The sequence below is a fragment of the Cryptomeria japonica genome, chromosome 11 (assembly GCF_030272615.1).
Source record: "Cryptomeria japonica chromosome 11, Sugi_1.0, whole genome shotgun sequence".
NCBI lineage: Eukaryota > Viridiplantae > Streptophyta > Pinopsida > Cupressales > Cupressaceae > Cryptomeria > Cryptomeria japonica.
Window position 1 is genome coordinate 8,085,372 of NC_081415.1, and position 72,089 is coordinate 8,157,460.

A 72,089-nucleotide genomic window follows, 5' to 3' on the forward strand; every position below is an offset into this window, starting at 1 on the left:
TACTCCCTGTTCATCAAAAAGTACTATGTTTTGCACTCCCTGTTCATCACAAAGTGTTGCTCATATTTGCACTCCCTGTTCATCACAAAGTGTTGCTCATATTTAAACTCCCTGTTCATCACAAAGTGCTACTCTTATTGGTACTCCCTGTTCATCACAAAGTACTATGTCTTGGTACTCACTGTTCATCACAAAGTGCCTCGATCTATCCTAGTCTTCCCTAGAGGACCTGCTTGAGTGTATCCTCTCAGTAGCTTATGTTCATCACAGAACTGCTGATTTGACCTTAAAGACATAAACATGCTTACATACTACATAAATGTGCCTGCTCTGCACAGATGAGCCTGAAATACACAGATGTGCCTCTGCTCTGCACAGACGTGCCTGCTCTGCCCAGACGTGCCCACATAGCACAAACGCACCTGCACAACACAGACGCGCTCGCATTTGGCATAGACGCCTTTTCCTGCACAGATGCACCTGGCACAAACACAGACACACCTAGTGGTGCAGGAGCACCCTTCCTAACTCTTTCTCTTTCTTTGTTTTGCTGGTGATATGCTTCTTTAGCAGCCATTGTACATGAATAAGAGCCATGAGCTCATGTGTGCTAGACTAGGTCCTAGTTTTAGGTCCTTAGTGAGTTTGTTGTGATTTCTTGGGAAGGAGAGGTTGAGTGTGCCAGGAGTGTGTGTTAGGCCTTATTGGCATTTTGATGTCCCTAGGATAGCCCAAAATAGGCTTAGGAGTCATGAAAAGCAACAATGACAAAGTTGCTCAAAAGATGCAAAAGTTGCATGACAACTTTTAAAAGTTATCAAGCAACTTTTCCACCCAAAATGGTCATAGACCCTTGTTGTGTGTGGAGAGCCCTAATTTTGGCACACTGACCAAGGAAAAGATGGTATAAGTACTGGCAAACCCTAAATCAGTGGGTTGGATGTCAGAGATTGTATGACCCTAGCAGAAAGATCAGACTGAGACTGTGAAACTGTTCCCAGTCAATTTGAATGAAGAACACAAGCAAATTAATGGATTGAAAAATGCCAAAATTTGTGTGGAATGTTTTTCCTAGTGTAATTACTTTCATTTCAAGCAATTAGTTTAGGTTTTTACTTGCAGATTGAATAATTTTGTAAATAGTTTGGAAACTGTCTTCTTACTGTCCAGTTTTGGACAGGATTGTGTAAATGAGGTTTTAACTCCATTTTCTGTTGTGGAACCATCATGAAACCATGGGGAATGGATATGAAGACCCTATACATTAGTCCCAAGAAAGGAGGGCCCTTCAAAATGTAGGAAGGCCAAGAAAAGACCTACTCCTAGGTGGGACCGGATAGTGCCTGGTTACGAGAGGTCAGATTGTAGAGGTCTTGGAGAGCAAGGTTGAATAGTGGAGAGGGCATCCTTTGGAAGAAGTGTAGAGGAGTGTTTGAAGCAGCATTGGTTTGAAGGAGGAGCCTCCACCAATCCAAATAAGGTGGCAAACACTCAAAACCTTCACTATGACCCAGACAGACTACAAAACCCTCATAAAACCCTTGTAAAACCCCAAAATTCACCCTAGGCACTGTACGACCACTTGGAGGCCCAAAACCTAGAAAATCCTTGAGACCTTGCCAATTGAATGGCAGTCCATTTTGGGAGTTAGGGTTGGTTGTGCATCATTTGTGAGAGGGAGCCCTAGAAGACCAGTTAGGAGGCCTAATTGGTCCTAATCCTTGTAGCCCTATTTGAAGGCAAAAACCCAAATTTGTGAAATCGGTAAGGGGTTAGAATCTTGAATCCTCTTGGGAGCTCATAAATGGGTGGATAGACCATGAAATAGACCAGAAACAACCTTGCTAAGACCTTGGAAGGTGTGGAACAAGATTAGCCCTTATTAGCCATAGTAAGGGGTTTTGAGTCTCATGAGTAGGTGAGACCTTAGGAGCAGCAAAGCAACTCATTGGTGGGTGGATTGGGCAAGGTCAGGGGATTCCTCAAGCAAAGGAAGTCCTAGAGACCCTAGGGTGTGAGGAGAATACCAAGTGGTCCAGGAAAAGGATCCAAGAGAATAGACTAGGCTAGTCTATCCCAAACCCCATCCCATTAGATTGGCATCAGAGAAAGTAAAAGATTTGTTGGACTGTGTATGTCTCTATATACTGGTGAATCAGTAGGGGAGAGAAAAATGGTTACTAATGCAGAGCTGGCTAGAGAAGTAGAAGAGCAGAAGGAGAAGAATAAACTCCTTGAAGCAGCCATGAGTGAGATAACGGATAAACTGCAGGAAGTGGTGGATCAGAGAACACATGAACCTTGGGATGAAGACACCAAGGGTAAAATAAAGAGAACTATAGACATAGATGACATAATTCCTGAACCAGACCCCTTGTTCAATGAAGAACCCTTTGTGAAGGCCATTAAGGCTTTGAACACTAAAGCTTTTGAAGGATTGCCACTTTTCAGTGGAAGAATGGACATAGACACTGTCATGGAATGGATTGAGGGCATGGAAAACCACTTTGAGTGTGAAGGAGTGATAGAAGCTCAGAAGGTTAAAGTTGCCAAATCAAGATTAAGGGGAGCAGCTTTGACATGGTGGAAGTACCTGCAAGAAGAAAGGGTTAGCATGGGAAAGCTAGCTATTGAAAATTAGAAAGCTATGGTGAGTAAGATTAAGGAGAACTACTTACCAGAGGATTATGAAGTCCAACTTCATAAGAAGAGACAAGGATTGAAGCATAAAGATCTTGATGTAACTTCCTACACTGAAGAGTTTCAAAACCTATGTCTTAGATCAAAAGTTCAAGAAGATGAATCTATTAAGGTGGCTAGGTATCTAAGCAGCCTAAAGTGGAACATTCAGGAGGAGATAAGCCTATGGACTCCTACTACTGTTTAGAAGTGTCATCAACTTGTTGTCAAGGTAGAAGAGAGGAACAAAAGGAAAGGAGACTCCAATAACAAGGGCAGAGGTAGAGGTAGAGACCAAGTGAATCACCGAGGTGGTTACCAAAGCAAAGCAAATGAGCAGAGGAACCAAGGAGAAGCCAAGTTGACTAAGCATGGTAGTGAAACCAATCTTAGAGGAGGACACTCTAGAGGAAGATGTGCACAAGGTGGTCCAAATAGGGGTAGAGGTATCGACAGAGGTAACTACTATTTTGCAACAATGAAGTGTTACAATTACGGACAATTGGGACACCCGGCATATAGATGCCCTGACAAGCCTACCGCATCAAACAGTGGAAAGAGGGTTGTTTATGCATAAGAAGACTCTTCAAGCAGTAAGACACCGGATGTGGACCAAATTGAATCAGAAGTTGGTGAGAATCTAATGTTCAATAGGATTTTGATCAGACAACTGGTTAAGGAGGAACCCAAACATAGGAGAGAATTGTTAGGGTGAGAAGCAAAGTTCTTAGTAAAGTGTGCAAGGTGATAGTTGATACAGGCTCAACTGACAATATCATCTTAGAAGAGGTAGTTAGGAAGTTGAAACTCACAAGAATACCCCACACCAATCCTTACAAAGTGACTTGGTTGAACAAAGGACAAAGTGTGCTAGTCAATGAGCAGACTTGAGTAGAGTTTTCTATTGGAGGATATAAGGATAAGATTCTTTGTGATGTGTTACCTATGGATGCATGTCTCTTGTTTCTAGGAAGACCCTGGCAATTTGATATGAAGGTGATCTATGATGGAGAGGAGAACTCCATATCCTTTAAGAAGGATAGCAAGACCTTCAAGATTCAGTCTTTGATAGAGGATGAAGAGGGCACTTCAAAAACACCTAGTGTTTTAATGGCTACTGGTAAAGAGTTCTTAAATTTGCTACATGAGGAGGAGATAGTGAAGTGTGCCATCTTTGTGAAGCCAAGTGAGAAAGCAGACAAGTTGCAGGCAGACATAGCCAAGGAGGTGAAGCAAATGTTGAAAGAGTATAAGGATATAGTGAGTGATGGAGCACCTGCAACACTCCCACCAAGAAGGTCTATAAGTCATCAAATAGACTTTGTTCCCGATGCATCCTTACCTAACAAGGCTGCATATAAGCTCACACCTGATCAAAATAAGGAAGTAGCAAGGCAAGTGTAGGAGTTATTGGAACAAGGACTGATTAAGAAGAGAATCAGCCCATGTGCAGTCCCGGTAGTGCTAGCATCAAAAAAAGGAGGTAAGTTGAGACTATGCACTGACTCTAGAGAAATCAATAGGATTACCATAAGGTATAGGTTTCCTATTCCTAGAATAGAGGATCTAATGGACTATTTAGGAGGGGCTATGTATTTCACCAAGCTAGACCTTAAAAGTGGTTATCACCAGATAAGAATTAAGGAGGGTGATGAGTGGAAGACTGCTTTTAAAACCACAGATGGATTGTATGAATGGCTTGTGATGCCATTTGGGATTACTAACACTCTAAGCACCTTCATGAGGCTGATGAATGAGGTGTTGAAAGAATTCACAGGCATATTTTTGGTGGTGTACCTAGATGACATTCTCATCTATAGTAGAACCAAGGAAGAACACCTTGAGCATTTGAGGTTAGTTTTGGAAAGGTTGCATGAGGAGAAACTATCCATCAACCTTTAGAAGTGTGACTTTTTGAAGCAAGAGCTAGTTTACTTAGGATTTGTGGTGTCCAAAGGAACCTTGAAGATGGATCCAAGCAAAGTGGAGGCAATTTTGAATTGGCATGCGCCTAAAACAGGGACTGAGGTTAGAAGTTTCCATGGATTAGCTCAATTCTATAGGAAATTTGTGAGGAATTTCAGTGGTATATGTGCACCAGTTCTTGACACCATTAAGGGAGGTCTGAAAACTAAGTTTAAATGGACTGAATAGGCAGACAAAGCATTTCAATTGTTGAAATAGGAAGTAGCCACAAAACCTATCCTTCTCCTACCTACGTTTGATAAGCTATTCACCTTGGAGTGTGATGCAAGTAGAGTTGCAGTAGGTGGTGTGTTGAGTCAAGAGGGAAGACCTGTAGCATTTTTCAGTGAGAAGCTTAATGAAGCAAAGAAGAAGTACTCAGCTTAGGACCTAGAGTTATATGCATTAGTGCAGTCTCTAAAGAAATGGAGGCATTACCTACTTCCAAAAGAATTTGTAGTGTTCACAGACAATCGGGCATTGAGTTACATAAACACTCAAGAGAAGTTAAGTAATAGGCATCTGAAATGGATGGAATACCTCCAATCCTTCACCTTCACCATCAAACATAAGAAGGGGCAGCTTAACAGAATGGTAGATGCATTGAGCAGAAAATTGTTGACAGTTCAAGAATTACAGTTGCAAAGCATAGGCATAGAAGGTTTCAAAGACCTCTATGAAGGAGATGAGGACTTTTCAACAGCTTACAATGTTTGCAAAGAGTTTGAGAACCATTTCCATGGTGAGTATGTAGATTACACTCTCCAAAAAGGTCTCTTGTTCAAGGGTAACTAGTTGTGTGTACCTAGAAGATCCATGAGGGAGAACCTCATCCAAGAGAAACATAATGATAGTTTGAGTGGACACTTTGGGATTAATAAGACCCTAGATTTAGTATAGAGGTACTACTATTGGCCAAAGTTGCCAAGGGATGTGAAAAGATATGTAGAACAGTGTGGTGTATGCCAAAGAGCCAAAGGTGGATCAAGCAATGCAGGTTTATATCAACCATTACCGGTTCCTAACAGACCTTGGGAATGCATAAGCATGGACTTTGTAGTAGGACTTCCCAAGACAAAAACAGGTATGGACAACATCTATGTGGTAGTAGATAGATTTTCCAAAATGAGTCAGTTTATCCCATGTAAGACCACACATGATGCAAGCTATGTTGCACATCTCTTTTTCAAAGAGATTGTTAGGATTCATGGACTCCCTTTAAGCATTGTTTCAAACAAGGACAACAAGTTCATGGGTCATTTTTGGCAAACATTATGGAGGAGACTAGGAACCAACCTATCATTTAGCTTAGCTTACCATCCACAAACAGATGGTTAGACTGAAGTCATCAATAGGGTGTTAGGTAACTTGTTGAGGTGTTTAACTAAGGAGTATGGCCAAACATGGGACGTAATCATTTCTCAAGCAGAGTATGCATACAATGACAGTGTGAATAGAACCACTGGTAGAAGTCCTTTTGAGGTTGTCTATGGTAGACATCCAAGAGGAGTATGTGAGTTGAGAGACCTTGGTAGTTTGGAAATGAAGAGTGGGCAAGCAGAAGACTTCACTCAAACCATCAAGGAAGTTCAAGAGCAGGTTAAGAAGGTCATCCTTGAATCCACTCAAAAATTGAAAGCCAAAGTGGATGAGAAAAGGAGAGAAGTTCAGTTTAAGGCGGGTGACTATGTGATGGTCCATTTGAGCAAAGCTAGGATGCAAGGTGGTAAGCCTACCAAACTGCAGATGAGAAGGGTAGGACCTTGTAGAATCCTTTCGCAATATGGTAAGAATGCCTACAAAGTTGACCTGCCTTCAGATTTAGCTTTATCACCAGTCTTTAATGTAGCTGACCTGATCATGTATAAGGGTGAGATAGAAGGGCAGACTGAGAACCAAGCCAAGGTGTTGCAGGACCTTGATGTTAATGTCTTACCATAGGTGAAGAAGCCTAAAGTAGAGGAGATCTTGGAATCAAGGGTGAAGAAGTCAACTAGACACCAGGTCTACATGGAGCACTTGGTGAAATGGGCAGATCAACCAGTATCTGAAGCTACATGGGTGGAAGAGAGCAGGTTCAAGGCACTTGGAATAGACCCAGCTCTCATCTCTTCTTTTTCTTAATTGTGTGCAGAGGGGGAGTATGGTGCAGGAGCACCCTTCCTAACTCTTTCTCTTTCTTTTTTTTGTTGGTGATATGCTTCTTTAGAAGCCATTGTACATGAATAAGAGCCATGAGCTCATGTGTGCTAGACTAGGTCCTAGTTTTAGATCCTTAGTGAGTTTGTTGTGATTTCTTGGGCAAGAGAGGTTGAGTGTGATAGGAGTGTGTGTTAGGCCTTATTGGCATGTTGATGTCCCTAGGATAGCCCAAAATAGGCTTAGGAGTCATGAAAAGCAACAATGATAAAGTTGCTCAAAAGATGCAAAAGTTGCATGACAACTTTTAAAAGTTGTCAAGCAACTTTTCCACCCAAAATGGTCATAGACCCTTGTTGTGCATGGAGAGCCCTAATTTTGGCACACTGACCAAGGAAAAGGTGGTATAAATACTGGCAAACCCTAAATCAGTGGGTTGGATGTCAGAGATTGTATGGCCCTAGCAGAAAGATCAGACTGAGACTGTGAAACTGTTACCAGTCAGTTTGAATGAAGAACACAAGCAAATTAATGGATTGAAAAATGCCAAAATCTATGTGGAATGTTTTTCCTAGTGTAATTACTTTCATTTCAAGCAATTAGTTTAGGTTTTTACTTGCAGATTGAATAAGTTTGTAAATAGTTTGGAAACTGTCTTCTTACTGTCTAGTTTTGGACAGGATTGTGTAAATGAGGTCTTAACTCCATTTCCCGTTGTGGAACCATCATGAAACCATGGGGAATGGATGTGAAGACCCTGTACATTAGTCCCAAGAAAGGAGGGCCCTTCAAAATGTAGGAAGGCCAAGAAAAGACCTACTCCTAGGCGGGACCGGACAGTGCCCGGTTAGGAGAGGTCAGATTGCAGAGGTCTTGGAGAGCAAGGTTGAATAGTGGAGAGGGCATCCTTTGGAGGAAGTGCAAAGGAGTGTTTGAAGCAGCATTGGTATGAAGGAGGAGCCTCCACCAATCCAAATATGGTGGCAAACACTCAAAACCTTCACTGTGACCCAGACAGACTACAAAACCCTCATAAAACCCTTGTAAAACCCCAAAATTCGCCCTAGGCACTGTACAGGCACTTGGAGGCCCAAAACCTAGAAAATCCTTGAGCCCTTGCCAATTGAATGGCAGTCCATTTTGGGAGTTAGGGTTGGTTGTGCATCATTTGTGAGAGGGAGCCCTAGAAGACCAGTTAGGAGGCCTAATTGGTCCTAATCCTTGTAGCCCTATTCGAAGGCAAAAGCCCAAATTTGTGAAATCGGTAAGGGGTTAGAATCTTGAATCCTCTTGGGGGCTCATAAATGGGTGGATAGACCATGAAATAGACCAGAAAGAACCTTTCTAAGACCTTGGAAGGTGTGGAACAAGATTAGCCCTTATTAGCCATAGTAAGGGGTTTTGAGTCTCATGAGTAGGTGAGACCTTAGGAGCAACAAAGCAACTCATTGGTGGGTGGATTGGGCAAGGTCAGGGGATTCCTCAAGAAAAGGAATTCCTAGAGACCCTAGGGTGTGAGGAGAACACCAAGTGATCCAGGAAAAGGATCCAAGAGCATAGACTAGGCTAGTTTATCCCAAACCCCATCCCATCACCTGGCCAACCTAGACGCGCCTGGCACCAATGCAAACACGCCTACACATTTTTGACATTTTTTGGACATTACCTAAAAGCACATCTATTGCACTCCCTAGCATGCATTAATGACAATTTATTGCGACAAAGTACAAGGAAGTTTTGTGGTACTTACCGTCTCTCTTGCCTCTGCTAGCCTCTGAAATTGGTGAACGCGATCGAATCTATGCACCAATGTCATCGCTGCTGACTGTTGCTGCTCTATTCTCACTCTACACTCTGATCTCTTGGATGTGTGGATGACATGGAGGATGTATTCCCCTCGTGGTCTATCTTATAGACTGCCCTAGCCCTAGCCCTCGTTTCCCGAGTCAGTCTTCTTTATCCCGTGACTCTGTCACTCTATCCCATCTGGTCAATCCTTTCTCCCCTTTCTTTCTTATCGAGAGATTGTTTCTGATCTTTCCAGACATTTTCATCCAATCTCTCGAGGGGGCATGTCATTCCCATCTTGGGGCAACTTTGTATCAGTTCATCTTATCTTCTTTGAAACAACGCGACAAGCTGCATTGTCTCAAAGAGGGGCAAAATGTAGACACCTAAAATTGTCCAGTCTAATTAAATAAATATTTTATTTATTTAATTACTTTAGCTTAATTCTTCTATTAATTAAATAAATATTTATTTATTTAATTAATTCATTTATCCTCTTCTAGCATTATTTCTCATTTAAATAAATACATTTATTTATTTAAATTACCCTTTCCTAAATTAAATAAATATCTTATTTATTTAATTGATCCCACTTCTTCTATTAATTAAATAAATCTTTATTTATTTAATTAATTCATTAGCCTTTTCCACCTATGACACATGTCATTCATCTCTTAATTCATACACTACCTACCCTCTCATTATTTTCTTATTTTCTCTACCTACTCTCTAATCTTAGCCAACCATTTATCTTTTACACTTCTCAATCTTATCCCTTCATTTCTTATGGTGTCTTCTATATAAGGAGATTCTTTCTTCATTATCAACCCTAATCAATCTATTCAGCCCCCCTGGACATTGAGATTCTAATCAAGCATCCTAGCATTCAAATTTTCATATGTGATCCTACTTGCAACCACATTTCCGTTCTTTGTTGAGCTCTTATGCACATAAAATCTAAGAGCAAATATATCAAGCAAGATCAATGGAGATAGGAAGAATGGAGATCCAAACCCTATTGGACATGTGATGGTATAATCTTTGTGATTTCATTTGATTTGCATTGTCTTAGGTGATCTTCATATGTTATGGTGGATCTTTGTTGATGTTAGGCTAGGGTTTTGTGGTTGAATCTATTTAGTCTTTCAATATTGTTGTTTCCACATTCACCGTATACACTACCAAACCCAAACCAATCGGATTCTTGAAAAGTGTGTGTTATGCAATCAAAAGGCTTCTAGCCCATGGAGGCATAATTGGCACCTTTTTGCTAACCCTGCCCAACGATGGGCTTCTCCTCCAAAAAACTTGATTTGGATGGTGTTTTAGAGGTATATTCTCAAGGAATTTTCAGGTCTTAGGCCCCATCAATCAAGTTTAGTGACTGTCCACAAATTTGGGCTTAAAAGTAGGGTTTAGTGAGGGTTTGGATGCACCTACCATGGATTCAATCTACCAAACTTGGTTCAAACTCCCACACTGCTAGGAGACCTCTGCCACAACAAATTAAAGCTTTCCTTGCCTTTGATAAACAAGCACTTTACCAAACACTTGGCAAACAACTAAAAAAAGTAGTAAAAATGCCACTGTCACTGTTAAATCACTGCCCTTTACCAGTCAACTGCTACTACTTCTTTGGACCTGCATAACAAGGCGTTTGAACTAGAAATATACCTCAATGAGGACTGAAAAACACTAATCAATCTTCCTATTACATTGCCTTCATGGTTACAAGGCTTGGATAATGCTTTTGAAGCATTCCTTGAGCATTTTGACAAATACAATTCACAAAAACAGTGAACTTACTGTTTTGATTACAAACTGAGAATTTTTAATAGGAACAAGCTGCTCTAACAAACCAAGGTGATTCTCAACACCCTTGGCCATATGTCCATACCTCTACCTCATACATTTGGTCACTCCAAATTTCTTTTGGGTGCAAATTTTGAGTTTTTGATCATGCTACTAGCCGAGTAATCAATACTTGCTTAGTATTCACTCAAATCCTTCTTCCAAACATAGTTCTGACTCAACAAGAAATATATACACAATGTACATACATAAATCAACTTGACCCAATCCATTTTGGTGGGAACCCAGGCCTGGATTAGTCAAGTTGTGGTATTTTCCAACTCCAAACCCTTGACAGGGCAGTGAGCACACAAAATGGAAGAAAATTTATTACACCAACTTGCAAAAGAAAAACCAATATAATGATCACTTGAGGAGAATTTAACAATCAATAAGAACACTTCCCAGAAGGTACTGTATGGACAAGAGTGCTACAGTACAGACTGTTACTCCAAGGAAGCAAAAAACAGTGATAAATGCCAAAATTTCATGATTTCTATTAGGATTCTCTTGTTCATACAATCACCAACCTTTCTCAAGGAAAAGGGAGGCCTTTTTATAGTATTTCCAATTAGTTACCAAACCCTATATGGACATGAGGCTTCCACAACTACATTGTCCTAGCAAAATCCAAAAAAGACAACATTTCTTGCTCAAAAAGACATTTTTGACAACCCAACCACATCAACTCATCTAAACACCTTAGACATGCTTAAAACCACTTAGTAAACATGTTTCAATGCTTTGGAAAGCATTTGGAGACCTCTAAGGCAATTTTGCACATTTTTGCCAAAAATTGTCAAAAATTATCAACTCAAAGCCTGAAAGGCAAAACATGACCTCTTGAGCCCAAAATGAGATCAAAACCACTAGACAAGACACATAACAACCTAAAACAACATTATAAACCTCACAAAAGACATTACAAACATGAAATCATAAAATACTCAAAAAGGAGAGTTTTACTCAACTAGGTGCTCTTGCACCAATAAGGGTTCTCCATTTTTAACACGGTAGAGACAAATGTTGGCATTGTATTGTCATTGATGTCAACCGGTATGGGATGATTACCGGTAGAAGAGATGTATGTACAACACTGTTACGAAGGAGTACAAGATGTGATATCTTGGATATCACCTTGTGTTATTGAACATAGGTAAAGGAAAGGAAGATGACATCAGAGGACATCTATACACAAGTTAGTGTCTGACTTGTGTGATGAGATGGAGAAGTGTTGTGAGCAGTTGCTTGTGATGAAGAGGAAGAATGTTATCTAAATCACTTCAACAATGGAAGAGAACAATGAACCGGTATGCTATGAGGTTGCAAAACAATACGACCCCCACCGAAAGAAGTTGTAGTCATCTTAAAGGAATAGTCAGAGGAAGTCTGAAGTGTTTGTCACTTTGACAAACTAGTAGAGGAAGGAACATCCTTGATCAGGAAGAAAGGATGCATAGGTGTAAGTAGGGGAATCTGACCTGACTGAAAGAAGACAGAACCTTTAGAAAGGATGATGACATGATGCCATCAAGAGTTGTAACTGGTATGTAAGTCTGTCAGTTATATATATATACAAGTGCAATTGTAGAAGGCCTCTCCATTGTGGAAATAAGCATACTAAGGACTTATCAATCTAGAGACCGGTTTGAGAGTTCCATTGATAGATCAGATAAGAACAGATATGACAAGGCAACTGGTAGAATGGTTGAGACCAGAAGGGTTTGCAAACTGGCCGAAGTGTGGAACCGGTAAGGTGGTTGGTCAGTGATTCTGCTTTGACTGACTAGTAGTGACGAGCTGGCAGATTCTTGACCTGGAGTCAACATGGCATACCCGTAGTTGGATAAGGATAGAATGTACAATAAAGGGGTTCTTGTAGTTGTTGGTCAAATTTAATGAAAAGTCACTCAAATCATGGGACATGTTGTAGAAGGATTGCAGAGGGTTGATGCTCGAGGTCTAGAAGACAACTACGAGCCAGCTAAGAGATTGAGAAGATTGAGGTGATGAAGGAAACAACCCGATAGATCTCTTGTGACTAACCGAAGGATTTGCTAAGGAGGTAAAAATTAAATCACTAGGATTAAAGGGTGCTATCAAAGAAACATGACTAGGGCGGAGATATGCATTCAGATATCAGAAGGATTAGATCTTGCTAGATCTTATTGGATTTGGTTTGTCTCGAGGAAGGTGAAGAAACCCTAACCGCCTGAATTTTGAATGTGCGTTTGGCGGGAAATCTGGGCTATAAGTAAAATGGCCTAAGTGGTTGTTTTTTGCTATTGAATAGAGAGAGTATTGTGTTATTATGAAGTTGTAGACTTCTGCAAGTAGAGACAAGATCAGCCGAGTGCTCAACGAGCAAGAGAGGGAGAGTGAACCTGGTTGAAGTTGTCAACCGGTTGGAGAGAAGAACCGATAGTGACTACACCAGCAAAGTGTGAAACTGGTGATGTGCAGAGAGTGAGATGCAAATACAGCAGAGAAGCCACAGGTGCAGAGCAGGATGAAGATTGAGTTGGTAGAAGAGAAGAGTATCTCACCAACAGAGCAAGATATTTGTTAAGGTTGCAAGATTCACTTGTAACATGATAATAACTTATGTATTTGAAGTTTACATTATGAACACAGAGTTGTAGCTTGATGCAGGGGTTGGTGATCCTTTGGGTTGTAGCCCATAAATCTGTCAAGGGTTATAGCTCCTTGGATTGGTGCCCTAAAGTCGGAGGTTGTAGTTCCTTGGGTTGGTGCCCTAAACTGTGTAACCACGTTTTACTGTGAGGTTGGATTGGAGCAGTAGACTCCAGCAACATTGCTCATCGGGGTTTTTCCCACATTGGTTTTTCCTCATATATACTGGTGTTATGTGATGTCTCCTTATGTGTGTGTGTATTTGAGTTAGTTTCAGCACTAATCGGTAAGTCTGTCTTGTGTTTGATTTACAAACTGGTGTCACCCATAAAAGAAAGACTGAAAGAAAAGTTTTGAGAACCACTGATTCACCCCCTCCCCCTCTCAGTGGTGCATTGTGTCTAACAATTGGTATCAGAGCCTAGGTTCCCAGTTAGAAGAGTGTTCTCCAACTTGGGTAGATTCTGGCCTATGGACACAATGGTTTGTTCAACATCTACTTCTGCTCTAATTTTTTATGGCTCAATTTTTTTTATCTGGAGTTGCAGAATGGAAGTTTTCTTATCCTCTTTAGAGTTCCATGTATGGATGTCAGTAGTTGATGGTCTCCCTAGAAAGATCAGTTTTCCTACTAGATGTGTAGAAGAAAGAAGAAACATGTGCAATGAAGAAGCCATGCAGGCTATTTTCAGTGCGCTCACCGGTGATGTCTCTTCATAGGTTGAAAGGTGTAAGACAACAAAGAGCTTATGGGAAAGATTGAAGAAGCTCTATGGAAATGAACCCTCAACAGTAGATCCTCCATTTGAAGGAGATGTGAGAGATACATCTCATATTTACCTGGATGAGGAAGACGGTGCTTCCAGCAGCCACTGTTGTGAAGTAGATGGTGCTCAACTTCTGGTGGCCCAAGAATATAAAAGTGGCTAGGCAACCACCTCTCCTCAACAAGATAAGTTGAGAAGTGATGATGATGAAGAGGAATACATGGCAGAAAGATCTAGCCATCAAGATCCTTCTGATGATGAGGAAGAAGTAGAAGTTGACCTTGAAGGAGAGCTTGTAAATACACTTGAATAATTCAATAGAGCTAAAAGAGAATACAAGCTATTCAAGAATGTTGCTATTGTGGAATAGAACCGGTTATCCAAATGCCTTGGAGAATCAGAGAAATGCATCTCAGAGCTGAAGGCTCGAGCAAAAGACACCAAGGTATGCCAATGTGAACATCTAGCTTCTTAGCTAGAGATAAAAGACAAAACACTTCAATGGCTTCTTGAAGAAAACAAAGGGGAGAGCTCACCAATTAGAAGTGCTCCTCGAAAGAAGGTTGACCTGACCACAACCGGTATGGACCTGCAGACAAAAATGAAGATCAATGTTGCAGGAAGGAACCTTCACACAGAGCCCAGAGGTGAGGGGAAGATGGAAGAAGAAAATCTCACCAGAAGCAGGAAGATGAGGAAGCAACAAAATAGACCTCCCACTGGCAGAGGGCAAAGAAATCCTACCACTCATAGGGAGAAGCTAGTATGGGAGAAGAAGAAGAGATCAGGTGAAGGAGCCGCTCAGAATGGACAACCATGGGCCTCTTCTCAAAAAGAAAAAGATGGGGATGCAAAACTGGCAAGATCTCCTCATGCATTGCAATGTAAACATGTAAGTCATATGCAATCATTTATCGGTTACTGATTTACATGTAAAGTTTTTGGCCATAAGGTAAGGGACTGTAGAATGAGATCTAGAAAGGATAATGTAGGATCTCATAGAAAACATGGTGTTAAGAAGAATGTATCCAGAAATAGATACATGCATGTTCCTTCTCCCAGTTATGCAAAGATTGGTTGTCATAACTGCAATGGATTTGGCCATAGAGAACTTGAGTGCAGCACGAGGAACCTGCATCTACATGGACACCGACAAAACAACCATGCTCTGCGGAAATGTGAAAACAGAGCATATGGAAGGTAGAGATCTGCATGGAACTAGAGGAGACATGTTTCAGCAAGAGTAAGAGGTCCACCGGTCCCTATTGCTAGTCAAAGAAGCATTAACAGGAGGAGATGGTCAAACCGGTATAATAGAAGATTCCCTAAACATGAAGTTGGGATGGATGTTGTGTGCTACTATAGAATGACTTCTGGTCGTTGTGAAGGATAAGAAAGAGAAAGGTCGCATCTGCAGATGAAGGCAAACCTTGCTTCCCAGACTGAAAAGGGGAAGAAAAGTGAGATCAAGCAGGTATGGAGGAAGAAGACCATGAACTAGCACTGTGCATTCAAGGCACGGGTGATATCTCCTAAAGCCTAAAGGAGATGCATGATCTTAGGGGGAGTAGCACTTTGAATGTATCATTCACCCCCCTTGTGAAGAAGGCAATATGGAAGAACATGCTATTGCTTGCATAATGGAAGAAAATGTAATGACAAGTGTGTGTAGGTATCTCCTTGACAACACACCCATAGATCAATGATGGATCACCACTACATGTGTCAAAATGTTATGGTTAACAATTGGCATCGTGTTAACTAGTATGTGTAGGATGTTACCGGTATAACTGTTAATAGGTACTTGTAGGTTATGTAAGACAATAAAGTTGGAAATCATTGCAATAACCCCGGTGGTAGAGAGTGTTGAGTTTATGTCTCAGGTGGTACTGGAAAATACCTGAATGACATATGTTAGCCCCGTGTTTGTTCATACAGGCATGCATACTCTTGGGCTAACCAGTTTGATTTCTAGCATAATGATTGCATTGTCTGGCATTGTGTGAATCTAGGATCATGTCTTAAGTTGTGATAGTTATAATGGAGTTGAAGGATCATCAGATGATCACTCATGCAAGATAAACCGGCTTATGGTGAAGAATGAAGATCTGGTATTGTACCTAACCAGAGATGAGGACCTGAGATGTATAACTCAGGGGGAGTTCAAGTGCTCATCATGAAAAGTTTCATGATGAAGAGCTGGCTTGCTTGAACTGGTAAAAATGCTGACTACCCAAACTGAAGGAGATCAAATTTGCAAGCTGTTGAATTTTGATTGGCAGAAGAACAATATTCACTAACATATCAACAATTGATATTATACCAATTGGTGTCAGTTGATGGTTAAGTTCCCCACCTCAAGTACTATGACTTGAGAAGATGTAATAGCTAGTGACAAGATAACAAGTGGTATCAAAGAAAGTGTTACATCCAATGAAGATAAAGGGGGAGAAAGTATTATGTAAGTAACTGGTGGATACAAAGAGAAATAATATACTGACAGTGCCCTTTGTCATTGTATCAAAGGGGGAGAATAATTTTGTAGTATGTCAGATACTACAAGTGTTGACATCAATTTGCCAAAGGGGGAGATTGTCGGCATTGTGTGTCATTGATGTCAACCGATATGGGATGATTACCGGTAGAAGAGATGTATGTACAACACTATTATGAAGAAGTGTAGGATGTGATATCTTGGATATCACCTTGTGTTGTTGAACACCAGTAAAGGAAAGGAAGATGACATCAGAGGTCATCTGTACACAAGTTAGTGCCTGACTTGTGTGATGAGATGGAGAATTTTTGTGAGCAGTTGCTTGTGATGAAGAGGCAGAATGTTATCTAAATCACTTCAACAATAGAAGAGAACAAAGAACCGGTATGCTGTGAGGTTCCAGAATAGCAGGACCCCCACTGGAAGAAGTTGCAGTCATCTTGAAGGAATAGTCAAAGGAAGTCTGCAGTGTTTGTCACTTTGACAAACCGGTAGAGGAAGGAACATCCTTGATCAGGAAGAAAGGATGCATAGGTGTAAGCAGAGGAATCTGACATGACTGAAAGAAGACAGAACCTTCAGAAAGGATGATGACATGATGTCATCAAGAGCGGTAACTGGTATATAAGTCTGACGATTATATATATCCAAGTGCAATTGTAGAAGGCCTCTTCGTTGTGGAAATAAGCATACTAAGGACTTATCAGTCTAGAGACCGGTTTGAGAGTTCCATCGATAGATCAGCTGAGAATAGATATGACAAGGCAACCGGTAGAATGGTTGAGACTGGAAGGGTTTGCAAACCGGCCGAAGTGAGGAATCGGTAAGGTGGTTGGTCAGTGATTCTTCTTTGACTGACTAGTAGTGACAAGCTAGTAGATTGTTGACCTAGAGTCAACATGGCATACCCGCAATTGGATAAGGCTAGAATGTACAACAAAGGGGTTGTTGTAGGGGTTGGTCAACTTTAATGAAAAGTCACTCAAATCACGGGACGTGTTGCAGAAGGATTGCAGAGGGTTGAGGCTCGAGGTCTAGATGACAACTATGAGCCAACTAAGAGATTGAGAAGATCAAGGTGATGAAGGAAACAACCTGACAAATCTCTTGTGACTAACCGAAGGATTTGCTAAGGAGGTAAAAAGCAAATCATTGGGATTAAAGGGCGCGATCAAGGAAACACGACTAGGGCGGAGATATGCATTCAGATGTCAAAAGGATCAAATCTTGCTAGATCTAACTGGATCTGGTTTTTCTCGAGGAAGGTGAAGAAACCCTAACCGCCTGAATTTTGAATGTGCGTTTGGCGGGAAATCTGGGCTATAAGTAAAATGGCCTAAGTGATTGTTTGTTGCTGTTGAATAGAGAGAGTATTGTGTTATTGCGAAGTTGTAGACTTCTGCAAGTAGAGACAAGATCAGTCGAGTGCTCAACGAGCAAGAGAGGGAGAGTGAACCTGGTTGAAGCTGTCAACCGGTTGGAGAGAAGAACCAGCAGTGACTACACCAGCAGAGTGTGAAACAGGTGATGTGTAGAGAGTTAGATGCATATCCAGTAGAGAAGCAGCAGGTGCACAATAGGAATAAGAGTGAGATGGTAGAAGAGAAGAGTATCTCATCGAAAGAGTAAGATATTGTTAAGGTTGCAAGATTCACTTGTAACATGATAATAACTTATGTATTTGAAGTTTGTATTATGAACACTGAGTTGTAGCTCGGTGCAGGGGTTGGTGCTCCTTTGGGTTGTAGCCCATAAATCTGTCAGGGGTTGTAGCTCCTTGGGTTGGTGCCCTAAAGTCAGGGGTTGTAGCTCCTGGGGTTGGTGCCCTAAACTATGTAACCACATTTTATTGTGAGGTTGGATTGGAGCAGTAGACTCCAACAACATTGCTCACCGAGGTTTTTCCTAGCAACATTGCTCACTGAGGTTTTTCCCACATTGGGTTTTCTTCGTATATACTAGTGTTATGTGATGTCTCCTTATGTGTGTGTGTATTTTGTTAGGATTCCCAAAGATACTGAGAGGGGGGGTGAATCAGTATTTAACAGGTTAACAGATATTCTGACCTTATTAAATAAATTGCATTCCAAAACAATGTACCGGTAAACAAGAATTAATGCAGTAAATATGAACAATAAACACAACATAGAAAGCACACCATAACACAATATTTTTGGCAAGGAAATCCGGTGTGGGAAAAAACTCGGTAGGATTTGTGACCCACAATATTCACTCACTAGCCAATGAATGGATATTACTTACAAGTGGTGCCTGCACATGCAGGAAGGCCAACTACCTAGAGCTCACTGCTCAATTACAAAAGGAAATCCCACTAACTTACAAAATGGATTATGGAAATCCAATGTGATGTACTGCTACAAAAAGCATCTGCTATGCCAGGTTCAGTACTGGTTTAAGCTCATACAACAATCATAAACCTTACTCCAAAATCTGCCTTAATATTCGCTCATCATACCCATCTATGTGTATCTTTTTTTACAAAATGATCTACAAGATCCCATACTTATATATGAGTCTTATTACAATATGTCATGTCGGCTTACAAAAAGATATTACAATTAAATACAATATACAATAATCAAAATCCTGCCAGCTAGGGTGTCGGTAATCATGTTTGTCGTTGCTAGTAAACTATCTGCCAGTGCCTGTGCCATAGGATTGCAAGGTTGTCATCAATGACAATACCTTCAATCACCTACAATTCTCATTGGAGTATGCAATGCCAACATATTTGAGTTAGTTTCAGCACTAATCGGTAAGTTTGTCTTGTGTTTGATTAACAAACTGGTGTCACCCACAAAAGAAAACCTGAAAGAAAAGTTTTGAGAACCACTGATTCACCCCCTCTCCCTCTCAATGGTGCATTGTGTCTAACAACGAACCCATAGGGTTTGAAGCTAAGTTGTAGGCACTGCAAGCAAGAAGCCCCACCATTTCACCAAAAGGTCATTCCCTAAAATTAATGGTTTGAACCAAGGATATAAGCACTACATGCAAGAAACCCCACTATTTCTCCAAGGTTCTCTCCAAGGTAAGAGTGTTCCATTTTTAACATGGTAGAGATGAACTTGTGGGGTTTGAACCTAGGTTGTAGGTACTATAGGAAAGAATCCCCAGCACTACAAGCAAGAAGCCCCACTATTTCTCCAAGGTTCTCTCCAAGGCAAGGGTGCTCCATTTTTAACACGGTAGAGACAAACCTGTGGGGTTTGGACATAGATTGTAGGCACTACAGGTAAGAAACCCCACCATTTCACCAAAGGGTCACCCTAAAAAATTAATGGTTTGAACCAAGGATGTAAGCACTACAAGCAAGAAGCTCCACTATTTCTCCAAGGTTCTCTCCAAGATAAGGGTGCTCCGTTTTTAACATGGTAAAAACGAACCTATGGAGTTTGAACTTAGGTTGTAGGCTTGGGATTTGTAATTTCATAAATAAACATAAATAACTAAAAGAAATTTTACACTTAATATAAATTAATCATTTAAAGAAAAATGAAAACATGAATTAGAATAAAGTTTTTTTCAATATTATTTTTTTATTTGTAGAAACTTAATAATATGTTCATTTTCCTACTTTTTCTTTTTCTTTTTTAGAAACTTAGAAAATAAGCTAGATTAATAAAATAAATAATATTAAAAAAAAATATTTTTGTTTGATTTTTTTCTTTATGAACATTCTTTTTCTATGTATTTTTTTCATTTTTTACATATCTTTTTTAAAATTAATATAAATTTAAGTATGTGGTTGTGATTAATTCTATAGTCTTCCATCCTTCTCAAATTTGAATCATTGAAATCACAAACTAAATTGCTTTTTTTATGAACATTCTTTAATCAAAATTAATCAATATTATTTTTTAAATATTATTAGAATAAAGCTAATTGCTTTTTTAAATATTATTTTTTTGTTTGTAGAAACTTAATAATATATTTATTTTCCTACTTTTTCTTCTTTTTTTTAAAACAAGATAAACTATCTTAATAAAAAAAATATATTGAAAAAATATTTTTATTAAATTTTTTTCTTTATGAACATTATTTTTCTAATTAATAATATTTAAATACATTTTTTTAAATTTTTATCATGAAAAAACATCTTTTTTAAAATTAACTAATTTTTACCCTCCAAAGCTTTTTTGTTCAGATTCAGAGTTATTTGCCAACAGAATTTCTTAGCAGCAAAAAAATCGTTTTGCAAATCCTTCAGTCAGCATAACCTGAAAGAGCTATCGCCAATATTGGTATTATCGCCATGAAAATAAGTAGCTTCGCCAATTTTTATGCTCTTATGAAAAGAGAAAGGACATCCAGTTTATAGGGAATGCATTCCAACGAGTTCAGAAATGTCAATGGATTCCTCAGCTGGCTGGTTATGCAAATGATTTTTTTGCTTTCATTCATAATTTCATTCTTAATTTCTATGGTTGGTTATGCAAATGATTTTTTGCTTTCATTCTTAACTTCTCCGCATGCAAGAATGTAGTTTTTTACCATTAAAAACAGGGCACTCTTTTGGAAACATTAGAAGATATGTATGGAGTATTTACTCCCTTCAACCTCGGTGCGCATTTTGAGGTGGACTGATTTTTTTCTTTACCTATAAATGCAGCTTGAAAGTGAGAAATATGCACCGGTTTTACTCGAATTCAAGAAAAGGTATTCATTGCATTCTCCAAACATCCATGGTATCCTATAGAATTTCTGGAAATAAAAGAACAAGATTTGGTAGCTTTGTTGGAAGTGGATTCACTCTGAGAGGGGGGAGAGTCAGAGTGAGTGAAATGTAGATTCAATTTTAATAAGAAAACTTATTGGGCAACTTTGAGATAATTTGAAGATAATGAATGTGAAAAACCAATCCCAGTGATTAAGACAGCAGATGTTGAAAAAGCATATTAAGTTGATTATCCACTATTCATTTTGAATAACCCTTGTCATGCTTATAATTATAACTGATTTTTGCAGAATAAAAACTTGAACTGTTTTGAGTAAAGCAGAGAATATGCAAGACATGAATAGTAAACTGCAAACCATAAACAAAGCTAAGATATCAGAGCATTAACTCAACTAAAACAGAATGATACAAATATAAATCCATAACACAATAGATTTCATGAGTGGAAAACCCTCTTGGGGTAGAAAAATCACTCGGCAATGAATTTCTTTTTATTAACTCAATGAGCGCCAACTCAATACATGGTGTTTAGAAGATTTCAAGGAGCACCCCCCCCTACATTTCTCAATTTCTCTTTTGCATCTCAAGTTACAAGTACTGCCAAACTTATATCTACACTATATTAGTGCATCTACAAATTTACCAGTATTTGAACGAGATTTCAAAATACAATGATATGCAATAATTTCAGTTTTATCACAGTACAATACATCTTTCCAATTCACTATTTTGTTAAAGATTGAAATGCAATCAATACTGCCTTATTTTCAACTTATGCCCTCTAAAGGAACTTATACACTCTGTTATCCAGAGATCATAATGTTTTCATTCACAGTGAATTACACTTGTCTGACAACATCTATAACCTTTAAAACTGTTTTTCCTCCTCATTTTTCTTACACTTTTCAGATTACCATTACATTATATAAACAAACGAAACCCTTGAAAACTCAAAATTTTCAACCTTCGGTTAGGGTTTTATAACTGACTAAAAATGGTTGCAAAATAAACCATGTATTAAAACAACAACTTTCTGCAATTAATCCAAAAACAATTTTTTAACTTTGCAAACTTCATTGAAGAAAAAAACTGAAAACTAAACATCTTTCTTCATTTACCATTTTCAAAAACTGGAACTTCATTTTCAATCGATTTTACCTCAGAAATGAATTGGAAGGATGGTACCTGATAATCCCTAAAAATTTGTAACCAACTCCACCGAAATCGGCAACCAAGACAACCACAATAATCGTCTATCCCTGAAGAATAACATAACAAAAACCCACAACCAGATTCTAACCACAACGAGCCCTGTAACTGTAAGAATGAATCTCATGGTGGCAGCCCGTTAGGGTTCGCAATAGACCAACAAATAAGCCTTACTTCTTGCTTTACACAAATACCAAAACTTTTTGCAATATTGAAATGAGTTTTTGATTCCATAGAAAAAGATGTCATTGAAATGCCAAGCCACACCAAACAAACTCCAGCTCATGTCCCACTCCTCACTCCTCAAGTTGCCGACAACACTATACAAAGTGCCTTTTTATTTAAGTCACATGACAAGAGTGCAGTCATAAGCATTTTAATAATTAATCACTTTAACGCTGACAAGCTGCATGTAACAAATGCCCATGACGTCACCCTTTTTGTCGTCAAGGACAATAAGGGACAACACGCTTTTGGTTCTTCACCAGGTGCTGTATGTCACTCACCTTTTGGGGTTACCTACAGTATGGGTTTTGTATTCCCTAGATTGTTGGTTTACAGTTGAATTCTTGGATGTGAAGTTAATTTTTTTAGGGACTGATTTTCGTTTTTTTTACATGGGTTTGAGCCAAATTGAATCGATTAGTTGTATGCTTAGTTTGGGGAAAGTTGGTCAGTACGTGTACTATTTGTGGCTCTAGTTTTTTGTGGCACAACCAAATTTTGAACAACTAAATAGTGCAGTTAATAATTCTTTTGCAGCAAGGCCATTCGGGATTGGTGCACAGACTAGAAGTACATTGTTTGGGGGCAATTCCAACGACATTTTTGGAGCATCACCGAGTCCCTCACTTGTATTTGGAGTATTTGGGTCACCAAACCATGTTCAATCAAGTCCTTTTGAAACTAATTCTGAAATACAACCTGCTTTTGGTAGTAACAGGGCAACTCCTCAAAACTGCCGATCAAAGCTGAAGCCGATGCAAAACTGCCAATCAAAGCTGAAGCTGATGCAAAACTGCCCAATCCAATTGATCGGAGTGGAGTCAGCTGAAGCAAACTGCCAAATCCAAACTCCAATTGCATTTGGCAGTTTTGCATCGGCTCCTACTTTTGGTGCAACATCTACTCCAGTAATTGGATTTGGCAGTTTTGCATCAGCCCCTGCTTTTGGTGCTACATGGACTCCATGGACTCCAACATTTGGGAGTAACCCACTAAGCATGAGATTTTGTGTGCTCAAATATGTTTTAACTCAATATATATGTGCTAATTTGGATGATCCATGTCTGTCTAATTAGTTGGATTTGCAGCATCTATAATTTTTATATTCTTTATTAATGTGGTGCATACTATACCTTTCTCATTGTTTTCTCTCTCTGTTCATTTCTCAGGGGTACCTACAACATTTGGCAGCCCAGGTGGAGGTAGAAGAGTTGTACCATACACTCTCACTAGAGTGGGAGAATTTGCTTTCTATATGCCACAATATGAGAAAAAGAGCCATGAGGTGCTAAGATGGGAGGACTATGAATTGGGTGACAAAGTTATATATCAAGAATTGTGATTATTGTTGTTATTATTTAATATTGACTATGCAAAAGTCACTCTTAAACTAATCAGTTGTATATTGCAGGTGGGCCAAATCTAGGAAGTCAAAAAACTGCGGGTGGTCTTTTTTCTCAGCCAACACAATCTCACCCTTTTGGCTGGACACCAACACCATCACCATCACCATCACCATTTTCTGCCTCTCCTTTTGGCACGTTGAGTCCGCCCTCCAGCGTTTGGTGATACCCCTGTTAGCCAATCTTCTAACTTTAGATCCTTATTTGGTTCAACTTTATCATTAGGGCCAAGTCTTGCATTTGATCAAGTACCTCCTTTGGAAATTCAAATAATCAATCATCTACACCTATTTTTAGCCAAAATACACCAGCCTTTGGCCAATCCCAACAAGCATTTGGCCAGTCCACACCAGCATTTGGAACCACCTTTAGTTCTTCATCAGGTGATGCATCAACAACACCGGTAAGTTCTCCAGCATTTAGTGCTACCTCTTTTGGCCAATCTTCTCAACCCATATCTTTATTTGGTTCAACTCCATCATTAGGGTCAAGTCCTACATTTGGATCAAGTACCCCATTTGGAAACACTAAGTTCCAATTTTTTACACCTGCTTTTGGTATAGTCTCAGTTCCAATTTTCTACGCCTGCTTTTGGCCAGACTATACCAGCCTTTGGCCAGTCCCAACCAGCAATTGGTCAACCAACACCAGCGTTTGGTGCTAACTCTTTTGGCCAATCTTCTGAGCCTGGATCTTTATTTGGTTCAACTCTATCATTAGGGTCAAATACTGCATTTGGAAACACTCAATCATGTGGACTGTTCCAATCTGCTACACCTGTTTTTGGCCAGACTATGCCAGCCTTTGGCCAGTCCCAACAAGCTTAATTTTGAAAGTGCAAGAGAAAATATAATGGTGCAAAATTGTGAATAAATACGATGCACAATTTGAGGATGTTCTGGCTACTAATATTTACCATATCTGAAGATACCTTTGGCAGCCGTTTCAATTACGGTGACAACAAAATACTAAATTAAAATGCATAATTCTCTGTCATACTTACCCTGTTTCATGTCATCTTGTTCCCTGTTAAATTGTATTCACCTTTTCAACTTCTTTTCTGCCAATCTTGTCACAAGAACCACCTAAGAGTAACTATAGAGCTATGTTTGCACAATGCAGGGTTCCAATGAGGATGTTGGGTGGTCTTTCAACTCAGATTCATTCTCCTTTTGGACTCTCTACAAAAGTGGAAGGATGAACCTATGAATTTCTAACACTTTAGTTGGAGAAAAATTCTTTCAAGGGCAAATGATTTATAGAAGTAGTTTTAGCACACTTTCGTATTTGAGAATGTTCTGTAGTTTTAGCAGACTTTTGTAGTTTTAGCCCAGCTTAGGTAGAATTGGGTTGGGCGGCAGACCGGGAGGGAATGAGACTGCAGATTCTGTAAGCTGTCCACAAATTCTGCTGGATTACATTGAATAAATTCATTGTAAAACGGCAAAGTAATTATATGGTTTTATTTTTCTGGACTTTCTAGGAAGACTTGTTTCTAATTTCCTAGAGATTGTGTTTGATTTTATTTGTGCAGCATGGCAAAATTTAGTGGACACAAATGTCAAACATGTGGAGAGGAATTTGATTCAAGGTAAACAATTCTCCATGGTTTATGTATCTTAATGGATGTGTTGTATTTCTTCTTATGATTTTTGTTCCCACAATAGAATGCGAGAGGAAAGCAAAGAAAGAAAGGAGTGCATCTTATTTTTTGAAAAGACCTTGGTTCTCGACTCTGCTGGAAACCCTTTCAGTGCTGTTACAATAGTCAAATATTACTATGACTCCATTCCCAATATCCTATGAAAGCGACCTGAGGTTTGATCTGTGTGCATTCCATACCTTTAAATCTACATGTATTGGACGAAGGGGAAGTTGAATTAGCAGTCATATCTGGTTCGAGTGGAACTGTTATAGTTATAGTCCATTTCAAAATGGCCTTTAATGTTTTTTATTTTTGTCAGTTTTATAGTAGATTAAAACTTACTTAAAACTTACATCAGGCCATTTTGACCACCTAAATTGAGGCCTCCGTTGACAGAGCACTTCAGCAGCAAATGCTAGGTCTTAAGTTCTGAGTCCTAGCTGGCTCATGAAAGCTCTAATAGAGCCAGGCTTAGGAGCCCCGATTCCTTGTAGTAAGGATTAAGGGGATGTTGGAAGTCAGCCATACTTGGACCGATGATGAGCTGATCATATAAGGCCAGTAGTATCCCTTGCAGTGTAACTTAAAGCTTAAGAAGATGTTGGAAATAAGCCATGCTAGGATTGGCGATGGGCTGATCATATAAGGCCAGTAATTCAGTTGGTAGAACACTTCAGCAGAAAATGGGAAGCTGGTCCATAGAAGTTCCTTAAGAAAGCTCAACAATTAGCCTTTTGTAAACCTGTTTTAGTTCAGTTAAAAGTTTGCAGGCTGTAGTAAGAAAAAGTCTGACCCACCATTGCTGTAATCCTTTGCGAATCCTCTTGAATATTTCTTCTATCTTTTATCGTTTTTCTCTTAATTTTGCGATCTCTTTGCTAATAGTGTTTTGAAATGCTTCTGTTTGCTATTGTTTTTTTCGCCATTTGGACAATTTTAACGGATTAGTTTCATGAGTAAACGTAATTCTAGGCAAGGTTGCTTTTATAAATGTATAAAAATTAACATTGTTAAGCTATTTTAAGTCTTGATGTTCGTAATAGCTGAGGTTTAGATTAGTCGGTCGATTGAATTTTATAGCATTTGCTGGAATTAGTTTAAAAACTTTTATTGTATAGGAAATTTTAAGTTTCTGCAAACTGTAGTGAAATTGATTTGTGGTCAACCTTAAACTCTGTTTATTTTTCCGTATTGTGTGCATAAATGTTCTATGTATAAACTGGGGATTCCCGCCCCTACAGGATGGGTTCAAAGTGCAGGTGATCCTTGTGGTAATAATTTGCAGGGTGTTCAATCTTTTAACATGGATTCTATCAATGTTGCACCGAAATCTGAAAATTGATTTTATTGGATGATCAGAACTCTTTCTATTTCAAATACGGAAGGACAGTCGGGCTATCGGTTGCAAAATATTAGATCTTTTATAACTTTGTAAATAAAGGACAATTTTTTAAACATATTCATAATGATCTGCAATTTTTATGTAGTTTCTGGGTTTGGTTGTGTGACAATTTTTAATCATCAATGTTTCGAATCATATTCAACGATCTATAATCAGAATGCATGAGAGAATAGTTTGAAACGTTGATGGTAAAAAATTCTCATACAATCAAACCCAGAAACTACATACAATATTTAAATAGATCGTGAAAATCTGATACCTCTAATTACAATTTTATCGAAAATAGTGTTTGAATTTATAATAGTTGCAATGAGATCTTCAAAATAACCAAATAGGAGATCTATGTTGTTCCATTTCAGCTTCCACCTGATGCAATCAGGCCTGGGGATAAGCCCAGGCAAGCAGCCAGCTCAACTTACACTCCTTTAATTAACCGAGCAACCGAAAATGCCATTTGAACATAACAAATCACATAAACATTCGCTGTGTCAAATCACTTTATTTCAATTCACAAAAATTCAAAATATGAAATATGAAATCGAATCTATATCTCAGTAAACAAAGATCACTCGCTTTGTTTTCTTCAGAGATATCCACTCTGCCTCCATATCAATCTTTCTTTTGACACAAAGTATGAATATAAAATTTATTTTGTTAACATTTTCTATGGACACAAAACATGAATATAAAATTTTGATTCTTTGGCTTTTGTAATATGCTGGATAACATTTGTTGATGCATGTATAATTAAAAAATTACAGCTTCATTTTAACACCTATTTTCAACAAGAAATTAGGCAGGTTGCTTTCCAGCAACCAATTCACTGGGATCCTTCCATATTCTTTATGGACTTTAACATTACTCTCTGATTTGTAAGAACTGATAGATAGACTTCAGCAAATCCTTTGGTAGTCTCTATTGACTTTTAGCATTATTCTTAGATTTGTAAGTAATGATATAGTTGATAAGTATGGCTAACTTTATGTGAACTTGATTGTTTTTTAGGTTATTACAGATATTTTTCAGGATCTAACAAGTTTAACTAATCTGTGAGTATGTTTGCTATATACTTAACTAATTCTTTGTTTCTACAATTAGAAATATGTTATTTCCATTTTCATAATATTTCACACGATGCTACACTTGTCAAGTGATACTTTTTATGTGTTCTTTTGTTTTTTTCTTATTATGTAAAAATAAAGATTTTGTATGAACAAAAATTATCTGGGGACATAGCCCAAGAAAGATTTATAGAAGACAATCATTCACAAAATGTTTTTGGAAGACCTAGATGTTTACATAGAAAGATTTATAGAAGACAGTCATTCACAAAATGTTTTTGGAAGACCTAGATGTTTACATTTATAAAACATATCAATAACTAGATGGCAGAAACAAACCTTCATTAGAGCTGAGCATAATATATAATTAATAACAAAATATGATTTCCAATGAATCTATCTTGAAACATTGGATATTCATTAGTTGATTATGTGTCTAAGAATTAATTGGACGTTTTCCTTTATAAACCCAGCATAATATAGGAATTAACAACAAAATATGTTGTCCAATGGATCTATCTTGACACATTGGATATTCATTAGTTGATTATGTATCTAAGAATCAATTTGAGGTTTTCCTTTATGTATCTTCGCTTTTGCATAGATTTTTCTTTCAACAATTTTAGTGGTCAACTAATTGCATCCTTGAGTGCATTTACAAGTTTGTCTTCCCTATAAGTTTCTTGGAACATATTGGTAAATGTAAAGAAAAATTGTTTGATAATCTCTTTTTGTGTGTGATTAAAGGTTTAGGTTGCTTGCAAGCATTTGCAAAATAACCAGATGAGTGGCACTGTTAATACATTAACGAATTTAAATCTAACAGATTTGTAATATTATTTCGCTTTGAGTTATCTATATTTTATGCATATGCATTGTGTTTACACTTCTGTTAGTGGGGCCAAGCTTTTAAAATTTAGTGTTGATGCGACTAGTTTAGAATGGTTTGCTAGAAAGGATCTTGTTGAATCTTTTGGTCAACAACAATACACACTTGACTAGAAAGGGTTTATTTTTTAATTTCAATAGAAACATAGAGAATAATCTTTTTAGTGGAAAAGATTCCTCCCAAGTTATTGACAATTCCAAATTTCAAGTATGCTCTATGTATAGGTCTTCTATTGCTTACATGGTTGAGATAGTTGTTGTTTCTAATAGTAGGATGTTTGTTAGGAACTGGTCTGGAGAATGCTTGGTGATACCCTGATATGTGATATGTGGTTTTTAGTGATGTGTCTTAGAGGATATTTATTTGTTTTGTGAAATATTCCATTTTTTTTATTAATGTTTTGATTGGCAAGTGAAGTTGGAGTGTTCTGAGTTTAGTGTTGTCAATTGGGTTGGTTTCTGGTTGACTAAGGTGGTGTATCCTATATGGATCATGGATTTTTGGTCCAGATAAACTTTGGAGGTTGAGATTTTATAGTGATCACAAGGGCTTCGCGTAGTGAACTTAGGTTATAGCATGTGCATTCGTAGCATACTAAAGAATCCCCCTATTTTCAAAAAATATTGCAGTAAACTCATTTTTTTTGTCACCCCCTCCCAATACACAACCCAAATTAAAAGCCCCCCTATTTTCACTAAAATATTGTGTTTGTTCATAGCCAAAATTAAAAACCCCCTATTTTCACCAATAGGCAATATATTGCACCCTCATTTTTGGGATATTAAATCCCCCAATATCAATGCACGTGATATAATATTGCCTAGCCAATGAAGCCCTCGTGATAGTGATATGAGCCTCACCATGGTGTGTGTAGATCCACATTATGTTCCATGCATTGGAAATTGGTTTTTGGGCCGAGTGGTTGGTGTGCTACATTGTTTATCTACACATCTCATTTGAAGTCAACCTTGGAGGATGTGCTAGCATGTACAATTCATTGGATTCATTTGGAAAGGTTGTGTTATGATGTATTTGGGTCCCGTCTATCTCTTGGAGTGGACCACAATGGATGTTTTGGGGCTAGGTAGCCTAATTTATGTAATGTTGCTTATTTTGTATGTGGTCGACCTATTTGAGAGTTTTAGTGAGTTATCTTGTATATATAGGAGTTGGAATGCGTGATTTGAGCATGGGATGTAGGTTAATTGATGTGAAGTAGATGCAACTAATTCACAAGCAAATTTTATATAGTATAAGTCTAAAAGATAGTTGAGATATTGTTTCTGGTTAGATGTGTTTTCCATTATATTGTTCGCTTGACATAGTGGTTCAAGGACAACTTCATGATAAGGATATCTTATTCATCGCACCTCTTTGATCCTCTACACTTGTCGAAAGTTGTGTTCCTTTTAGTAGTTTGTGCAACCCTTTGTATCTTGCCCTAAAGTTGTGCACCTTAGTCTTGCAAGTCCTTCAACAATAATGAACTCATTGGCCTTGATCCTAAACATTGTAATCACTTATTCATATTGTGAGTGTGATTCTAATTGTGATTTTTTCATGTTTAGGGTTTTCTGTGTAAACATGGTGCTCTTGTGGATGATCTGTTTTGTGCTTTCATGTTTCATAATTGTAGTACATTGAGTTGATAAAATATATGCGATGATAAAATCAGTATATTGTATAGTGATAACAACAAACAGTGATCAAATTAAGTGATAAATATAGGTGACAAAAACAAATAATAATATATTTCATAATATTTAAAAGATATTCATATAAATAAGATTCATCTTCACGTTCTACAATGGATGCAAAAAATGTCAAAACTAGCATGGAAACAGTGGAAAACCACGTCTTAAGAGTCTTAACATGGTCAAAGTTGGTTGAAGATTGGTGGTAACCAAAAACCAAAGTCTAAGATCTTTGATAAAAACAAAGGAAATATACTCATCATGATCAAAATATAAATCGCATAAGATTGAATTTGTTTTTCTCCTATGCGCTGATAATTACAAATCATTCTATGAATCATTTTTTTAACTAATAGTTATGGATAGTGGTGATGCATTTATAAAAAAAAAAGTTAGAAGGGACTTGACTCTTCGTTAAAAGGTAAGGAAGAGTATATGTATATATTCAGATTTCAGTCCCAAGTAAGGGAGGATATAGAGAATAATACGATTCTAAAAAAAATGTATTTTAGAGGGGAATAAATGAATCAAACAACGGAATAAAAAGACAAAAGAACTATACATATCAGATCAGAACTATTATTAATTACAGACAGTAACATCCTTGTTCTTGGTGGTATGCATGAGGTGCGCTTAATATGATATGTGAAGTTTGATAATATTCTTATGCAGAATTTAATAAAATACAAATGTAGATAGTAATACAATAGTTATATATATAGATCTTACTATAATAATTATAATTATTATAATATTTTTTTAGAAATTAATCTGCAGTATTGCATAATAATTTATACAATTAGTAATTAATAAATATGTAAATGATTTATAATGAATCAGAATAAAATTAATTTTTTAGTATGATAGAGTTAATTATCCATTGGGGTAGATGAACAATTTACTTAGTAGCTAGTTGATCAATTGAACTATGGAATATCATCGATTTGAATCACGTTAAAATAGATATGTCTCCTAATCAAGCTAGTTTAAGTCATAAGTATATTGAAATAGCTTAATTATGGTTAAAACAAGCCTAAACCTAGTAGGGGACATTACAAGTGGTATCAGAGCATGTTCCTGCCAGCCTATGGGACAAAAAACAATACACGGAGAAAAAAATAAAGAAGTCTACTTTGCGCTTCAGCAAACACATAAAAAACTCATCCTTAATTCTAGTATGGTTTTTTGAATACATGTTCTATCAGCACTTATTAATGGTGCCTCCTAGATTGCAACTACTATATCATTCTTAATATGTATTTAATCTATATATGTGTACTCCCCGATCATCTGAGATACAGTTGAATTAGCCAGTAGTAACTATATTAGCTCTTGGAATAAATAATCAGTTCTTCTGCAATTCATTGTTGCACAAGATTACTCTATTAATCTACATACAAATAAATAGCAACCCTACAACTGATAAATAAGGGTAATAAACTGGAAGTCTACAGTAAACTAAATTATGACGAATATCTGAATAATTTGGTATTTGACAGTAATTGATATGAATAAATAAAAATACATGCTATAAATCTATTGATAAATAATTAGAATGATAATAGGACACAAAAGTTGATAATAATTATTAATGACAATCTGAATTAAATCCATTATTGAGAAGTAGGGAGAACTGCTGAAGGGCACCCTACCTAATAACATAGGTAGGGAGAACTACTATAGGGCACCCTGCGGGACATGTCAAGTAGGGAGAATTGCTGAAGGGCATCCTACCTGATAACATAGGTAGGGAGAACTGCTATAGGGCACCCTACAGGACATGTTAAGTAAGGAGAACTGCTGATAAGGGCGCCCTGTAAAAATAAGTTAGGGATAACTGCTATAGGGCACCCTACACAACAATGTTGGGTAGGGAGAACTACTATAGGGCACCCTACACAACAATGTTGGGTAGGGAGAACTTCTATAGAGTACCCTACATGATAATACTAAGTAGGGGAAACTATTGATAAGACACCCTGCATGAATATATTTTCCACTGTCCAAATCTATGTCTTTATCTTTGATATTGTTGCATAAATCTTTCCCCATAGTTAATTCAAAATATATTTACTTATATGATCAAACCTTAATGTATTTCATAGTATCTTCTAACTTGGTCTTGCAGGTTTGGACTAGTAGAGGCTAAGGTACTTACTCTTAACCCCTACTAAGATCTGTAACTAGAGCATTTTTAGTCATTTTTGCTCATTCTCTTAGTCCCTACACTAAGATCTGAAACATCATAACTAGTATATTTTAAGGTCATTACAATGTACACTTCATGTGTTTTCATGTGAATGCTTCTTGCCTTAAGTACACTCGTGCGTATTCTCTACGTCCTATGTGTATACTTTATGTTTTACGTGTGTACTTATTGCCTTAAATGTATACTTCATGCTTTAAGTGTATGAACATGTGTCTTATGTATATTTCTCTCAAGTGTATGTTTCATTTGTCTCATGGCTTGTAGATATTTATGTGTTTACTATATGCTTGATATGTCTTCAACATGATTGCTCCATTATATATGTATGTCTTGTATGAATTCCTATGAGATTGCTTAATGTTGTCATATTTTCAGCATGATTACATCATGTACCTTCCTAATGTATGTTTCATGTATTCTTTACTACATGTATTCATGTGATTGCTTCATGTCCAATATGTTTTTCAGCATGTATGCCTTGTGTCTCTATGTGTCCACTCCATGAGTGCCTTTCTTATATATGCTTTGTACCTTATGTGTATTTTTGTATTCATGTGCATACTTCATGCTTTCATATGTCTACATGCCTTATGAATGATTCATGCCTTGAGTGTATTCTTGTGGATGATTCCCCTATTTTCTATATATGTTTCATACGTATTTGCCCTATGACTTAAATGAATTCATATGTGCTATGTACATTCACATATATACTTCTTAACGTAAGAGGATCCATGTGTGAGCTTCATGCTACTTAACTTGAGCAAATTCAAGTGCTCCATACTCTATGTATTTCACGTGTATGTTGCAAGCCTTGATTGTATTTACTTATATTACACACATGCTTCATGCCTAGTGTATATTCATGTGTATATTCCATGTTTTACATAGATGCTTCTTACCTCATATGCTTTGGATTTACACCTTATGTGTATTTGTATGTATGACGCATGTCATATGTTTTCATGTGTATGCTCGATGTATTGGGTTTGTGCATGGAGTGTTTACTCTGTATGTCTTTCTTATACATGCTTTGCACCTCCATGTGATGTGTATGCTTCATATTTTACGTGTACTTGTGAATATTGCTACATGCATTACTTATGACTATGCTTCAAGATTTCCATGTATACTTCAAGCCTTGCATGTATTTACATGAATTTGTGGGTATTACTTCATACCTTCCTTGTCTTACATACTTTTGATGCCTCATGTTTCATTCCTTGTGTGTATTCATGTGTATTATACATATTCAAGCTTCATGCCTCATTACGTTACATGTGTTGTGTATACTTCGTGCATGCTTTGTGTCTCTATGTATACTTCGTGTTTTATTAGTAAATGACAAAGTTAAGAAAATTGTCAATTGCTTGAGGACAAGCAATTTTTGGAAGGGTGGACTGTCATGTCCCCTCCTTGATCGTCATATATATATATATATATATCAATTATTGTTATTAATTAATATAATTATTACTAAATAATGACTATTTGAAATTTATTTATTTATTTAATTAATATTTATTAATGTTTATTACTAGTAATATCTTTGAAATATTCAAATAACAAATAAATTAATATTATATTATAAACATAATTTGATGGAAAAATTGACATTGATGACAAATAAGATTGTATGCTTACTATGTTCCGAGGATGCCTTACACATACATATGCAGTAATATATATGCGGTGATAAAATCAGTATAGTGTATAGTGATAACATCAAACAGTGGTCAAACTAAGTGATAAATATAGGTGACAAAAACAAATAATAATATATTTCATAATATTTAAAAGATATTCATATAAATAAGATTCCTCTTCACGTTCTACGGTGGATGCAAAGACTATCAAAACTGGCATGGAAACAGTGGAAAGCCACATCTTAAGAGTCTTAACATGGTCAAAGTTGGTTGAAGATCGGTGATAACCAAAAACCAAAGTCTAAGATCTTTGATAAAAACAAAGGAAATATACTTATCGTGGTCAAAACATAAATCACATAAGATTGAATTTGGTTTTCTCCTATGCGCTGATAATTACAAATCATTCTATGAATCATTTTTTTAACTAATAGTTATGAATAGCGGCGATGCATTTATAAAAGAAAAGTTAGAAGGGACTTGACTCTTCGTGAAAAGGTAAGGAAGAGTATATGTATATATTCAGATTTCGGTCCCAAGGGAGGATATAGAGAATAATACAATTCTGAAAAAATATAATTTAGACGAGAATAAATGAATCGAACAGCAAAATAAAAAGACAAAAGAACTATACAGATTAGATCAGAACTATTATTAATTATAGACAGTAATATACTTGTTCTTGGTGGTATGCATGGGGTGTGCTTAATATGTTTGCTTAATATATGAAGTTTGATAATATTCTTATGCAGAATTTAATAATAATATAAATGTAGATAGTAATACAATAGTTATATATATAGATATTAGTATAATAATTATAATTATTATAATATTTTTTAGAAATTAATCTGCAGTAATGCATAATAATTTATACAATTAGTAATTAATAAATATGTAAATGATTTATAATGAATCAAAATAAAATTAATTATTTAGTATGATAGAGTTAGTTATCCATTGGGGTAGATGAACAATTTACTTAGTAGTTAGTTGATCGATTGAACTATGGAATATCACCGATTTGAATCACATTAAAATAGATATGTCTCCTAATCAACCTAGTTTAAGTCATAAGTATATTGAAATAGCTTAATTATGGTTAAAACAAGGCTAAACCTAGTAGGGGACATTACATCATATGGTGTGTTCAACAATTACTATTACCATCTTGTGTCTAAAATATTATAGTGCTATCTAAATCTATGACCACTTCTAGAATCTATCATTATATAGATAGCACATTATTTTTTGATTATCTATATTTTATTAATGTAATCTCTTAAATTATATCCCTTTATAATTTCATAGTCTATTTGGGTGTCTACTTTACTGTGCTTTCTCTTAGATCATTTTAACCCAATTTGAACCCTATTCTACCTTATATTTTTTATTGTTAAACTCATAACTTCATTGTCATCATATGCTAATTTTGAGACTAGGTCCTACATTTTTTATTTTGACATAACGTCACCCCTTGTTTTGGTTCATTTATAAGTGGAATAGGGTGCCCAACTCCCTAGTCCTTCTAAAAGGGACCCAAATTCAAATGTCTATGAGTGTCAACCTCCATCATTTATGATTGGGTCTTGATCTTTTCATTTGATCATTAGTTGTTGGCTTACATTCAAAAATACCTTGGGAGGCCTATATATATAGAAAATCTTCTATCATTCATAAATTCTAAGTAGCATTATTATTGAAGGAGCACTATAGATTTGAGTTTTCGACACATTGAATAGTAGACTACAACTTTCTACATATATGATAATCTCTCTTTTTCATTAATTGTAGTTGTTGTAGATGTAGAAACACCAACATGAATTTGACTTAGGAAAGCCCCTATACAACATAACCATTTTTCATCATTTTCATGCATGTAGGTTCAAATCTATTAGTAGAGAGTGTTAGAAGAGAGTATAGAAAACAATGAAATGAACTCCCAAACTTTTAACAAGCAAAAAAAATTGGAGTATGATGCCCAACACTCATGTTGAACACTTTTTGGCTAGATTTTTGGGATATATACCTACAACACCTCCTAACTACATTTTGCTCCATTCTATTAGTCTAGGCGCCATCAAGACTAGGGCAACTAACACCAACTGACACTTTTAGGCTCAGTTTGCAAATCTAGGTTACTTTTTATGCCATCTTCCAAATCTGGCATACTATGGTGAATTTGTGTTATGTATTTCATTGTTATTGCCAAAAGTTATAGATCTAGAGAATACATTTCACAATCTCAAATCCATTCCAACAAAGGAACATAAATTTCAATTCTCAACTCTCCTATCAGGATTGTAGTAGAACCTATTCATGTTCCAAATAATATGCTATAAAGATTTGAGATCTTAGTTTGCGTTCATACACTAGGATCTCATTTCCACCACATCATCTTGTTGAACCTAACATGTCATATATGATAAGCTCTCTTTTTCATTAATTGTAGTTGTTGTAGATGTGGGAACAACAACATGAGTTTGATGTAGAAAAGCCCCTATACAACACAAACATTTTTCTTCATTTTCATGTGTAGGTTCGGATCTAATAGTAGAGAGTGTTAGTAGAGATTAAAAAAAACAATGAAATGCATTACCAAATTTTTAACAGACAAAAAATATTGGAGTAGGATGCCCAACACTCATGTTGAACACTTTTTGGCTAGATTTTTGGGAGATATGCCTACAAGACCTCCTAACTGCATTTTGCTCCATTTTATTAGTTTAACCACCATCAAGACTAGGGTACCTAAAACCAGCTAGCACTTTTAGGCTCAGTTTGCAAATCTATGTTACTTTTTATGCCCTCTTCTATATTTGGCATACTTCGGTGAATTTGTGTTATGTATTTCATTGTTATGGCCAAAAGTTATAAATTATTTATCATTAAGCCTAGATCTAGAACATACACTTCACAATCTCAAATGCATTCCAACAAAGGAACATAAATTTTAATTCTCAACTCTCCTATTAGGACTGTAGTAGAATCTATTCATGTTCCAAATAATATGCTATAGATATTTGAGATCTTAGTTTGCATTCATGGATTAGGATCTCATTTCCACCACATCATTTTGTTGAACCTCACATGTCTTATACATGCATCTCTTCTAATTCTAAAAAGCATACATATGATTTAAATCGACAAGATAGCTACGTTGATTCACTAATTTTAGATATTTTTATTATACATGTGATATATGCTATGATTTGGAAAGAAATTTTGTTTCATTGAACATCTCATCATGTTCTTAATTAGTTGATTACTTTATTATTTTTACAATGAAGTCATTTCATATATGTGATGGTGGCTTAACTGTTCTTATATCACTTTATCCCTCCCAACCATGAGAATATTGTGATGCAAGAGGTTGATATGATTAATACTTCCCTTTATAGCACTTTAGCTTCTATCCATTCCAATGTTCTCTCTTCTAGAGATGAAGCCTTGATGAACCATGCTTTCCCCTTCCCCAAAGTATTTCTTATTCATGAGGATATTTTGGCAAATTAAGAATATATCATGTTAACACTTCTTACAATGATATCTCTCTCTTAGAGGTGAAACATTGAATGAGGGTGATGATTCTTCTCCAAAAATATGCCTCCCCCATACTTTGGTGTAAGAGGAACACGCTTTAGACATTGACAATCCAAATCTTAACACATTTGTGGACATGTAGATGCATATTCCTATCCTAGCGACTACCTTACTTATAAAAAATTCTAATGCAACATGATGTTATTCACTTCCTTAATGTCATGTCTCCTAACATCACCTAAGTAGAGATGAACTATTGAATGATGAAAACACTTCCTCCCACCAAACAAACCTCATGAAAAAGGATACTCTTACCTCCCAAATTGACATGAATAATGTTAATAAAAATGAGCATCCTTCCATAAGGATCAATTCTTATCTATCCATCATTTTGGCACTTCAAAATATACTTATACAACTGACTTTAATGAGGGTTATGATGAAAATTCTTCCCCATCAAAGTTGCATACATGTTACAATGTTGGTTTTGACACTCTCTAAATAAGGATACAATGGACAAGGTATTGGAGGTGTGGAACAAGGAATTAAGATGCATATACCTTATTATCATAAAAAGGGCACAATATTTCCTACTTATCCTTTGCCTCCACCTTTTTATTCATTCCCTGATGCTGGATCATAAAGTTTGATTTGAAACGTTGGACGCAAAAATATCTACACAATCAAATCTAGAGAAAAAAATAGCTATCACATGTTCATTTTTTTTGCCATTAAAACTATTCATAATCTTTCTTGTGGTTTGATGTTATTCCCTTGCATTTTATTTAGATTTTCTCTCAATAAGCTCCTTTTCTAATGCTTTGGTATCATTTTGAAAAAAATATATTAAATCATTGTTTCACACAATATCAAAATGAATATGATATTACTAATATTCATATTGAATATGTTTTACAATATTTTATGCAAATTATTATTAAGTATTACATTCCCATGACTTTCCCAAACTATGTCAAATTAACATATGAGAACTAAATCCCAACTAATTATTAAATTAGTTTAACACTAAGTCATTAAGGTGACTTCATTATAAAATATAAACATTAATTTTTCTAACAATTTTATACCATCTTGATTCATGCAACATATGAATTAAAAAATTAAACAACAAAACTAATTGTAATCTTATTCATCAATTGTAAACGGGAATACATATTTATAGCTACAAAATGACTTCAATTGCATCTACGAATTTGCTAACTATGTTGATATCCAATTGAAATTGACTAATAACAAATTGAACTGATGACAAAAAACATGATACCTCATTATACACTATCTAATTGTTAAATGTTAGAGTGTATATTCCAACAATATGTGCTTCATTCCTAAATATTCTTTGATATCTCACTCTTATGTTCTATATCCATAAGAAAACAACTTGTCATCCATGAATGTTATTAAAATACTCACAATAGCATTTTAGAGTAATGCAAGTGCACCTCTAGAAATACACCTATAAACACATTTAGTTTCTCAATAATATTAATGATTCTAATGAGTTCCAAAAAAGGAATGAGAATGAAAAGCAATAAAATATCTCTTGCACACAACACAAACACATAATAGTAATAAAGCATAGGCCACACAAAGTCTTATATTAAACGCAAGCGTGGAATTTCAAACTAACCATGCTGATGAAGTAAAAATTTGTTAATTTCTTAAAATTTCTTACTATTATTTTGTTTTGAAGCAATGATTCTAAATTGACAAAAGTTCATAGAGTTCTTTCCTTTACTACATGTTTGCTTATAATTTTGATGTAAATTTCATAAGTTAAATTTTTATTTAAAACTAAAAAGAAAAATTGGAAGTTACAATGTATTTATTGATTTCTTTTAAAAATAAAATTTATATCATAAAAAATATATTTAATAAAAATATTAGAATCTGTAATCTCAAAATGATTAAAATAATGTATGAAAGCAAACTAATACCTTCCTTCATATATTTTCAGATTTTTATTAGGAGAAACATACAATCATAATCCATAATAATAAAATTCTTCTAGAATATAATACAATTTGACAACATGAAATCAATATGAAGAAGAAGTATCCATTAACTTGATGAATTACTTAAATTTTTTATCATTAATAAAAAAATTTAAAAATGAAAAAATATAACAAGAATAAAATATATAGACATAAAATAAAATATTCTCTTAAGCCACTAAAAACTATATCACCAAAACTTGAAAATTACCCAAAAATGAATAAAACGATAATCTAAATTAACTATTTTTTATCCTTCAAAGCTTTTCGCTCATGGCGGGAAGACAGAAAATAGAAGCTGAAGGGTTTTTCGCTGACAGATTCACAGAGTTATTTGCAAACAAAATTTCTTAGCAGCAAAAAAATCGTTTTGCAAATCCTTCAATCAGCATGACCTGAAAGAGCTAACGCCAATATTGGTATAATCACCATGAAAATAAGTAGCTTCGCCAATTTTTTATGCTCTCATGAAAAGAGAAGGGAAATCCAGTTTATAGCGAATGCATTCCAACGAGTCAAAAATTTCAATGTATCCCTTGGCTGGGTGGTTATGCAAATGATATTTTGCTTTCAATCTTAATTTCTCTGGTGGGTTATGCAAATGATTTTTTGCTTTCAATCTTAATTTCTCTGGTAGGTTATGCAAATGATTTTTTGCTTTCATTCTTAACTTCCCCCTCATCCTTCACGTCCACCGTTAAGCATGCAGCATGCAAGAATGTAGTTTTTTACCATTAAAAGCAGGGCACTCTTTTGGAAACATTAGAAGATATGTATGCAGAATTTACTCCCTTCAACCTCGGTGCTTATTTTGAGGTGGACTGATTTTTTCTTTACCTATAAATGCAGCTTGAAAGTGAGAAATATGCATCGATTTTACTGGAATTGAAGACAAGGCATTTATTGCATTCTCCAAACATCCATGGCATCCTCTAGAATTTCTGGAAATAAAAGAACAAGATTTAGTAGCAGTTTTGGTTCTTCACCAGGTGCTGTATTTCACTCACCTTTTGGGGTTACCTACAGTATGGGATTTTTTTTTCCCTAGTGTTGAGAAACAGGTGTCTCAACCTTGCAGTTTTTTTCTGGAAAATTCCAGAATTTGTTTGAGGTAGTTTTCCACATGTTTATGCATTGGAAAATGGTTAGTGAGTTGTTAAAAATGAGTCTTGTCCATAGTAGAATATAGGTGGGCCATTTTTAGAGCCTTAATGACTCATTTTGTGACTTTTAAGAGGGTCTAAGCTAGGGGACAAAATTTTGGACGGGATTACTATTTTAACCTGGTTGTTTTTCCATTTTGGAAATGTAAATGTCAAAAATGGGCACCATGTGGCATGGTGGTTAAGCCCATGGTTTTGTAAAACGACAAGTGGTTTCCAGGTTGTAAAATCACTATAAAAGGAGAGCTTGGGGAGGAGTTTGATCAATATTGAGTTTTTTGCAAGACTGGATGCTAGAAGGAGTCTCTCTGAGTTCGAGTTGTGGTGATGCACTCCTGTAAGAACTTGCATTGCAAGTGTATTGTAATCAGCTTGATTTGATAATACATTGTGCGAGGGGTTTTTCTCCCAGAAGGGTTTCCCCACAGTAATCACTATGTTATGTGTTCATTGCTATTTTGTTTATGCTTTATTGTGCATTTCTTGATATCTTAGTGATATTTAAGTTGAAAGTTGCATAACCGTCCTCTCAAGATTAGCGTAGGAAGCGTTTCCGCACACCTTTGCTTCCTCACAAGTGGTATCAGAGCCTGGCCAGTTTTGGTTCTATTTGTTGGGTACAGGGTTTTTTGAGCTAATCAAGGTTTGAGTGGAAGCTTGTGCAGAGTTTTTCATTTCTGTGTTGCAGGATTGAAAAGATGGCAAGCATTTCAGGGAGGATTGATGTAGAGAATTTTTCTGGCACAAACTTTGAGATGTGGAAGCTGAAGATGGAAGATCTGTTGATTGATCAAGATCTATGGGTTGCGATTGATGAGAATAAGCATAGGCCCGTAGATCCGACTTTAGCTGCACAATATGATGTGACTGATAGAAAAGCTAAAGGTCTCATCAGATTGTGTCTTGCAGACTCTATTCTGATAAATGTCCATGAAGAATCTACCGCAAAGAAGCTTTGGAAGAAGCTACGTGAGGTCTACCAAGCGAAATCACTTGTGAACAAGATCTTCTTAAGGAAGAAATTGTATTCTTTGAGAATGGAAGAAGGTGGACGAATTTCTGAGCATCTGGAAAGCTTTAATATGTTGGTAACTCAGTTGACCTCTGTTGGGGTGCCAATGGATGAAGAAGAAAGATGCCAAATCTTGCTATGTTCATTGTCAGACTCATGGGATAGCCTTGTGATGGCCATAGGGAGCACTGCAGTCATCTTGAAGATGGAGGATGTTGTTGGTTCTCTACTTTCTGAGGAGATGAGAAGGAAGGTTTCTCTGAATGCCAAAGAGGCTCTGAGTGTTCAAGGAAGACCAAAAGAAAGAGGCAAGAATGAAAAGCAAAATGGTCGTTCTAAGTCCAAGAATAAGGGGAGATCAAAATCTCCCGGTAAGTCCAAGGTAATTTGCTGGAATTGTGGAAAGCCCAGACATTTCCAAAAGGACTGTAAAGAAGAAAAGAAGAAAAAGAAGAAGAAGCAAGATTCTAATTCTGAGTCCGAGAAGGAAGATGGAGATGCTTTCATCACAGCCTTGGCCGCTCATGCAGGTGACAATGCATGGTTAATAGACTCAGGTTCATCTTTCCACATGACTCCTAATAGAAACTGGTTTAGTAAGTATGAAAATTTTGATGGTGGTAAGGTGTATTTAGGTGATAACTCAGTACTTGATATTGTTGGTCATGGAAGTATTTGTGTGAAATTTCCAGATGGTAGAATTAGAAGATTTGATGGTGTCTTGCATATCCCGGGACTAGCAAGGAATTTGTTATCTGTTAGCAAGCTAATAGATGCGGGTGTGCATGTACAGTTTTTTGAAGCAGGTGTGAAAATGGTAAGAGGTGCTATGGTGATAGCAAGAGGAAGCAGATTGGGTATACTGTACCAGCTTGATGCATGCACAGTTGAGTGCAATAGTACTTCTGATAGGATTGTGAAAAAGATTACTCAGTTGGAAAAGGAGAGGGTTTCTCTTTCAACAGATGGTCGTGGTTTTTGGGTACCCAAGGGTGCTCTGTCTACCGAATCAAAGTTGCCTGCAGAGAAGACCATGTTATGGCACCAGAGACTTGGCCACATAGGTGAGAAGGGTCTACGGACCTTGAAAAATAAGAACCTTGTTGATGGGTTGAATGATTGCGATCTTGAATTTGATTTTTGTGAGCAGTGTATCTATGGTAAACAAAACCGCATTCAGTTTTACTCGAGTTCTCATAAGTCTTCATGTATTTTGGATCTAATCCATTTAGATGTATTTGGTCCAGTTGATGTTTCTTCTATTGGTAGATCAATTTATTATGTTTCTTTCATTGATGATTTCAGTAGAAGAACATGGGTTTATTTTCTTAGGAGTAAAACTGAAGTTTTCAGTCGTTTCAAAGAATTTAAAGCAATGGTTGAGTTGCAGACTAGAAAGAAAATAAATTGTTTGAGAACTAATAATGGCGGTGAATTTTGCTCCAATGATTTTGACACATTTTGTAAAAATTGTGGTATTAAAAGAGAGAAGACAACTCCGTATTCTCCACAACAGAATGGAGTTGCAGAAAGAATGAACAGGACCTTGATGGAGAAGGCTAGGAGTATGCTGAGTGGAGCTGGACTAAAACAAAAGTTCTGGGCTGAAGCTATAGCCACTACCTGCTACCTGATAAACAGGTCTCCTACATCAGCTCTTGTTGATAAGACGCCAATGGAAGCATGGTCGGGCCACAAGCCTTCACTTAGACATCTGAGAGTGTTTGGTTGCGAAGCATATGCTCATGTGCCAAAGGAGAAGCGGACAAAATTGGACAACAAAGCTGTTAAATGTATTTTCATCGGATACAGTTATGGTGTAAAAGCATACAAGCTTTGGAATCCTATTGAACAAAAGGTATCTTATTCAAGAAGTGTTATTTTTAGAGAAACTAAGCCTTCTTCTATGACAGTGCAGCCAGAACAAAAGAAAGATGTGATTCAACTACCTTCTACACCGAAGAAAGTTGAATCGAGGACCTTAGAAAGACAAGAAGTCGAGGAGAGCTCTATGAGTTCTGAATCATCAGAGGAAGAAGAGGTACCTGAAGCTGAACCTGGACCAGATCTTGCTCGAAGGTCTACTAGACAAAGGAAACCACCTGAAAGGTATGGGTATTCTCCTGATGATTAGAGATGCATATTTGCATTGAATGCTAACATTGATGAACCAAGATCTGTAGAAGAGGCTCTTGGTATGGATGATTCAGAGTCCTGGAAAATAGCCATGGATGAAGAAATGGCAGCTCTTAAGAGGAATGAAACATGGGACCTTGTACCATTGCCTGAAGGACGAAAGCCTATTGGTTGTAAATGGGTGTTCAAAAAGAAGATGGGTTCAGATGGAAGCATTGAGAAGTATAAAGCACGTTTGGTTGCAAAAGGTTACTCTCAGGTTGAGGGAGTAGATTATGGAGAGATTTTTTCTCCAGTAGCCAAAATGACATCCATTAGATTTTTACTTTCTATTGCAGTAGCCTATGATCTAGAGATCGAGCAAATGGATGTGAAAACAACTTTCCTTCATGGAGATTTGGAGGAAGAAATTTACATGGCACAGCTAGAGCACTATGTGATGAAAGGTAAAAGTCATTTGGTCTGTAAGTTGAAGAGATCCTTGTATGGTTTAAAACAGAGTCCTAGGATGTGGTACCAAAAGTTTGATACATATGTGTTGAGTTTGGGATTTGTGTGATCTAAATCTGACCACTGTATATATTTTAAATCTGATGGTGATTGTTTCTTGGTCATTGCCCTGTATGTCGATGACATGTTGTTTATTGGCAAAGAAAAAGGTTTGATTGCAGAGTTAAAATCTCAGCTCTCGATAAAGTTTGAAATGAAAGATCTTGGTGCAGCTAGCACATTCTGGGAATGGAGATTGTAAGAGATAGACAAAACAGAAAGCTTTGGCTAGGCCAGAGCAAGTATGTTGGTACTATTTTGAAAAGATTCAATATGCAAGATTCAAGACCATTGAGTGTTCCTATTACAATGGGAACAAACCTTTCTAGTTCACAGTGTCCTACATCCCCATTGGAGATGGAAGAGATGAGTCAAGTACCATATCAAAGTGTTGTTGGAAGTTTGATGTATGCTATGGTCTGTACAAGACCAGACATTGTCCAAACAGTGGGAGTTCTTTCTCATTATATGTCTAATCTAGAAAGAGCACATTGGGATACAGTAAAAGGAGTTTTCAGATACTTGAGGGGTACTTCAGAGTACTCGATATGTTTTCATGGAACAGGAAATGAGCATTCCTTAGATATTCGAGGCTATGTGGATTCAAACTGGGCCGGTGATGTTGATAGAAGAAGATCCACCCATGCATATGTGTTTACATTATTCGGTGGTGCAATCAGTTGGATGAGCAAGCGACAGGCTGTGGTCGCTTTGTCCACTACTGAGGCAGAATATATGGCAGCTACTCATGCTTGTAAGGAAGCCATCTAGCTAAAGAGATTGTGTTCAGATATAGAGTTTAAACAAGGTGCAGTGACAATTTACAGTGACAGTAAGAGTGCAATCTGCCTAGCGAAGAACCCTACTTTTCATGCCAGGACCAAGCACATTAATGTACAATATCATTTTGTGAGAGATATGATTGAGGATGGCAAGGTGAAGCTGGAAAAGGTAGAAACTTTGGTGAATGTTGCTGATGCATTAACTAAGCCTGTGAGCACAAAGAAATTCAGATGGTGTTCAGAGTCTATGGGCCTCTCGGCCCCTAGCAATTAAGTCCATGATATTTTGGATCCCCTAACTCTTGCAAGGTGTTCGACAAGTGGGAGAATGTTAAGAAACATGTGTCTCAACCTTGCAGTCTTTTTTTGGAAAATTCTAGAATTTGTTTGAGGTAGTTTTCCACATGTTTATGCATTGGAAAATGGTTAGTGAGTTGTTAAAAATGAGTCTTGTCCATAGTAGAATATAGGTGGGCCATTTTTAGAGCCTTAATGACTCATTTTGTGACTTTTAAGAGGGTCTAAGCTAGGGGACAAAATTATGGACGGGATTACTATTTTAACTTGGTTGTTTTTCCATTTTGAAAATGTAAATGTCAAAAATGGGCACCATGTGGCATGGTGGTTAAGCCCATGGTTTTGTAAAACCACAAGTGGTTTCCAAGTTGTAAAATCACTATAAAAGGAGAGCTTGGGGAGGAGTTTGATCAATATTGAGTTTTTTGCAAAACTGGATGCTAGAAGGAGTCTCTCTGAGTTCGAGTTGTGGTGATGCGCCCCTGTAAGAACTTGCATTGCAAGTGTATTGTAAACAGCTTGATTTGATAATACATTGTGCGAAGGGTTTTTCTCCCAAAAGGGTTTCCCCACGGTAATCACTATGTTATGTGTTCATTGCTATTTTGTTTATGCTTTATTGTGCATTTCTTGATATCTTAGTAATATTTAAGTTGAAAGTTGCATAACCGTCCTCTCAATATTAGCATAGGAAGCGTTTCCGCACACCTTTGCTTCCTCACACCTAGATTGTTGGTTTATAGTTGAATTCTTGGATGTGAAGTTAATTTTTTGAGGGACTGATTTTCGGTTTTTTTGCATGGGTTTGAGTGAAATTGAATCGATTAGTTGTCTGCTTATTTTTGGGGAAAGTTGGTCAGTACGTGGACTATTTGTGGAAGAGAATTTAAGAATGTTTTGAATCTGCTCATGGGTTGTTCTTTTTATTTTTGATGAACAGCATTTGGGCAACCGGGCTCCAGTTCTTTTGGGCAACCTGGCTCCAGTTCTTTTGGGTCACAACCAACTTTTGGACAACAAAATAGTGCAGTTAATAATTCTTTTGCAGCAAGGCCTTTCCGGACTACAAGTCCTTTTGGTCCACAGACTGGAAGTACATTGTTTGGGGGCAATTCCAATGACATTTTTGGAGCATCACCAAGTCCCTCACTTGTATTTGGAGTATTTGGGTCACCAAAGCATGCTCAATCAAGTCCTTTCGAAACTAATTCTGAAATACAACCAGCTTTTGGTCGTAACAGGGCAACTCCTCAATCGGCTCCAGCAACATCGAGTAGCCCTGGATTTGGCCATTTTGCATCAGCTTCAGCTCCAATTGGATTTAGCAGTTTTGCATCGGCTCCTATTTTTGGTGCAACATCTACTCCAGCAACATCGAGTAGCCCTGGATTCAGCAGTTTTGCATCGGCTTCGACTCCGTCTCCGACTCCGTTAATTGATTTGGTAGTTTCGCATCGGCTCGAGCTCCTGGCAGTTTTGCATCGGCTTCAACTCCGATTGGATTTAGCAGTTTTGCATCGGCTCCTACTTTTGGTGCAAAATCTACTCCAGCAATTGGATTTGGCATTTTTGCATCGGCCCCTGCATCGACTCCAACATTTGGGAGTAACCCATCATTTTCTTCTTTCGGTAAGCATGAGTTTTTGTGTGCTCAAATATGTTTTAACTCAATATATGTGCTAATCTTGAATGATCCATGTCTGTAAACATTATTGTTGTTATTATTTAATATTGACTATGCAAAAGCCACTCTTAAACTAATCAGTTGTATATTGCAGGTGGGCCAAATCTAGGAAGTCAACAAACTGCGGGTGGTCTTTTTTCTCAGCCAACACAATCTAGCCTCATCACCATCTTCTACCTCTCCTTTTGGCACATCGAGTCCTCCAGTGTTTGGTGATACCCCTGTTAGCCAATCTTCTAACTTTAGATCCTTATTTGGTTCAACTCCATCATTAAGGCCAAGTCTTGCATTTGAATCAAGTACCTCCTTTGGAAATAATCAATCATCTACACCTATTTTTAGCCAAAATACTCCAGCCTTTGGCCAATCCCAACAAGCATTTGGCGAGTCCACACCAGCATTTGGAACCACCTTTAGTTCTTCATTAGGTAATGCATTTGAACCATCAACAACACCGCCAAGTTCTCCAGCATTTGGTGCTGCCTCTTTTGGCCAATTTTCTCAACCCATATCTTTATTTGGTTCAACTCCATCATTAGGGTCAAGTCCTGCTTTTGGATCAAGTACTCCTTTTGGAAACACTTGGTTCCAATTTTCTACACCTGCTTTTGGCCAGACTATACCAGCCTTTGGCCAGTCCCAACCAGCAATTGGTCAACCAACACCAGCATTTGGTGCTACCTCTTTTGGCCAATCTTCTGAGCCTAGATCTTTATTTGGTTCAACTCCATCATTAGGGTCAAATCCTGCATTTGGATCAAATACCCCATTTGGAAACACTCAATCATGCGGACTGTTCCAATCTGCTACACCTGCTTTTGGCCAGACTATGCCAGCCTTTGGCCAGTCCACACCAACATTTGGCAAATCCACGGCAACATTTGAAATCTTTGGTAGAACCTTTGGTTCTTCATCAAGTGGTGCATTTGGATCATCAACTACATCAGCATTTGGGAGTAACTTATAATTTGGATGTACTCCATCTTCTTTTGGTAAGCCTTGTTTTTTCTATGCTCCTATATGTTGTAATTCAATATATGTATCAATTTTTTAACGATACACAAGTGTAAACATTTTTTTGGCTTTTGATCTAATTTTTATATTATTTATTAATGTCATGCTGAATGTTAGCCTGTATACATCCCTTAGGAGTTCAACTTACGATATTTGGATCATGAGATTTGACATGTTTTTTCTTGTGGATTCAATTAGTTGCTTCCAGTTTTTTGGATGCTGCATCAATTCCATCGTTTGGGCAGACCACCTTTGGACAACAGTGAGATTCTATGACTATTGTCTTACTTGAATTGCTTAGGAAAATCAATTATGAAACAAAGGCTACTTATTCTCATCTTCTCTTGTTACAGTGCTCAGAACATGATAGTTATGGTACCACCACCGGTTAGTAATCCTTTTGGCCCACCAATGTCTCAGATGTCTATTGTCCGGAGTGCAGGATCTGCTCCACGTATTCAGTATGGAATATCTAGCATGCCTGTAAGCATGGAATCAATGATTTTAATAGATTTGTTGCATATATATTATTTTGATTTAAAACACTATGCATTGCTAAATGATTACGTTTGTAGGTTAATGAAAAACCTCTTCATGTAAAGACAACACCACTGCGGAGTGCAAGATCTGCTCCACGTATTCAATATGGAATATCTAGCATGCCTGTAAGCACGGAACCAATCATTTTAGTAGATTTGTTGCATATATATTATTTTGATTTGAGTTAATGAAAAACCTGTTCATATAAAGACAACACCACTGTCCACTACACCTCGTATAGCTCCAAGGCCAAGAATCCCCATGCATTCACGAAGATATAATCCTAAAAAGAATACTCCCAAGGTAAAATAATTTGAATCACAAATATTTTTAGTTTACCATTCGATTCTATATTTTGTTTTTAAATTTTAAATTTAACCTTTTGCTATTTTTTCTTGCTGCAACACAGGTATCATTTTTGGATCATATTGAAGAAGCAACAAACATTCCAGATGCCATGTTCTCCATCCCTAGGGAAAATCCCAGGGCATTATTTATTCAACCGTCTGAACAATCTTCTCCCTCTATGGTGCTCAAGCCAGCTATAAACTTTAAGGAAGTGGCTGTGCCTATTAATGATCATGGTTAGCCCTTTTTGTCTACGCTTTTTGTCTTGAATTAGAAGAATAAATTTGATCAATCAAATCAGAGCTCATTAATTGGTAGTGCCTTGGCTCTTATTTTTTATTTGTAAAATTTATGATTTCGCCATTGTTCTAGGTTTCACCTTCAAATTTTGATGTATGCAGGTTTGTTTCTCTTTTCTAATGTCCTTGCAATACATTAAATAAATTAACCAATTATGCATGCTTTATTCACCCTAAGTGTTGCAATCATCATGCACCAATACTCTTCGACACAGGTGCAAGACAGTTCGCATTCTTAGAACTCCTTGCATGTTTAGGATAGAACTCCTCACTCTTAACCCCAAAACATTAGATGCTTGGCCTAATTATATTTGCAATGTTTCAATATTTAAACCCTTTAGAATTCTTCCATACATTAAGAGGGAAATGAACATTCATGGATATTTACTCACCTAATTACTACCAATATTCTAATAAAATGTTTGGTTGTGCACTTGACATTACTCCACCTAATGAATTATCACATCACACTGTTTAAATTTATGTCATCATGTGTTTTCTACGCCACCCACATGAATGTGTTTCAGCTTTGAGTCTTTAAACCCTTAACACAAAAAACTTGAATTGAGTCTTGTGCTTCAATAGAGTGAATTGTTCACCAATTTTCCATGTGAGACATTTCAAAGTTTCTACTACTCACCACATTCTTTCTCAATTTAAGGAAATCTCCTTGCTACTTCTATGAATACTCCTATCAACAATAAATTCAGAGATAAATAATTTTTTAAATTGAATTATTGTATTTATTTTAAAAATAAAATTAGTAATAAGGATTTGTCATCTGGTTATTTATTGACAAATACTGTAATTCAAAAAAAGTTATATAGATATAATTTTCTTTTCTTGTATTAAAGATACAAGAACTTGAACATCAATAATGAACTTACTTTTCCATGTAATTAATTTTTATTTTCACATATGTTTTCTGTTGACCAATCAATCTAAATTGCATTTCTCACCTGTTTAATTGGTGCGTCAAAGTGGAAATAAACAATATTCTTGAATTGACTTATCTCAATTTTTTTGTGAGGTCCATGGTTTACCATACAATCAATTGTCAAATTTAGTTCAAAGACCTAGAGGAAATTTTATGAAGTTGCCAGTAAGGAAAAGGGAAAGTGACGACAAAGGATTAGAATGATATGTGTGAGCAAATAATTCCAAGATCAAAATAAAAATATAGTTTTCTTTTTATATTCTGTACAGTGGATGTTTATGCACAAAAAGAAAAAACTTTGATCCCAATGGTCAGTCAATTTTAGGGGAATGTTATTTCATACATAAACTGCATGGTTTGTATGTATTGAAACTACTATGGTTGGGGTTTGGACTAGAAGTTTTCGTTCCTTTTTTCATTGTAATCATCACTACAGGCTGCCTTGAACTGAGGAATAGGTATGAAGTTATGTATTACCAGCTGTTGGACTCGTGTTTGAAAATCATTTTGAATTTTCTTTTGAGATTTTTCTTTTATGTTGATCTGTGTTGAGGCAATGATAGTTGAAAAAGTTTGCATTTTTGTTTCAATTGTTTGATTGGTACACAAGTCATATTTGGCATATTATGGCCTTAGTACTACAACAGTTTCTATACCTTAAAAAATTAACTTGTAAAAATAGGAAAAGATAGCTGCTTTTATTGATGAGAAACAGAATTAGTTTAGGATACTTGGAATTACTATCTGATGCATTTCGTTTGCATTTTCAGGAACAATGGGACAAGATGGCAATCTGACACGGTTAATTGAAAATGATGCATCTGCACAAGAACCTAAAAGTATGTTTTTAAACCTTAATAGATAAAGTACAACTTTTTGTGATCAGATGCAAAGTTGTATATTGAGGTATTTCTCAGCACTAGAGATTTGTTGTTTTCGAGATGCGAAAAAAAATTCGCCAGGTGCTATCAAGGATGCAAACATTCAGAACAATTTGCTGTCCTCTAAGCTAGTTGATGGTCCTGTAAAATCATCTTTCAGACAGAATAGTTCTAATCAGAAGCAAGATCACAGAGGAAGTGATTATATATCATTATCTGGTCATAGAGCTGGTGAAGCTGCTGTTTTTTGTGCGCATGGTGCAAATATTGAAGCACTCATGCCCAAACTTGGACATTCTGACTACTATACTGAACCAAAGATACAAGAACTAGCAGCAAAAGAACGTGCTGAACCAGGTTATTGCCAACGGGCGAAGGACTTTGTTGTTGGAAGGAAAGGCTACGATTCTATTAAGTTTTTTGGAGAAAGTGATGTTAGGCAGCTGGATTTAGATAGTATAATTCAATTTAACGAGTGTAAGATTTCTGTGTATGAAAAGCATGAAAGTAAAATACCACCAGTCGGACAGGGCCTTAATAAACCGGCAGAGATAACCCTGTTAAATGTTAAGTGTGTTGACAAGAAGACAGGTCAACATTGTACAGAGGTTGTGGTAGTAGACGAATTTGAGAGAAAGTTGAAAAGGATAACTGAAAAGAAAGGGGCAGAATTTATGTCATACAATGCTATTAAAGAAGAATTTAAATTCCGTGTCAAACATTTCATACCAACTCCAGGACAGGGCCTTAGTAAATCGGCAGAGATGACCTTGTTAAATGTTGAAAGTGTTGATCAGCATTGTACGAAGGGTGTGGAAGTGGACAAATCTAAGAAACGGCTGAAAAGAAAAACTGAAGACTTCTTGGGGGAAGAATTTATGTCAGACAATGCTATTGAAGCAGAATGTAAATCCCGTGTGAAACATTTCATACCAACTCCAGGACAGGGCCTTAGTAAACCGGCAGACATGACCTTGTTAAATGTTAAAAGTGTTGATCAGCATTGTATGAAGGGTGTGGAAGTGGAAAAATATGAGAAAAGGCTGAAAAGAAAAACGGAAGACCTCGGGGAAGAATTTATGTCAGATAATGCTATTGAAGCAGAACGTAAATCCCGTCTGAAACGTTGTAGTCAGCAAGGTCTTGATGAATCTGGGTTCTGGAAGATGTGGAGAAATTTGAGAGAATTCTCAATGGAATATCTCAAGAGCAATGTATGCAATTGATGTTATACACTGTGTGGTGAAGTAAAATGATGAACTTTCTGTGGAGAAAACTGTATGAACAGTCTCAGCTATTGAGGATCACAAGGATATGAAGCAAGGATCAAACTGTTTAGTTTCTGGCAGCTCAACCCTTTAAATGTAGTTTTATGCTGTGTTAAATGTTTATTGCTATATTCAAACATTTTGGGTTACCATTATGACCATCCTTTGATTTATTCTGTCAAAAACATTTTTATGCCTTTCCTATATGCTTCCACATTTTGTAATCATGTCTACTAGGGCAAATGTATTGTAAGGTTTCATAATATTTTGATGGATGTCCATACACGATCCCAAATATTACAATTGTTATAGGTTGCATGGATAATGGCAAAGGGTGAGTGTTTGGCTTTCACCTCTTGATTTCATTTCCTAGAATCCTTTTACAGCCTTTTCAAATAGACCCATTTTATGCATAATCTGCTATCGTTGTCTTCGTTGATACCATAATATTTGAGGTGTGTTATTATTCCATTTGCAGGCTTTGACTATGCTTCCTCCTTTTGCATATATGTTAGTCAGGGCAATTAAAAATTATTTAAACTTTATTCTAGACTTTATTTATCAACACATGCATGGCATAGATTTAGGATCTGCCACTCGCATTTGCATAAAAGTTTCTAAAGCCCATTCAATGAATCCATTTTGTGCATATCCTGCAAACATTTCATTCCCAGAGATGACATCTCTTTCAGGCTTTCTATCAAACTGTTTATCTGCCATTCACGTTTTCTCAAAGGTTTCGAAATCATTATCAAGACATGTCTTTCATTCATATTGTGCAATTATTGCCTTCATTAGACCACAGTTTTTTGAGGCATTCTGTCTAACAGTTCACATGCCTAGTCTATGCTTTTACATCTTAATTTTGAAAGTGCAAGAGACAATATAACGGTGCAAAATAAATATGATGCACAATTTGAAGATGTTCTGACTACTAATATTCACTATATGTGAAGATACTTTGGCAGCCATTTCAATTACAGTGACAACAAAATACTAAATTAAAATGCATAATTCTCTGTCATGCTTCCCCTGTTCCATGTCATCTTATTCTCTGTTAAATTGTATTCCCCCTTTCAACTTCTTTTCTGCCAATCTTGTTAGAAGAAGAATCTAAGAATAACTATAGAGCTATGTTTGCACAATGCAGGGTTACGATGAGGATATTGGGTGTCTTTCAACTCAGATTCTTTCTCCTTTTAGACTCTCTATAAAGGTGGAAGGATGAACCTATGAATTTCTAACACTTCAGTTAGAGAAAAATTCTTTCAAGGGCAAATGATTTGTAGAAGTAGTTTTAGCACACTTTTGTATTTGGAAGACCTAGATGATCACATTTATAAAACACATCAGTAACTAGAAGGCAGAAACAAACCTTCCTTAGAGCCCAGCATAATATAGAATTAAAAACAAAATATGATTTCCAATGAATCTATCTTGACACATTGGATATTCATTAGTTGATTATGTAGGAATTAATTTCTACCACCTGCAATCACCTACCTCATTAAATGCAGAGTCCAGTGAGTTCGATGGGAAAGAAGAGTCTAGAAAGAAGAAAGTCAGTGCAAGAAGAGTCTAGGAGGATATCGATGATGATCTAGAAAGGCGTGATGAGTTACCAGAATCTTCCTAAGTCCTCTATATAAAGAGGCAGATGTAATGGGTTTAGCATTAAGTGGCAAGATGGTCAAGTGATCATAAGCAAGAGATGAGTTTAATGAATGCTGTAACATTCCAGTTGTATTGATTTGTAATCAATTGATTAATGTGAAAGATGTGCAGCAGCACGAAAGGAATTGGAGAATTATTTGTGTGTTTATATTTCTATATATATTTCTGAATACTGTTTATATTCTATATCCATCCACCTCCTTCAGATTATGTGTCTAAGAATTAATTGCATGTTTTCCTTTATGACCCCAGCATGATATAGGAATAAACAACAAAATATGTTTTCCAATGGATCTATTTTGACACATTGGATATTCATTAGTTGATTACGTGTCTAGGAATTAATTTGAGATTTTCCTTTATGTATCTTCCCTATAAGTTTCTTGGAACATATTGGTAAATGTAGAGAAAAATTGTTTGATAAGCTTTTTATTTTGGTCTGCGAGTAAAGGTGGTTGAAGCGTTTGCAATTCCGTTAGGTGCCTTGCAGGCATTTGCAAAATAACCAGCTGAATGGCACTGTTGATACATTAACGAATTTAAATCTAACAGATTTGTAATATTATTTCGCTTTGAGTTATCCATATTTTATGCATATGCGTTGGGTTTACACTTCTGTTATTGGGGCCAAGTTTTTAAGAATTTATAGTGTTGATGAGACTAACTTAGAATAGTTTGCTAGAAAGGATCTTGTAGAATCTTTTGGTAGGCAGCAATACACACTTGACTAAAAAGGATTTAATTTTTAGTTTCAACAGAAACATAGAGAATAATCTTTTTAGTGGAAAAGATTCCTCCAAAGTCATTGACAATTTCAAACTTAAAGTAACAACATGGAAGATCTTAGATACCAATTCTAAAAGTTGAGACTTTGGCAATTTCAAACTTAAAGTAACAACATGGAAGATCTTAGATACCAATTCTAAAAGTTGAGTTCAATTGATGTGTATATTACTTATTTCAAATCTAAAAATTAGTTAATCTGGAAGATTTTAGATACCAATTCTAAGAGGTGAGTTCAATTGATGTGCATATTACATATTTCAAATCTACAAATTAGTGAATCTGGACATATGGTTTCTTATACACTTTCTTCTAAGTCATATCATCATATTCCAGGCCAAAAACTACAATGCTCAAGTTACGAAGCAAACAACCCTGCAACTCAAACATTGCTTGTAGTTACTTAGTTCAGCTTTCAAAAAACACCAATATATCCAAACTTTGTTTACACTATTGAACAAAATTATTTAATGACAATATATCCTTGCTTTCCAGGCTAGAGTTCAAGCATTTTGGTGTTTTTAATTAAAAAGGGGTTAAAATGGATTTGTGCTATATCCATATAGGAAGGGGTAGGAGACATATAAATGGTGAAGCTTATTGAATGAAGCCATACTTGTTTTACTTTAGGTAATCCCTAGTAGATTTGCACGAGGATGCATTACAGTCTTAAGACTAATGCAACCTGAAAGGAATGGCAGTTAGCCTTAATGAAATTTATGCTGTGGATAAATCTTGTTAATAGCACTACAAAAGTAAGGGTAAGAAACTGAATGGTCTGAAACCAACATTGTGGATGATATTGTTCGATCGTTTTCTTATTTTGCCTACAATTAATAACAAAGCACATTAGATTGTAAGACTCCTGCATATAGATAGAGTGTACTTCAGAATACCTTTGTATGCTAGATGAATCGATTTATGCAAAGAGGATGAGCTAAATTTTGATTACGTTGATATCAGGTCAAGAATTGTAATGCAATATTTTTACGACTGAAATCTCAATTTAAAGTCTCGTATTTCTATTCAAACTCGTTTATCTTCTGCAAATGCATTCCTATTCTTTTTGCAAAGTTATTTCAATTGAAATGTGAAAAGAAACAAACAGCCTTACCCTTACAAACTTAGAAAATTATCATTTCAAAACTGAAACTATAAAGAGGAGGGCAGAGCTTAAAATTGGTTTAGTTTGGGACAAGATCTCAAAAGCATTGGTTTCATTTCTTAAATCAGTCATATTTGCTTAAAACATTTAACCGTTGTAATTTGTGTAAGCTTACCTTGGCATAAGATTGAGTGAGTTCAAATATATAGGAAGGGTTTCTCAGACTTTGGGGTTTCCTTGAAATGAACAAAACATTTATTCTTATTGGAACAAAACCAAATTAAGGGTTAATGTTACTATAAGTTTGAAATCTAAAATAGAGCTGAATTCTCTAAGATTCTCAAAATTGCTAGCTAAGATAGTTGTTGGTGTAAATAAATATTCATTTTGGATATTATTACACTTACTTAAGTTAACTTAGGATAATGCATCTCTTCGTAGTTTGGATTTGAGACACTTAGGGAAGTGTGCACTTAGGGATATAGCTTGTAGGAGAAATTCCACCTTTTGTGGTCTTATTTTGTTGTTACATTCCACATTCGCTGGGTCATCCACCTCTTGTGGAATATTATATTATTTCTCCTACCTACCCTTAGTATTTCTTACCTACCCTTGTTTCTCACTGAGCCACATGTCATATTTGTGTGCTCATACATCCATATGGCCTTGCCTATATAAGCAAGCCTCTATTCATTGTATTGGTTAATCCAGTTGATCATTTTGCATATTGATGAGAATACAGTTTGTTCTTGTCATTCTATTGTCTCTTTTATGCTTTTCATTGTGCCCTTGATCTTGGCAAAATCCTACATGGTATCAGAGCCATTGGGGCTTCGTTGATCAGTTTTTGGAGACATTGTGGAAGGCTTCTACTTTCGGATTTGGGGATCTTCATTTTTTGGGGGTGTCATACAGCGATTTGGACATCACTGTTGAATCCGAGAGGCCGTTTCCATAAATTTCGACTATAAAGTCGACCTATTTTGGTGAGAAATTTTTTTTCCCCATTTTGGCTATTATCATACGAATTTCGAAATTTTTTTACAAAAAAAAAAAAATTATTTTTCAAAAAAAAAAAATTTCGAAAAAATTGAAAAAAAAAATCAAAAAAAAAAAGGAGTTTTTTTTTGGGGGGGTCCGTAGACCCCCCCTTACACAGTACTTGCATGTCGCAGGTTTTGCAGCACCGCAGACCGTCGTCCTGACGTCGCCGACGCCTGCAGGGCCGCTCCCTCCCGCCGCCGCCTCGGTTTCCCCCGATCGCTGCCGAGACGCTGCCGCCGACCAAAGACCTCCGGCGCCGCCGTCGGCCAAAAGACCTCCGGCGCCGTCCAGTCACCTCCGGCAGCACCACACTGACACCCAGTCAACATACAGACCCCGCCACGTGGCTCGAAAATAGCCCTCTGTATGCCCGTCATCGCGCCACATCGACCGTACGGTCTGCACAGTCACAGAGCCACGCAGTCGTTCGTACAGTGCCACGTCATCCGTACGGTCTGCACAATCCCCTGCACAATCAGCCATCCATACAGTACGGACGCCCAGTCAACAGGGAGGCGAAGTTTTTGCGATGATCATACGGCTATCAAATTTAACACAGTGACTTGCTGACGTCAGCGCCACATCAGCACTTTTTGAAAAAAATTTGACCCCTCTCGATTGGGCTTTTCAGTTTTGCAGTCCAACTTTGAAAGGCCATATCTTGCTCATTTTTACTCCTTTTTTGGTGCAATTTTTTTTGAAATGGGCTAAAATTTTGTGATCTTCGCAATGGTGTGGTTATTTTCTGATTTTGGTGAACAGGTTTTTTGAAATTTTTGGATTCTCTCAGCTGTACCTATCCAATCCTCAATTTTGCAACTTCAAAGGCCTCGTTTGAGCTCATGCGACCACCTTTTCAGGTGCTGTTTTTTTTTTAAAGTGCTTATTTTTTTGTCTACTTTCAGAATCTATGATCAGATTTCAGAGATTTTGAGTGGAAATTGTACTTTTAGATATTGGTCTTATTTGGCCTATTAGGTACTTGTAAATTGCTTGGGTCTTAGTTAGATCTCTTGCATTATCAGTTTGAGTCTCTTTTGGCCTTATTGAAGCAGTTGTAAAATTGTAAATCAGAACTCCACTTTGCCATTTTTTACAAGTGGCCCATTGTATACGCACTACTTATAAAGTGCCAAAATCATCACATTTGGGGGGGTGTCTTGTGTGATTGTGCCTCTCTTTGTGCTCTTTCCATTCTTGTTGCAATGAGTCCTAATAAATTTCCACCTTTAACTCCACATAATTATGCATCATGGAAAATTAAAGTATGGAGTAAACTAATGGAAAAGGGTCTCACACACTACATAGATGGAACAATAACATCACCACCTGATCCTAAGGCTGATCCAAATGCTCAATTAGAATGGCTCACAAAGAATTGCATGGCTCTTGGAACCTTACACAAGTATGTATCAGATAACCTCATTTTTCACATTGAGAAGTGTAAAACAATCAAAGAGGCTTGGGATATGTTTCAGAAATTGTATGGACAAGTTGATGAAATCAGAGGCTATCAGATTGACAATGAGCTCACCAACTTAGATCCCAAGAGTTTTGATACAATCCAAGATTATGTCACCAAAGCAAATGAGCTAAGAGCAAAGCTAAAGGATTGTGGAATTGACAAAAAAGATGCTCAATTAATATTCAACTTGTTGGATAAGCTTGCACCAGAATATGCAGCATTTGTATCTAGCTTCCAAACTCATCATTTGACAGTGGGGAGTTCTTATGTTATGCCTTCATTTGATGCTTTCATAGAAATGTTGATATTGGAACAAACTAAGTTGTTGAACATGGGGTTTCTCAAGTCTTCAAAGTCCAAGGCTTTGGTAGCAAATCAAGGAAATCAAGGAAGTCAAGGCAAAGATTCCAACAAGAAGAAGAAGCAATCTAAGTCTAAACCACACCAGGAAAAGGGACAATCATCCTCTCCATCACAAGGCGAATTTTCATCCTCTTCCAAGAAGGAGACACCACCTAAGAAGGATAAACCAACTTGTGCATATTGCAAGAAGTATGGTCATGATGAGCATCGATGCCACGCAAAACAAGTTGATGAGTTAACCAATCTTCTCAAGAAAAACAACATCAACTTGCCATCCGCCTACACAAAGAAGGATTCATCTCCTTCCTCTTCCTCACAGTCTAAGGGAAAAGGGCAAGTATTTGTGGCTAAAACAGGTTCTTCACAGCAATGGATACTTGACTCGAGTGCCTCATATCACATGGGTTCTACAAAGGAGCAGTTTTCTTCATTGGAGCCATCTAAGGTACCTCACATTTACATAGGTGATGACACACAAGTAGAGGTTGAAGGGAAAGGTTCAGTTGACATGGATGATGGAACATTTTAGAATGTTCTCTATGTTCCTAACTTGTCTACCAACCTTCTCTCCATCTACCAAATCACTCACTATGGGAATGGGAAAAAGGTTGAGTTTACACCAGATTCAGTTGTGGTAAAGGAACTTGATGATGATGCCTTGGTAGCAGTGGGACAAGTCAATGACAACTCACAACTTTATTCATTCTCCCCCTTTGTGCCAAGTTCACCTTCTAGGGCCTTGCTTACTCATTCAAATTCAGAAAGTAAGCTATGGCATGAGCGGTTTGGTCACCTCAACTACCGCTATCTTTAGCAGCTAAGCACTAAAGACATGGTCACAAGTCTACCTCGAATCAGTTTTTCAGAGGGTGTATGTTCAGGTTGTTCCATGGGCAAGCATCCTGAAGAGAAGTTTGATAAAGGGAAAACTTGGAGAGCTTTGGAAGTTCTTCAACTTGTTCACAGTGATGTAGCAAGTCCATTTCCAGCACCTTCATTCAGTAAGGCCCGCTATGTTCTTACCCTCATTGATGACTACTCCCGCTTCACTTGGGTCTACTTTCTCATTCATAAGAGTAAAGTATTTGACAGATTTCAGGACTTCAAGACTCGTGTGGAGAAGAAATCAGGGAAAGTGGTCAAGATTCTTCACACAGATAATGGCAGGGAATATGTGAACAAAAGACTTGAGGATTTTTGTACATTTGAGGGGATTGATCTTCAGCATTTTGTCGCTTATACTCCACAGCAAAACAGGGTTGCAAAACGCAAGAATAGAACTCTCAAAGAAATGGCTAGTTGTATGATACATGCACGTTCTCTTGATCCCGCTTTTTGGGCAGAGGCTATCAGTTGTGCCACACACATCCAAAATCGGGTTCCTCACAAAGCTTTGCAAGGTATTACTCCTTTTGAAGCTTGGGCTGGTAGGAAACCAATTGTGAGACATTTCAGAGTCTTTGGATGTCTAGCATGGGCTCGCATACCTCCACAGAAACGTAAGGCATTGGAACCACAAAGTCGGCCTTGCATATTTGTTGGATATCCTGAGGGTGTTAAGGCATACAGATTGATGGATCCAGAGACACATGAGGTATTCATTGAGAGGAGTGTTCACGTTGAGGAAAGCTCTCCTAGCTTAGCCTCTCTACCTCCTCCACCTTCCTCCATTGTGGATACTGATGTTAGTGATTCAGATGATGAGACTCCCTCAACTCTGACTCGCAGGATTACACCTTCGCAGGGTCCATTTGCAGTTGAGGAGCCTCGTTCTCCACCTCCACCTAGACCTCGTTGGGCTTGACAGACACTTGAGTATGTGGGTTCTCTTGTTGGGGATCCTTCGGATATATGGAGAACTCGATCACAACATCAGGATCTTCCACATGCATTCATTGCTACCGCTTCCGATCCAGAGACATTTAGGGAAGCATCAGGGGTTCCTGAGTGGGACCAAGCTATGGAGGAAGAGTATAGTTCCTTGATGAGGAACAACACATGGGATCTAGTCCATCTCCCTAAGGGGAGAAAGATGGTTCGATGTAAGTGGATCTATCGGACCAAGTTTGCAGCGGATGGTAGTGTGGATAAGTATAAGGCTCGACTTGTTGCAAAAGGTTTCTCGCAGGTTGGAGGTGTTGACTATACTGAGACCTTTGCACCTGTAGCCAAGATGAACTCCATTCGTTTGACACTTGCTATTGCTGCAGCTCATGGTTGGGCTGTACATCAGATGGATGTGAAGAGTGCTTTTCTTCATGGTGATCTTGATGAGGAGATTTATATGGAGCAGCCACAGGGTTTCATCCAGGATACTTCCTTGGTTTGCAGACTAAGGAAATCTCTCTATCGCCTTAAGCAGGCCCCCAGGGCTTGGTACGCCAAGATGGATTCCTTTCTCCTCTTCGCAGGTTTCACCAAGTGTCATTCCGATCCGAATGTCTACATTTTGCGACAGGATGACTCTCACTTGATACTTGTGCTCTATGTTCATGACTTGATCATTACAGGGAGTACTTCATCCATCATTAGCAGGGTCAAATCTGCTTTGCATGACAAATTTTCTATGACTGACTTGGGTCTTTTGCACTACTTTCTCGAGATAGAGATTTCACAGTCACCTTCTGGGATTACTCTATCGCAGCCCAAGTATGCTCTTGATCTACTTGCATGCTTTCATATGGCTGATTGTAAGCCTGCCCCGACTCCCTTTCTTTCAGGAGTCAAGCCTGAGGCTCAGTGTTCTTCTCCACTCGTTGATGCCACTTTGTATCGTCAGCTTGTGGGCAGTCTCATCTACTTGACTCATACTCGTGTTGATATTTCATTTGCAGTTGGCATGGTTTCCCGCTTCATGCAGGATCCACATGAGCTTCATTGGAAAGCCGCCAAACGCATCCTTCATTACATCCAGGGTACACATCACTATGGGATTCACTATGCAGTAGGCATAGGACTTCGCTTGGTTGGTTACACAGACTCCGATTGGGCTGGTGATCTAGTTGATCGTAAGTCTACTTCTGGTTACAGTTTTCACCTTGGTTCGGGCCCCATTTGTTGGCAGAGCAAGAAGCAACATGCTATTGCTCTCTCTTCAACTGAGGCTGAGTATTGAGGCGCTGTTAATGCAGCGACTGAGACCATTTGGCTCCAGCAGATCCTCACAGAGTTTGGATTCACTACTCCACGGCCGACAGTCCTACATTGCGACAATCAGAGTGCTATTGCCATCTCGAAGAACCCGGTCCAGCACCAGGGGACCAAACACATCGAGATTCATATGCACTATATCCGAGAGCTCATCCAGGAGCAGGTCATTGATTTGCAGTATTGTCCTACAACAGAGCAGGTTGCTGACATATTCACCAAACCTTTCACCGAGAGTAAGCTCCAGCAGTTGCGAGCTTTCTTGGGGGTGCGAGATGTGTCATTAGGGGGGGTCAGCTGACTTCTCCTTTCTCTCTTATGGGGGGAACATTTTCCTCTTTGAGGTTTTGTCCTTCTTCTTTGAGATTCTTTTGTACATTCTTCTCTCTTTTGGGGGGGAGTTTTTTCCCACTGGGTTTTCTCCCTTTCTCCATTTGTGAGAGATTGCATTGCATAGTTTTGCTTGCATTTGCATATTGTACATGGGTACCTATCATGGCCTAGTAGCCCAGACCCATCTTGCATTGTTGACTTGAGTCTTTATTCCCCTAAGTTGCACTTAAGGGGGGGTGTTGGTGTAAATAAATATTCATTTTGGATATTATTACACTTACTTAAGTTAACTTAGGATAATGCATCTCTTCGTAGTTTGGATTTGAGACACTTAGGGAAGTGTGCACTTAGGGATAGAGCTTGTAGGAGAAATTCCACCTTTTGTGGTCTTATTATGCTGTTACACTCCACATTCGGTGGATCATCCACCTCTTGTGGAATATTATATTATTTCTCCTACCTACCCTTAGTATTTCTTACCTACCCTTGTTTCTCACTGAGCCACATGTCATATTTGTGTGCTCATACATCCATATGGCCTTGCCTATATAAGCAGGCCTCTATTCATTGTATTGGTTAATCCAGTTGATCATTTTGCATATTGATGAGAATACAGTTTGTTCTTGTCATTCTATTGTCTCTTTTATGCTTTTCATTGTGCCCTTGATCTTGGCAAAATCCTACAAGAGTACATCAGGAAAGAGAAACTAAAGAGTTAAATAGAGAATCTCATTGGATGCGGTATGATAGTGTAGAATGAGAAGTTATAGAACTCTAAATTTCAATTGGATGGATTTGATTATAGTAATGTTAATGAAACTCTACTTTTGTTTGATAAATTGGGAAATGGAGGGGGAATCAATGTACGTTGAACTAAATATAATTATAGACAATCCCCTACGGTATTAGCCTCAACATAGGATAATACGATGATTATTAGATATGTTGACATTAATAAATGTAAGATATCCTCCCTTGGGATAAATATTCCCATTTGAACCATGCATGTCTAGCCATCAATTCGTGTATAATGCATAAACTATGATGCATGGAAAATTGAACATGGTGTTGGTTATTAATAACTCTGCAACTATTGTTTACTAAACCCAATCTAGCAGAGCCTAATCTTGAGTTATGGTGACTATTGATTTGCACTATTAGTAATTAAAATCATAAGTATAGAGTATTATCATTATCATGGGTATATCTTCATATGAAGACTTGATAAATATAGTATTTTCACCTATCTTGAGCATGGCTTTGGTAATAATCACAATTAAAGAAATTTTAGTGTTCTTGATGTATGCTTCTATATAATTGGAGAACACACTACAATGTACATAGCATACTTATCTTGGAGATGACAGTTTCAAAGACTATGACAATGATATATGATATGAAGTTTCATTTAATAAATGCAAGTATAAGATTAGTAGATGAGTTTTAGACTTGAGCTCTTTGCATTTAGTAATTCTATGAAAGAACATATTATGGTAGGTATCCTACCATGATGGCATCTAAAATTTCTAGAATTTAATTATAAATGCCAACTACAAACCAAGATATTACTAACTTCCAAGATATTACAGGTTCAATGGGTTAAACAATAAGGAAAATGAAATTAGAACTTTAATAATATCATTCCACTAGTACTAGGGAGTGAATATCTTATATGAAAATATATGTAGCATAGTGTCCCAATTGTCTTGAGTGTGACACAAACATTGATCATGCTTGATGCAAGTTTGTAAACATTGGACATGTCTTTGGGGATCAAATCAAAATTTATGTGTCTTCAATACATTGATGTCCTTTACTTTTATGATGCTTGATATCATTGAACCATATTGAAGTGGGATGTCACTCAAATCCTTATCGAGGCTTTTGCAATATTCTAGCATCATATCGAATTATGACTACATGATGATTATCAAACTGTTAAGTATATATAATAAAATTTATGGGGGAACTACTATGAGAACCAAGGAAGGTTATATGGTTGTGTTGGATGATTGTACATTTGTGTAGGAATCATGGCTTATGTAAAGATACACCTATGTTGTAATTCCTATGAAGTTTCAAATGCTTGTGATATTGGAAATGTTAGATACAATATTATATTAAGACTAAAGATATATATTGACCCCTTGGGTAGAAGACCCTCCATATTAAACCTATTAAGTTAACTTTGCATGGCAGTGTTTTCATATGGATTTGTGTTAACTAAGGAAATTTCAAGTTGAGTAATAAGGTTAGTGCCTAGGTTGTTTAAACACACCTTGGGATGTTCAAGTAGGTTTATGAATAATAATGGGAGAATTGGGTTGAAACCTTGATATCTTTAAAGTGGAAGTGTTATAGTACCAGTTACTAAATTATGAAATTATTTATGGTTTTTTATGTATTTCTAGGTGTTATTAATAGAAAGGTAATACCAACAAAATTTTGATTATGGGGAACTTGTGCATAGGAGTCCATTGAGAGAATCCTTGTGAGGGGAACTATGTGTAACTTTGACCCATTTTGAAGTAGCAATGTAGGCGGTCCTTAGGTGAAGGATGCCCCTTTGACCTCAAGACCATAGGGGGGCAATTTAGGGGGGATAACTCCAATGTTTTAAGATCTCTCTCGACTTGTTTGACCTTCCCTCTTTAGTAGGTTTCTAACGAGGCTAAAATAGGTATTAGAAGATTATCAAAGAGTTAAGAAAAAATTGTATTTAATACATAATGTTCTTTTGATTAATGAGGTATTTAAGGAAGTAAATGGGTTGACTACCTTATAGTTGATATTTTCTTAAGGGTTCATGTTGGGTTGAGGACATCTTGTGTTGGTTCTATATGGTTGTTATGTATTTGTAAAACTTAACCCTAGACCTATAGGAATATGTGCATAGACTGATAAAATAATCATTGTGTTACACTTATCCATTTGATAAGTTCTATGAATCTTTCTATGTGTGACCCTTACAAGTGTGAACCACCAAGATATTTATGTAGTGAGAGGCAGTCATTGGACCATGCTAATGATCAATGTCTGGGTTACTGCAAGGGATTAGTTAGCATTCACTTAGTTCATGGAGTTGAAGTTACCAATGGATACCCTAGATATGGTACAATAATAGTTAGTAGGTTGACATTAGACTATGACAATGGCGGATATCTAAGAAGCTGTTGTATCTTTTGGATTAGTCAGTATTCACTTGGCTCACAAAGGTGAAGGATTGCTAGATGCTATCCAAGATTTGACGCGCTAATGATTGCATAGGTAGTTACCTTACCATGTAGATAATGGTAACCAAAGCTAATCATTGTATCAAAGAGTTCCCTAGCAATCACCTATAACATGGGGGTGATTGATGCCAAGTGTTACCCAAGATTGTGAAAAAAATAGCTAACAGTATCACTAAGGTCACCAAGCAATATATGTTAGAAGACACTTCTTCTTGGTTGGACAAACTTGTTTCCATTGGCCAATAGGAAATTGAGGTCAGAATCCAATGGGTTAGGTTGGTTCATTACTTGTGGAAACCCTTAGAATTGAGAATAGATCCACAATGTAGTATGGGATGCAGCGAATCCTCTTCGTTGTTGTTAGATGGTATACTTGACCCCTTTGGATCATGGACAAACCTGTGTAGTATGGGATACACCAAATTCTCTTCCCAGTTGTTATTTGTGTAGAAGAATAAGGAAAACAATGAGACCTACATTGTACTATACAATACATTGATTTTCATTTTCTATCTAGGATGCACTATGGATAGGTGACAGTTAGCCATTATGCTTGAGCTAGTCACTATTTTATTTGTGATGTCTACCTAAGCTAGTTGCTATTGTCTTTGTGATGTCTATACAAGTCATTCACCATTGTCCTTCTGATTATTATATGAGCCATACACTATGTATTTGAGATGTATATTGCAGCTACCCACTATGAATTTGATGTATGCTAGAGCTAGACAACTTGTGTACATTTGATGTGGATGAGCTAGTCACTTGTGTATATGTGACCTATTGTCAAGATAGTTGATGTTTATGATTCGTGATATAACCCTTAAGTAAATGTGTAAATGTTGACCTCTAATGATTGGGATGTTGAGTATGGAACCAACACCTAATGGCAATGTTTATCTTATTATATAATGGAACTAAGGTAAACGATTCACTTAATTAATACTCACAATTTAAAGAGAGATTAGAGATCTCATGTAAAGGAGAGAATGAACTCTTTCTAACAAGTGAATGTGAACTATGAAGCTTTTGAATTCCCATGAGAGGATATGTAGGCATGGTCATCATGAATGAACCCTCGAGGCTTAGGTATGGTTCTAAGGGAAACCCTAAATGTGTAAGCTTAACACTTTTGAGTGTAAGTGTATTTATTATGATGTATTGAGTTGTCACCACTGTGTTGGATAGAAGAGTTTTAAAATCATCATGTCCAAATTACATGAAAAATATTTGGTTGATAAAGTTGATAATCGATAAGTGAATTTTTTAAAAAATGGCGGCCTTGAAGAAAATTTTGCAACATTTTAGCAAAGATAAAAAAACTCAACTATCTTATAAATGGTAGCCTGGTTTTTTATTTTGTTAAAAATTGTATGTGTTCTCCATCTTCTCCAACTCTATATCTCAAGCAAACTAGTATTGTTCAATAATCTTGAGAGATGTTGGAACTAGTAAAGAAAAAAAATTGAAAATGCTAAATCACATTGTAGTGTCATAAATTATCACCGGACCAATTCACACCTCATGTTTGGGCTCCTAATGAAGAGGGGGAAATGGAACAAGAAGGGTCAAATGATCAAAATAACAATGAGATAAGCATAAAAACACTAAAACATCAAGAGATCATTTTACCTTCTCCTTCGGATTGAGCTTGATGAAGTGAAGGCGCCCTTTGATGATGCTCCACTTGATGTCTTTCTTTCTTGATTTGGATGTGGATTGCTCTCCTTGTGCTCAGCAAGATAGGTTGGATCAATATTTGGATTGGATGAGGATTTGGATTAGAAGAGGATTGAATAGAGGATCATGAAGACATTATGATGGCTATGAAGAAGATGATTTGGATCAAGGAGGAAAGAGTAGCATGACAATGCATGAGAAGTGGATCATTTGTGAGGAGAATAGCCTCCAATTTATAGATTGGAGAACGCCAATGGAGGGCCAAGATTGATTTGATCATGAAGGGTTGAGATTGATCTTAGATAGAAGGCATGGATCAAGGGTGCCTAGGGAAAATAAATAGGAATATAAAATTCCTTGGAAAAAGGGGGGGATAAATTTGAATTTCAAATATGAGGAATTAAAAGTTCCAAAATAAGAATGCATTGAGGGATTCAAAGAAATTTTAATTTCTTTGAGAGACTCAATATTGGTGTGACATGAGTGGGAATTAAAAATTGAGGGATAATGATAATCATGATTATGAGATATTCTAGAAGGATTAATTAGGCTATTGAGATTAGGAAAAGTGATTTGTAGGAATCACATGACTAGGTTAATTAATTAAAATTAATTAAATGAGTGGGTTTAGAGGAAATAATTATTGGAGGGGACTTTAGAAGAATAGGGGAATAAATAATTTATTTGATAAATTAGTTATTGGACAATAGTGATAGAATTAATTAAATTGGATTTAATTAACATTAAGAAGAATAAGGATAACATAATTAAGTTAATTAATTATGTTGATAGGCTTAAATTAATTAAATATTAATTTTAGGTGTCTACATTTTGCCCCTCTTTGACATAGCATCATGAAATGATGATATATCAAAGAAGAATAAAACATAGTGGAGGAAAAGGATAAGGACTAGTAGCATGATGCCCTAGTCATGAGATGAAGAAAAGGATAAGGACTAGTAGCATGATGCCCCAGTCATGAGATGAGGAAGAATGATGACGAGGAAGTAGTGGTATGCCCCCTTGAGAGGACATGCGGGTTCGAAGAACACAAGTGTGCTCTTGAAAGGAATTAGAAGAATAAGTGATGAAAGGATGAAGATAAGGGAAGTAGGATGAGTTGGAGTGTTGTGAATGAAATGAGACAAAGAAATGATAAATGGATTGGATTTCTTGTTGAGCAAGTATAGAGAGAAAACCTAGATTTGAAATTGCCATGGATAGTCTACACCATTGATTATAAGGACCAGGATGATATGAAAATCTGAGGCGTGGACTAACGCTCAGTCAAATAGGAATGCCTTGCACACAATCATGCAAGTGTTGATAAACACTAATGTAGGGTTGTCGATTTGTTCAAGGAAGACCTTCAAACACACCATGCCATGAAAACTATTCCCCATTATACACCAGCCAAGACATACCAAGATATATGATGATCAAGGCAGTCCTGAACAAGTATAGTCCTGGGACACAAGATGAAAACAAAGCGAAAAGCTCAAGCATGCAAACAATATGCACATGACCAACTTACATCTCTTGCCAAGAGTAGGACATGGATTTGGATAAACTATCGGACTACGAAAGGATGCATCCCAATGGGCAGGTGATGGATTGATGGATGACAAAAGACAAGTTGGATGTGCAAAGTCTGCAGATAAGAGGATTGCCACTTGGATTTGATTAGCAAAGTATGGATGGGTGCTTGGATTAGACACAAGTCAGTGTGAGCTTAGGTAGATGGGGAAAGCTCAATTTGATGGATTGGATAGGATTGGAAGAATGATAAATGATTAGATAGGATGAAAAAGGGGGATGGATGATTGAGTAGGATTGGATTGGGGTTGGGATTATTGATTAAATTGGAAGAGATGGAGAATATGATTGGATGAGATAGGATTGGATTAGAAATTGGATAGGATGGGGTGGATTGGTGGATAGGATTTGATTGACTGGAACTAATGACAAGGGAGAACTAGATTGTGGGTAGGATTTGATTGATGGATGAATGGAAGGAGGGAGTTGTTGTTTAGATAGGAGATAGATGGATGGAGTGGATGGATATGTATAGGATATGGAGAATTGGAGGGCAGGGTGATGGAGACCCAAGGACTATGTTGCAAAGGAGTGTAATGCCCCACACTAGAGGTAGATGAATTAAGGATGCAATGAATGGTGGATAAAGATGTATGAGGTGGGAGGATAATGTGTAATGGATATGGATGGTAGAGGATTTAAGGCTTGTGTGCTCCAAAGCATGTATGCATATACATTATTTTGCTTATATATGATCAAGACAAAAGATAGGAATGGAGGATTCATTTTGATAGGATGAGGGATATGAGATGGAGGATATGGATAGGATAGTCAAAATAAAAGATAGGAAAGGAGAATGGACCTAGATATGATGTAGATGGATGGGAGAATTGCGTGGATGAATCTTGCCCCCAAGTGTAGAGTGCAAGGGGATGAGGGGATTACACATGACGCTTGTTTGCCAAGTTTTCATCATGGTATTTACCCAAGGCGCCACAAGAAGTGGTTTTCACCATTGGATGAAATGATTTTTCTTTACTTTTTTCTGTTTGTTTTTTGTATTTTTCTTTATTTTTTTATTTTTTATTTTATTTTTGAATTTTTTGGAATAGTTTGGATGGATAAGGATGAGGATGAGTAGATGTGGAAGATAGTAGATGCGTGAAGGAGGAGGGGAGGACTCAAGCATCTAGTTCCATAGATGGTATCCCTTAGTATTTCTTTGAACTGGAGGTATGCTCATAGATGTTGGTAACAATGAAATTGGTAGGGGATGGAAGATAAGGATTTGGAAAGGATTGGACTAACGGAATGGAATTGTGAAGAGTGGATGGTGGATAAGGGATGGGGTTTGAAGAATTTGTGGAGGATCAACATTGACACACACCTTGAAGGGTGGTGGATTAGTGGAGGAGAGTGTTTTGAATTAGATGGGGGATAGAGTGTGGATTTTGGGAAATGAGGACCCAAAATAGAAGAAGGGGATGATGGAGTTGGGATGGTGGATTTTGGGACATAAGGACTCAAAATGGATTTTGAAAATGGAGGGGTATTAGATGGAGGATTGGAGGATTTGTGAATGGATGGAGCTTTTGGATTAGCAAGTATGGATGCCAATTTTGATTTATCTTTGGGATCATGCATTGCCTCTTTGGGAATCCACCTATAGTTTTTGATTTTTTCTTTTGGGGCCTTTGTGGCTTTTTTGATTTTTCTTTCTTTCAAATCACATTTTTCTTTTGAGCATGTCATTTTGAGGGGACATGTTGATCCTTTGATTTTTGTGTATTTTGAGCTTTATTATTTTTAGACTGGTCATCCAAATTGCTTCCAATAGCAATGGGATGGGTGCATGAGGATGAAGGATTGATGGATTTTATGGATGGGATGGTGGAAAGAGAGCATTGGGAGGTATCCAAGGATGTGTACCTTTGTTGATCTTGCTTAGGGATTATTTGAGGTGATGGAGTAGAGGATGGAGGGATGTAAGGACCCAATATGGATGGAAGAGATGGAGGATTGAGCATCGGAACATAAGGGCCCAAAATGGATGGAAGGGATGAAGGGTTTAAATTTGGAACATAGGGTCCCAAAATGGATGCGGAAGATGAGGGATAATGGGATTTTGATTTGTATGAGGGAAATTTGGACTTAGGAGGAATAGAGGATGTACCAACATCTTGAGCATTATCTTGAGGACCCTTATTATTTTGGAAACAAGATGCGAGTGCATTTTGAGGGGGATGAGATGTGGAAGGAATATTAGGATCTTTGGATGGATTGGGATCATGGCATGGAGATGAAGGGATACTTTGATCTTGACTAGGGAGGGTATCATCAGATGGAGTGGGAGGGGTGATTGGATCATGATATGGAAGAGGATCATGTGATGATAGAGGAATCATATGATCATGAGAGGAAGTAGAGGGGATGTGATCATTAGATGGAGTGGAGGGAGATACATCATGAGATGGAGAGGTTTCTATGCTAGCATGCTTTGGAACAAGCTTTTGGCATGTTTGGAGTTGTGGGGATTGTTTGATGGAGGAAGGTATGGAAGCTTTGATGTGAGTAGATGGGGAAATGGGGGTATCATGAAGTGTGGGGGATTGGGATTCGTTTTGAGGTGGAGGTGATTGGGGTAGATGGAAGACTTGAGGAGACTTGGCCACTTTGCTTTGAGGTGAGGGTTTTGTCTCCTTTGCTAGCATGTATTGGATAAGATTATGGATGATGGATTTGGAGGATGTGGACAATATGGATTTTGGAGGATTAAGATTAGATGGAGAATTAGGATTGGGATTGGAATTGGATGGAGGATTAGGATAATGGATTGGGGAATTAGGATTAATGATTGGA

The 72,089-nt window shown here is 37.0% G+C and overlaps 2 protein-coding genes across 4 annotated transcripts; both read left to right on the plus strand.

Annotated features, from left to right (window-relative positions):
* Positions 1–40,233: 40,233 nt before the first annotated feature.
* On the plus strand, positions 40,234–51,603 carry LOC131050720 (nuclear pore complex protein NUP98B). Of its 3 annotated transcripts, XM_059214277.1 has the most exons (10): positions 40,234–40,545; positions 40,807–40,946; positions 46,837–47,525; positions 47,675–48,572; positions 48,793–48,856; positions 48,948–49,077; positions 49,170–49,259; positions 49,345–49,437; positions 49,544–49,718; positions 51,489–51,603. In XM_059214277.1, the coding sequence occupies exons 6-10, from the start codon at positions 48,958–48,960 to the stop codon at positions 51,581–51,583; spliced, it is 573 nt and encodes a 190-aa protein (XP_059070260.1). In that variant the 5' UTR covers positions 40,234–40,545; positions 40,807–40,946; positions 46,837–47,525; positions 47,675–48,572; positions 48,793–48,856; positions 48,948–48,957; the 3' UTR covers positions 51,584–51,603. The 3 variants fall into 3 exon arrangements, 2 of the variants coding, with proteins under 2 accessions (XP_059070260.1, XP_059070261.1); XM_059214278.1 differs by lacking the exons at positions 40,234–40,545; positions 40,807–40,946 and adding an exon at positions 46,336–46,470; XR_009359529.1 differs by lacking the exons at positions 48,948–49,077; positions 49,170–49,259; positions 49,345–49,437; positions 49,544–49,718; positions 51,489–51,603 and having other exon boundaries at positions 40,234–40,946; positions 48,793–48,931.
* Position 51,604: 1 nt separating this feature from the next.
* Positions 51,605–53,262, plus strand: LOC131855948 (nuclear pore complex protein NUP98B-like). The gene has a single exon (XM_059214276.1). The coding sequence runs from the start codon at positions 51,605–51,607 to the stop codon at positions 52,823–52,825; it is 1,221 nt and encodes a 406-aa protein (XP_059070259.1). The 3' UTR covers positions 52,826–53,262.
* The last annotated feature ends 18,827 nt before the right edge of the window (positions 53,263–72,089 follow it).

Coding starts and splice junctions, on each gene's coding strand:
- LOC131050720 (XM_059214277.1), top strand. CDS start 48,958: ATGATAGTTATGGTACCACCACCGGTTAGTAATCCTTTTGGCCCACCA. Junction 49,438..49,543: donor CTAAAAAGAATACTCCCAAG/GTAAAATAATTT, acceptor GCTGCAACACAG/GTATCATTTTTGGATCATAT. Junction 49,719..51,488: donor TGTGCCTATTAATGATCATG/GTTAGCCCTTTT, acceptor TTGCATTTTCAG/GAACAATGGGACAAGATGGC.
- LOC131855948 (XM_059214276.1), top strand. CDS start 51,605: ATGCAAAGTTGTATATTGAGGTATTTCTCAGCACTAGAGATTTGTTGT.